Source organism: Ixodes scapularis, unplaced genomic scaffold (genome assembly GCF_016920785.2).
Source record: "Ixodes scapularis isolate PalLabHiFi unplaced genomic scaffold, ASM1692078v2 ptg000720l_1___fragment_3__unscaffolded, whole genome shotgun sequence".
NCBI lineage: Eukaryota > Metazoa > Arthropoda > Arachnida > Ixodida > Ixodidae > Ixodes > Ixodes scapularis.
The window spans coordinates 188,731-260,819 of NW_024610028.1; the positions used below are offsets into that span (position 1 = coordinate 188,731).

Consider the following 72,089-nt stretch of genomic DNA (forward strand, 5'->3'; position numbering starts at 1 on the left):
AAACACGTCGGCGACACAAAAACGACGAAAATACGCCAGAAGTGCGTCAAAAATCCGTCGTCAGAGGGCGCGCTGTCTTCGGGGGGTCGCTGTCACGTTTACGTGACCACTCAGGCGAATTAGAGTTAATGAAATCAAGAAGGATGACAAAGCGAATTGAAAGGAATCGAAATGAATTAAGTAAATCATGTATTTGTCTTTAATGCATCGGCGCTTGTTCTTTCCCCTTTAAGTCGTTTTAGGGATAATAAAAGAGACACTGTGGTGTTTTCTTTCTTTTTAATGTTGGCAGATACAATTTATAAAAATCGAAAAACTCACGGAGTATAGTGAATGGACACTTCGTCTTGAATTGGTGCTTTTTGCACTAATGCAGACATCAGGAATAAGAGAACTATGTTGAAATTCGGCCCATACATAATTCAAAATCGACATCCCTGACCTTCATCTCCACACTTTTGTAGCCGTTTTGGTAGGAATCAAAATCGCCTGTTTTGTACCAGGTAATACCAAAGCCCATGTTGTTTTTGGGAATATCACCTTTAAGTTTACGCCCATTAAGATTCGAAAAGCTGCAGCCAAAAGGTGGAAACCACCAGCCACCAGTTTTCAGTGATCCAGAGCAAGGGTCAACCCGATCGGTTTTTTTCGCGACGGAAAACGTGGTTTGGTCGTGGAACGCCAACCCGTCGTAATCGGAACCTGCGCAAGCAAAGTGTGGAGGAATCAATGACGTTGACCACTCCAACATTCTTATACAGGGTGTTTGAAATAAGTTTTACACATTTAACAGCAACAATAAAAAGCCGTGAACACTGCACTATTGCGGTCTGTGTAGGTGAGTTATGCTCCCAGGGGGACATAAAGTAGGGGACTAATCGTCAAGTAGTCGGGTAATTAACTACAATTTGTTGATTACATTTTTAAATGCTAAATATAAACGTATGGTTTCAGTCAGAAACTTGCTGAGTGTCATAAAAATGCAGTAAATCAGTCCATTTTAGAAATACTTTAAGCACGTGGGAATCGGGGGGATGCGCTACATTTACCCGCTCGTGCAACAGGTGCAAGGCTGCGCGGTGCGCGGGTGGAAATATTGACATCTGCCTGTTCTAAGTGTACAAATAAATCCGTGTTTATTTTCACAAAATAAAAAAAGAAAAAGGCAGTAACAAATATTAGTTTTCCGACTTTTCGTGACAATTAGTGACAGGCACTACTGTTATATATCATTATTCTAGAAACAAAAATTGAATAAAATTGCACAAACCCGCCATATTTAGGCCACGCCTTTCCTCAATGATCAAGGCTAAATAATTTTAGGAGAATTATGCCTTTTTTTTTCTTCATACTAATCAAATTCCTCAAGATTGATCCTGAATGGCCCAAGGAACGAATCATTTAGTAAAAAGAAACCATTCACGCTCGAATTATTTGAGAGAGGAGATGCGACTACTTGCTCGTCTAAGCTACATAGCCCATGTTTTCGCTTCTTCGGATAAGCGACTTCTGCGAAATCGGCGGCACCTAGCGGCTAGAATAGGAAGCTGTGGCGGCAGGTTTGCTCGCAAGACGTCTTGGGGGAATCAAATATTCACAGAGTCTATCGGTCTAACGACGAAGCGTGAAAGTAAGTAAAAAAATACGCGATGAAAATCGCCAATAATCGTAGACACTTTTTGTGGCACTTCAGAGGATGTGAAAAGTGCACGTGCAAAGCTTTGATTGGCGTTGTAGGTGCTCGGACGCCCATGCGCAAAAATGTTTGACTGCACTGCCGCAAACAAACTGAAAAAAAAAAAAAATATATATATATATATATATATATATAACGGGCATGGTGGCGGGAGGCCGAAGGCGTGGGTATAAAACTGAGAAGAAAAAAACCCTTAGTGAAAAACAGCAACAACGGACGATTTAATCTTCGACGTTTCGGCCGGAGTCCGGCCTTCGTCAGGAAGAACTTTTACAGATGAACGCGGGTGGTATTTATACAATGATACGGTCGGGTCCAAATTTCGGAGGGGTGACGGTTGAAGCTTTCGAGAGAGGGAAGCGTAGGGCAGTTCTTATCCGGGTGAAGAAGCTTGACGGTCGGTGCCAAGTTTCAAGGACGGCGGGATGACGGTTGTAGCTTCTTGAGAGAGGGCGCAGGGTGACTTTGTGTCCGGGCCGGCAGCGGTGACCTATATAGACGATAGCGTACAATAGACGAAAGTTACACGCGCAAACTAAAGTGCTGTCTCAAAAAAAAAAAAAAAAAAAAAAAAAAAAAGGGGCGGCACGGTCACTTGTGTGCATGCAGGCATGCATGAGTCAAACCTGGAAGGGAACAATGTTAAACCTAGAAGTAAAAAGAAATACAATGGATATCAGAACCTGGAAATAAAAGAAAAGTTGATGGTCCAGTTCCGGCCCCAAACACAGTACCACTGTTAACCACAAAATCTACAAAAAAAAAAAAAAAAAATGTTTTTTGGATTGCTGTTGCTATTCGTCTGTTAGCATTTTAATCGATGCCAGAGTACCGGGGCTTTCATTTATTCCTTGTTTAATAGTGTTAAATCGGTAAATTAGGTAGGATTCACGCTGTTCACGTTCGCGATTTGATTTAAATCCAGATTCTAGGAGCGTCACTGACAATTTATCAAAAGAATGTTTTGGGAGAGCGAGATGTTTGGATAAAGGCAGTGCCGGAAGATTTATGGCGTGAGATTTGTGATTATTAAAGCGCAGTCTAAATGCCGTTCTAGTCTGCCCTATGTATTGCATTTTGCATACCGTACACTCGAATAAGTAAATGACATTCGACGAGGCACATGTTAAGTTCCCTTTAATTTTGATCGAGAACTGCGAGTGCGTGCTGCTGGCCGTGCTTGTGTGCTGCATCTGTTTACAGATTAGACATCCTGGGTGCCTGCAAGGCCTACATTCGTTAGGTGGAGGCGATGAATTTATCCGAGAGTTTACTAGCGCGTCTTTGAGGTTACGCGATCGTCTGTGGACTACCCCCGGGGCGGATGGAAACGCGCGTTTAAGGCGCTCGCTTTGTTCGAGAATGTTATAATGTCGTCTCAAGACATTATTTACATTAGGATGGTTTATGCTATAAGTTAGACATAGATTTGTGCGTTGTGTGGCGCTTTGCGTGGGGCGCGGGCTGATGAGGTCTGCGCGGTTCAGTTGTTTGGCTTTTCTGATTGCATCGTCGATTATACGGGGTGGATACTTTTGCTTCTCTAGCACTGACTTTAAATTTTGACTGCTCGCATCAAAATCTGTCTCTTTTGAACAAATTCGTTTGAAGCGATGAGCTTGGCTATAGGGAATGCTGTTCTTGCAATGGTGTGGGTGGTCGCTTTGATAATGAAGGTATTGCTGCCGATCTGTTGGCTTACGGTACAGGCTCGTGGCGAGTTTACTTTCGTCTATCTTAACGTTGACGTCTAGGAAGTTTATTTCGGTTTGAGAGTACGAATGTGTAAAGCGGATGCTCGGATGAGCAGCATTGTATCGACCTATGAAGTCCACCAGCTCCTCCTCGGTGTGCGACCATACAATAAATATATCATCTATAAACCTTTTGTATATTAGCGGCCTTACGGGACATTCAGAAAGGAACTGAGATTCTAATTTTCCCATGAATATGTTGGCATAGTTCGGGGCCATTTTGGTGCCCATCGCGGTTCCGCTAACCTGCCTAAAGTATTTATTGTTAAATTCGAACGTGTTTAGTTCTAAGACAAGCCTCGCTAGAGTAGCGACGACGTGTCCATCTGGGGTATCCGGTTGTTTGTGGAGTTCGTACATGTTAATTAAAGAGAGTATTCCATCATCATGTGGAATATTCGTATACAGCGATGACACATCGAGTGTAACGAGATATGATTCTTTTGGTATGCATAAATTTGATATTTCTCTTAAGAAGTGAGTTGTGTCTTTAATGTACGAATCAAGAATTGTAGGTATATGTTTAATTAAACTGTCTACATATCCTGATATGGGTTCGGTTACTGTACCTATTCCGGATATGATTGGACGCCCTGGGTTACCAGGTTTGTGAATCTTAGGGAGCATGTAGAAGCGGCCCGGAGAAGGCTGTACCGGTTTCATTAATTTATGTTCGTTAGCAGTTATTCTGCCCTCATCTAGGAGATCCTTAAGAACCGAGGTCACAATCTGAGTGTGGTGCACCGTAGGGTCATCCGCGAGAGGTTCATAAAACTTTGAGTCATTTAGTTGGCGGTTTCCTTCTCGGATGTATTCAGAAGTGCTAAGAATCACAATTGCTCCTCCTTTATCGGCTGGTTTTATTGTTATGTCTGTCCTATTGCTCAGGGTTTTTAAGCTAGCCCGTTCGGATTTAGTGAGGTTATCCCGTCTTCCCGCTTGCCTGCGATATTCCCGCATTATGTCTTTTTGCACAGCGGCTATGTATAAGTCAAGACAATCATCACGGTTAGCTTTTGGCGTCCAGTCACTCGTTGCACGCTGCTGAGAGGTATTGGAGCTAGAAGTTTTGTCAAGGTTTAACATTGTTCCCTTCCAGGTTTGACTCATGCATGCCTGCATGCACACAAGTGACCGTGCCGCCCTTTTTTTTTTTTTTTTTTTTTTTTTGAGACAGCATTTTAGTTTGCGCGTGTAACTTTCGTCTATTGTACGCTATCGTCTATATAGGTCACCGCTGCCGGCCCGGACACAAAGTCACCCTGCGCCCTCTCTCAAGAAGCTACAACCGTCATCCCGCCGTCCTTGAAACTTGGCACCGACCGTCAAGCTTCTTCACCCGGATAAGAACTGCCCTACGCTTCCCTCTCTCGAAAGCTTCAACCGTCACCCCTCCGAAATTTGGACCCGACCGTATCATTGTATAAATAACACCCGCGTTCATCTGTAAAAGTTCTTCCTGACGAAGGCCGGACTCCGGCCGAAACGTCGAAGATTAAATCGTCCGTTGTTGCTGTTTTTCACTAAGGGTTTTTTTCTTCTCAGTTATATATATATATATATATATATATATATATATATATATATATATATATATATATATATATATGGGTGGTTTCATCTCAAATCGCGCAGGAAAAAAGGGTCGAATTTTTAATTTTGATGAAAAAAATATATGTTATGGCGCCGTTTCTAAAACCGCAGTCGCCACAAACCGCAAGTTCGTCGGAATTTTTGTTCTCGATTTATAAATTTTTAAAGAGGCCGCGGCGAAAAGCAGTGTTTTTCACAGCCGTCGTGGGTCGGATGTTTCGCTTGATCTACCGCCGTGGATTTTCAGTCCACATTAAATTAACTTTTTTCAAGCTCTCTGTGGACACATTTAAAAGGCTCCAATATCATAAAATAATTTTAGGCGTTTTTCTTTTTTTCTGTAAAAATGTCAAAAACGCCCCCTTGGTCAATTGTTGACGAACTTTGACAATTAATTACTGGTGATCTACTTGGGTTACATCGATATTTTTTATTTCCACAAAATGACTCGGCTGTATAAAATATCCTTTGCGGTACGTTTACGTTAACGTTATGTGACAACCAAAAAGTACCATTTTTTAAATTGATTTTCTCAAGAAAACCATCTTTTATTTTTTTTATTATTTTCCGTTAAAATGTACATGTGATAGTTTTCTACACAAAAATCAAGTCGAGAAAGTGTGTATTTTGATTGTATGTTCTATATTTAAGCATCAATATCGTACAAAAACGTGTTTTTACGGTTCGAAATGGACTTGCGAATTGCGCGTCTTCACAAACTTAAAAATATTTTTGCCTTTTCCAACCTTGCCACATAATAATCAAATATAGTAGTTCCACCCTGTTATATTTATTATTTTTATATTTTATTATAGGCGGCAAGCTACATCCGAGGAGTTCAAAAGAGAAAGCGACACTTCTTAACAGACCAGCAGGTGTCGTAAATATTTAACGTGTAGGAGTCGGCAGGGACGTCGTATTGATTCGGGGCCCCCATTGGCCCGCATGAACGTCCCGCCCTTTCGGAGCCAGCAGATGACCACGACCTTTCGCGCTCGTTGTGTTAGATAGGACGACCCGTGACAGTAAAGCGAGCAGCGCACCCTGTGTCACGAGGAGTGAAATGGTACGAATGTGTCGTTGACGCGGCGAACAGTGACAGCCACCCAGGAGGAGTCAGTCAGAGTATTGCACAAGGGAAAGCAAAGGAATCGTTGCCTGAAAGAATGAGGACACCACGGCCTTACAATATTGACGGTCAACAACTGTTCTGCCAGCCAAAACAACGCCGCGTGCGCGCTAAAACCGGCGGCGCGGGAAACAAATCCCGCAGACGCACACACGAAGATGGGCCGGTTTCGTTAGGGATGTGGGAAAATTTGAAACCAGCCATCCGTGCATGCGAGAAACGATGCCGCCTGCCTGCCCTAGCTTCGAGCGCCCTATCCTTACCTTGAAACGGCCGTGCTCTCTCTCCGGGGAGATCCGATAGCACCGAAGGGTTACCTATTAAACTTGAGGAAGAAAACGAGAAGGGACTGTTTAAGTTTAATTATCCCCACCAACCCGCTCGTTCTGTCCTGATAAAGGGTTATCTCTTTTGGAAACGGCAAAGCCCGGAGACTGACATTAAAACGAGCGTGTTGGTAAATATACTTCTGTTTGTATTCTGCCCGGAGATATAGTTGGGTCGAAGTCAACCTCCATGTCAACTATAACCTGCAATGGGAAGGAGCTGAGCTAGTTGGTTGTACATACTTAGATTGTGGAAACCAGCTGAACTTACAGAAAAGGGTGAGGAGAGAAAGGAGAAAAGGCATCCGATCGCTGGACTACCAACTATTTATTAACTCTCGGCTTCGTCTTCTACTGGTCTGGTGGCTGTCCTTTTCCCGTCTTCTTCTTTTTCTTTTTTCTTGATCTTCCTCTATCTTCATGGGCATTTGCGTCTCGCAGGAACTTCTTTTCACTTGTTTGTAGGGCAATGGATGGTGAACTGACGCAGTTGTCTTCTTGTTGTTCTATGGCTAAGGCCTCAAGTAGTTCTCGGACGAACCGGTCTTTGTGGTGAGCTAGGATGATTACCGTTTCGAGCTTGGCCTCGCACATGCATTCTCTACAATGAGCTGCTAGATGTCCAAGTGCAGCCAGGTTTCTTAAGTTTGCGGCATGTTCTCCCGCTCGGTCATTTATACAACGTCCCGTTTGTCCAATGTACTTACGTCCACATGACAGTGGTATGTTGTGTACGACTCCTTTGTCGCATGGAACGTATTTTGTCTTGTGTTTGGTGGTACACCTGCCTGTATTGTTAACCTGGGCTAGATTGACCTTCCTGCACATTGCGTGTGCCGTGTTGGGTGCCGAGCATACGATATTTACGCCGTGTCTGCTTGCGATCTTTTTTAACCTGTGAGTTACCCCATGTATGTATGGGACCACCGCAAAAGGTGAACGGGAGATATGCTTCGGTGGATCAAGGTCGGTGCGTTGACAAGTTCTTTTTATGTTGCGGAAAATCTTTTCGCAAATGGAGGCCAGGAAGGGTTTCGGATATCCGGCCTCATGAAGCCTGGACATTTGGGTTTCAAAGCTTTTTACCATCTGATGGGGGCAAGTCTTTCTGAGGCTGGCTGAAAGAGCTGCAGTAGCGACCCCTTGTTTTACAATTTTGGAATGTTCGGATTCAAAGGGAAGGAACCCTTTCCCCGATCGCACTTCATATCTCCAACACAAATGTTCTGTTTGGAAGTTCAAGGCCAAATCAAGAAACCGTATGGAATTATCAACTGGGAGCTCGTAGGTGAATTTGAGCCTCACGCAGCTTGTTTGGAAATGCCTGAGGGTGGTGTGAAGGCATCCGTCTGCTGTTTCATCAACTCCAGTTGTACATAAAATAAGAAAATCGTCAACATACCTGAAAATAGCGGCAACTCGCGGGTCTTTTAAAACTTGCTGTATGGCTACCCCACATCCGGCGAGAAAGATGTCGCACAAATATGGGGCAACTTTTGAACCAATGCACACTCGACTCTTCTGGACATAAGGCCGATTTTGATGGGTTACTACCGTTGCGGACAAATAATACCTTAAAACCTCCAAGAAGGTGTCTAGGCTAACACCTGCTGCATTTTGGAACTCCGCGAGCCCTTGGTTTTCGATGGAACTTCGGAGGACCTGTACAAGCCTTGCTTGAGGAATGGAGTAATACATGTCCTGTACGTCCAAGGAAAACTCCGAGACGATGTTGTTTCCTTGTTCCTCTAGATATGATATCACTCGCTCAGAGTTTGGTATGTGGAATGGGTCCGCATGGTGTATTGTGGAAATATGTTGGGCCAAATACCTTGAAACACATGCTTGCCACGTTGTTTTTTTTTGACACTAGGGCCCGGAAAGGTATCCCTTCTTTGTGAGTCTTGGCGGAGAAAAACACCATAAGCTTGTCATTTTTTGCGGCTTTGATCTTGGTGCAAAGGCTGGTTCGTTGATTTTTTTCAAAGAGGTCTAAGATGTGTCTTTTTGCTGCTTTGGTTCGTTGTTCGTCAACATTTATAAAATTCTTGATGATAGCTTGATGAGCCTTTTCTCCATATGCATCTGAACCAAGAACAACAAAACCTCCCTCTTTGTCTGAGACGCATAACTTCAGATCTTTGCTTCGCAATTCGTGAATGGTGGATTTGAAGCTGATCTTTCCGTTGGTCTGGTGTATGAGGTTTTCAAAGGCTTGAATGCCCTCATCAATGATTTGAGGGCCTTTTCCTTGGGGAGCCTTGGCGGCTATTTGCCTTAGGAGAGCTACGTTGTCTACTGCCTCGAGCTTGGGGGCGATGGCGAACTTGGGTCTTGGGGGCAAAGTCATCACTTTTGTGTATTACGGAAGTCAAATACATTCCCTGGTGACCTGTGCGATGTGGGGTGAACAAACCCCAGTGTTTGGTTTCGGAAAGAATTGTATATGATATATCGACGATGTGGTGACCTTCTTTGTCTTAGTAATATGACAGCTAATAGCTAGTCGTGCTAGTTTACTGTGAAAGGTTTATAAATCGAAACAATACAACGTCTGTGCCCTTTGGTTATTGAAAGTCTACTAGGCCTACTGATTTGGTTAGGTATGTATCTCGTGGTTCCCGCTCTTATCAAAATATAAATAAATATTCAATACCACAAAATCCGTTTATAATTGATTACAAGATGCAGAAGAAAATTCAAGAAAACTTTTTCACAATTCATAGAGACGCATGGGTCGCTATGTCTGACTTAGGTGTTGCAAAACAAGGACGTCTTTTTTCAGATATTGAGGCCTAAATATTAAACATACAAACAAAATACACACGTTCTCGGCTTGATTTTCGTGTAGACAACTATGATATCTACATTTGAACAAAAAAAATGTTTTTTTTAGAAAATCAATTTAAAAAAATTGTACTTTTTGGTTTTCGCATAACATTAACGTAAACGTACCGCAAAGGATATTTTATACAGACGAGTCATTTTATAATACAAATAGAGAGCGTGTTTTGGGCTTTCCGTGGACATACGAAATATCAATGTAACTCAAGTAGATCGCCAGTAATTAATTGTCAAAGTCCGTCAACAATTGACCGAGGGGGCGTTTTTGACATTTTTACAGAAAAAAAAAGCAAAACGCCTAAAGCTATTTATGGTATTGGAGCCTTTTAAATGTGTCCACAGAGTGCTTGAAAAAAGTTAGTATAATGTGGACTGAACATCCACGGCGCAAGATCGAGCGAAGCATCCGACCCACAACGGGTGTGAAAAACACCGCTTTCCGCCGCGGCCTCTTTAAAAATTTATAAGTCGAGAACGAAATATCCGACGAACTTGCGGTTTGTGGCGACTGCGGTTTTAGAAACGGCGCCATAAAATATTTTTTTTTCACCGAAATTAAAAATTCGACCCTTTTTGCCTGCACCCATATATATATCATTGTTTTTTTTAAAATCATAAGTAAATAATAAGATTTGTTTGATTTCAATCGAATCTATTTTAATCAAACTAAATGTATTTGATTTATTACAAATTAGTTAGATTTAGATCACTGTTTACCGATGAATGCGAATGGACGATAAAATAATGAACTTAAATGAACGTTTAACCGGGCGATATTACGCGCAAACTAAAACGAACAACCAAATCTGTAAACCAATATAACTGTATAGAGCGTCGCAAGCGTCCGAGCGGTCAGAAATGCAGAGTCGGGCGCCGGCGAAAGCTAGAGTGCGTCGCGTCGAAAGGGTGTGAGATAGTCGGCACGGCTGCGTTCGGATCCTTATCGAGTATACACTCGGTTTCTCAAAGATTCGGCCTAGAATGTTCGGAAGTGAGCTAAGGCGAGACTGACTAGGCAAGGTCGTTCTGGCCTCGTTATCTTTTACACTCGGGGTAAAAGTATACAGGAATATTCTGGATATACCAAGAAGCGTTCCATTTTGGTCATGCATGGGTCAACTCTACTTTAAACTTGGATTGAGCGCGTTGGTAATAAATTCAGAAATATACGAAAGAGTCAGGGTAAGAGGACGGACAGGATCTGAGGTCGCAAAGATGTTTGTCCTGTCCGTCCTCTTCGTCTGACTCTTTCGTATATTTTTGAATCTAAAAGTTTGATGAAAATAATCCCTGGAGAAGGGAAGCAAGAAGGACAAAGGACAAACACAAACCTCCAAACACAGCTAGGTGACTGGGGCGCGACCGAAAAAAATCCGCCTGGTCCGGGTATCGAACCCGGGACCTCTCCATTTCAGGTGGAGCACTCTACCAACTGAGCTAACCAGAGGTTAGACGTCAGTAGAGCAAACGGGTTTTTTCAGGTGCCACAGTCTAACACCAACGAGGGAGAAGCTTGCAATTTAAGGTTATAATTATAATGCAATTAATTGCAAGAGTGCAAGCGAGCTGGACAAGAATGTTGAAAATAATCCCTGGAGAAGGGGAACAAGAGGGACAAAGGACTAACATAAATCTCCAAACACAGCTAGGTGACTGGTGAGCAACCGAAAAAATCCGCCTGGTCCGGGTATCGAACCCGGGACCTCTCCATTTCAGGTGGAGCACTCTACCAACTGAGCTAACCAGGGTTTAGACGTCAGTAGAGCAAACGGTTTTATCAGCTGCCACCAGTTTGGATTTTTTTTTATCTACAGATATATTTTTAAACGTGAAAGATTGGTATTACCTAAATAATAAAAAAATATTTTGTTTAATTTTTTATCTTGCGTTCTCATTTGCTTGCAAAAAGACGTTACGTAACTCACGCACAAGCGTGAGGAAGAAAGAAAACTTAACGCTCCGATTTGTTTAAAATATCACTCATTTTTGCTCGTGTGCTCGTCTTCAGCCCCATATAACTCTTCTGAGGATTCTGGGATTTAAATACAGAAAAATGTACATGGAAGGAATCAAAGAAAAGACAAACGGTAATTAAAATATATGTCGGGATTAATTTGGTGCGTAAGGTTAGATTTAAATAGTCACTGCGGAACTGATCTGATTTAAATTACGATATGCATCGTGATTCAGATCATCTTTATTTTCCTTTTCCACACTGAGAAGTACAAATTACTATTCCGATGTCTTAGCTAATATTAGTAATTACCGCGTTTACTGCTGTGGTGCATTTGAGGTGAAACAGTTAGAAGAGAGGTAGTGACGGTCATAGAGGGCTATTAACGGCCGCAGTTACTATCTTTTTGCTAACTTGTTTTTCTAACAGCGTGCGAGTACGTATATTTTTATCATTGTAGAGATTTGAGGTCGCAACTGGCCCGACAATCCGCATCTGGTTGTGATTCTCGAAGAGCGTAATGAGCTTCCCTTTTAGTGGAGTCAGCGCCTGCTCAGAGAAGGTGATAACAAGCGTCTTTTCCCGTTACCATTTAGTTACAGTGATTAAGAGAAAACTCGAAAAGTCTCCGCGGCAACGCATCCACAAATGCTGCGAGGTGGCAAGTCAATGTATTCGAACCCCTCGCAATGTAACTTGAACTAAACGAAATTGCATTAGACGAAAGCTCTGCCTCCTTGTTTAATTAACTGGGGCTACATTTAAAAACATTGAAATAATAGTTCCCCCTCCTCTACTTCCAGGGATTGGGCCATCGGCTGCAGCCTGCTTACCCCCCCCCCTTTCCCTTAATCCAGCGCTGTGAAAGACACGGTTCACACTGAATTTTCTAGAGTTCACACAAACGATCATAAAAAACCCTGTATGATGCTGGCCGTCACATGCTGAGTAAAAGTTTAAATTTCTGAAGTTTGTTTCTAACCTCATGTGAAGAGCGTCTTCTAAAAGTTCCAGCACCCACCGACTAACGCAGCGCTGCAGGCGACGCGAGAGCAGAGTGCAAGAGGCAGGGTAAAAGCGCCGATATTTACCATTAGGGCTCCTGTAATCGCCGATGGTCAGTCGGTAGCCGTCTTTTTTGGGACCGACTTTAAATTTACCATACTGCACAATAATTGTTTCGTCCTTTAGTGATGTCAGTTCAATCCTGAGAACTTGATCGCTATTTGGATGGGTCGTGAGGGCATGAATATTGTTGAGCCCTTTAGTGGAATGTAAGAAATACATTCAGGATTAAAACACCAATACAACCTGCAAAGTAAGACTAACTCATAAATGTTTTTTTTTAAATTGATTATTTTATGATTGAGGTAAGGCGTAAGCTTACCCCTAACATAAGCTACAGGAATGAGCATCACATTTTAAACCTGAAAGCCAGCAAAGTGTTTGTAAAGACTCGCTGACTTTACTGACCTGGCGTCAGTAAAGTGAACAAAACTGCAGAAATTAGCACCCTGTTTTATATATGGATGCCCGCAATCGTAGGCAAAGCCTCACTGACTTTATTCACTTTACTGACCTGTTCTTTACTAGCAAGAAGCATAGGACAAACCAATCTAAATATAGTGCATTGAAAAGAAAAATATATTTGAGTAAAATAATAACGATTCACACATTTCTTTAATTCACGATGTTTTACATATAATTTTGCACCCATAGCAGTGGGAGCATATAACAGTACAATAAGTATAGTTCTATAATTGTTTCCCCTCGTGATAAAGATGAAATGTAGGCCAATAACAATTCCACCTTTTGTTGTTTTCTGTGTAATGCAAGAATCAGTTTTATGGATCTTTTTTCTTCACGCAATAATACATTTTTATGAAGACGTTTTTTGGTTTTTTCTCCATTTGATTGGGGGTAATTGTAGATAAATATGTAACCTCACTGACAGATATGACTTGATGAGCGTTTTATGTTCACCATTAAATTTAGTGGCAAGGTTTACCACGTCGCGTGACGTTACCATGTGATGTGACGTCACGATGGCACATGACACCTGTAAACGTAGTCTCCGTTCAGATGAGTTTGGCGGGATCCTAGGCATGCTTTTCTTATCATTTCTGGTTGAATTTTCTAAGTGAATACACAAGGATTGGTATAACTTGCCTATCCAGTATGAAGACGCGCCTCCGCGAAATCCTTCTTCATAGTCTTTTTCAGATTTCTCGAAGCCATTGCCCTCAAGTTCGTCCCAGGACCGACGTTGGATCACCTGGATGTCGATTGAGGAGTAGGCACAAAATCAAGCTTGTTTCTGACTTCTTTATGCTTATGCGAAGTAATGATATTTATACCCCAAAGTACCCGATCCTCTACCGCCTGGTTCGGGGAACCACACAGACACGTTGAAGACGTCTGGCAAGGGCGGTCTTGGGGCCCGGGGTGCCCACCTTGACATATTCATATTTTCCCGAGCGACATATTGCCGAAAGCGCAGCTAGCTGAGTAGGAAACGCGCCCGTGGCAGAATAAAGAAAAGAAAAACGCGCCCGTGGCAGAATGGTTATCGGGCTCGGCTCCCACGCAAAGAGCATAGGTTCGATGACTGGGAGCGGCCGTACCTTTTTGTTATTTCTGTAAATGTCGCGTTTTGGTGTATTCGAGAATTTTGTTACTTATTCGAGGTCGGAATATCCTACACAGTAAAAGTTTTTACACCCTTAAGGGTGTAGATCAGTTTCTCCCAGAGCTCACACCCTTGGGGTGTTCAGGGAAGCACCCTTTATAGTGGGTGCTTGCCCAGCACCCTTGGCGAAGGGTGCTTGGCATGGAATGGGCGCCCGCTGTGGTGGCCCAGTGGATGCTGGGCCACCCCAGCCAAACCAGCGCCGGGAGAGTATCACGCGACGTTTTGGTTGTTCAAGGTCACATGATGCTCTCTTGACGCTGGATTGGCCGGGATGGCTGGTAGATTCCGCCGCCCTCGGACGAAAGGTGAAATGAAGTACAAGCCCAAGCGAAAATTTTATAAGAATGTGTCCAATACACATATCAGAACTTGTAAATTGTACAAAAATTATAAAAGGTATTCATATTCTTATATTATTGTTATATTAATTACAGCTTATATTTACTTTTAGGCCCGCTTCAGACAGGGCAATTTCGCCCAGCAACTTGACGTCGCAACTCCAGCAACACGGGCCGCCCGCGTTCACACGCAGCAACCGAATTGCTCCGACTTGCCATCATCATCATGAAATTTGATTCTTCTTCTAATATTTAGACGTCCAGCTACGCGGTAAAAACGCGTTCTTATATCTTTGAACGGCGTTGAGAATACTAACTCATTTTTCTGAAACTGTTTATTTCCGAAAACGATCCATTCCAAACCAGAACTAAGTTTTTAGCTGTCATCATCACCACCACAGGGGTGTCACGTGAAAATATCGCGTCTCTGATTGGCTGCAGCCGCTTCAACCGTTTTCGAATTGCTCCGAGTTGCTCACTTGTTCGAGCCGGACCCGATCTCAGCAATTCGCGTCGATCTAGGGAAAGTTAGGGAACAACCCGCCAGCAACCTTAAAATTGCTGGAAAAGTTGCCCCGTCTGAAGCGGGCCTTACAGTTTCCACTTAGGGGGATTGCAACTTCACCACATACGAGGCACGTGATAAAGAAATAATGAGTCACACTGAGCAGAACTCACCTCATGAAGAAGTATTACAAAAGAGCTCCTTGCAAGCCACATGATAACCCCGAGGGCAACTGGGTAGTGCTACGGCGTCCCCCTTTCTCGAACTCTAAGTGAGCAATCAGTGGCCCCAAACATGGTACTGCACGGCTGAACCATTGCAAGCATCACGGGCTGCCACAAACGAAGCACGTGGAGCTTTCCTGGCTGGATAACACGTGACATGCTTTGTTTGTCTCAGAGGATTGCAGGAAACAAGCTTTGCTTATCACTTGTCCCCTTATGCGCATCTGTTCACTAATCGGAGGCATGGTAGAGGGGGTGTTCTAGCCTTGACTGAACCAGAGCAGTATTTCAGTAAGTGAAGCTCACTATATCAATGAGAATGTGTTAAATTTAACATTTATTGAACCGTAAGAGACAAATGAAAAATACAATGCATGCCATTCCATGACATAAAGAATGCTATCTGCAAACATTTAATGAAAAATATCACAGAATGAACTCGCACTTTACGTCAAAAAAGCGAATGTTTCAGAAGACGACGCTATCCTCTTGCTGATGTACAAGTAAAATTATAAAATTCTGGAAGACGACTATGGATGAGGAACTCGTACAGCTAAATATTAAAGCACCTCACCTACAGGAGGTCAGCATAAGCTATCACAGAAAGTGCCCGACGTTTAAAGTTAGGAAAAGAAACATACCTACATAAACCCTTCTATCATTCGTTCTGTAAGAAAAATAAAATTAACCTGATAATACTGACGAAAAAAGTGCATTATACACTTTTAAAACGGCTCACCAAAATATCTCTTCAACCACATACCTGTCTGCATACTTTGTTCAAAAATTTAATTACGACTGCCCTTCGAGTTGTGTCACTCAAGCCAAAAAAAAAAAATCCTCTCCAGAGCAACCGCGTGCTGAAGGCCTTGCGTTCGTACAGGATGCTGAACAGCCAATATACTGCCAACAACATGCACAGCCCCTCTCGGCATTAAAACGGAGAACAAGCGCTCACGACCCACAACAAGGTGAAGAAAGTCTGCACCGTCCAGCTCTTGCTTGTTGTAGAGGACACATGGTGCCGGTGGAATGTTCTCGTCCTGCGTTAGGTAAAAGAAAAAAAGAAAAATGCATTTTAATGTAGAAGGCCAAAACATGTTTGCTCTTATTAACTGCTATTATTTGCTGCAGTAAAGGCCATGAGCATCAGCCTCCACACAGGCATAGAGTGCTTATGTGTGAACAAGTAACCGGCGTCTGCAGCAATGTAAAACGAATGAAGAATTACAATCGGGGCAACATCTCGACATGAAAGTATTGCGATATAATCTTAGGGACACTTTTGAGTATCTATATCTGTACCAAGATGCATTTGGGAAATCTATTTGTATTTCAGTAGTGAAATACTTTTCCGATGTACATTATGATACGCTGCTAGACTGATGTATTTTGCTACATTTATTGCTGAGAATGAGCTGACAGGTTTGGAGATAAAAAAATAGAATCCACGCCACAAATCCGGCGCATCACTGGTTCATTTTCGCAATGAGTGATTCTTCTTGCTTTGCTATCAGATTTTGCTTCTACAGGGGCCTCTTTTCTTTTAGCAAACAGCGGCCTCCCTGTGAAAATTTGAGGTTATTGTTTGGATAAGAGGACACCAACCAATGCACAGATGAGAAACAATATGTCCAAAAGGGTGAGAAAACAAAAAGCAGGGACGTTTGGGCAGACACGCTTTGTCAGGCGGTCTCATCGGTCGCCAGCGTTCTTTGGGTGCGATAATGGGTTCTTATCGGTATCAGCGAACATGGCCAAGGGAAGGCAAGTTTCAAGAAGAAAACGGGACAAACACCAACAGAAGGCAGGGAGCTCAGGTGCTACAATATATGTCGGCCACGAACACACTTTTTTCACCTCGCCACCCTGCATTTAAGAACCGTATAGGGCTGCCGACTGACCATAATTGTACATGCTGATATTTGTCCCTTGGCTAATGTTAATTTTGCTTTCTCCTCTACACTCAGCAAATAAAGATGAGGGTTGCAGAAAACAGCAAACATAATAATGTCTCGTATGTAGCCGTAAAAAATAATTTTCATGAGCTACATTTTATGTACAGACACCGGAAATATGAGCTCCCCCGTCCGAACACCAACCGGTGCAGCGAAAATCCAGCATGCAGCGTGTCAAGCATGGCAAGGTTGACGGCTGTGATTTTCAACAGTGGAGGGGGTGATTGCACAGAAACAGGTGCTCGTGATAATATATTTCTACAGCTATCTATGAGACATTGTTGTGTTTGCACCTTGCTGTACCCCTCGAATTCGTGACAGACGAAGGTGTTCTGAAAAAATATACAATGAGCTGTAATACTGTTGAAATTTGGGCTAGTTGGTGAAACATGTTTACGGGTAAAACAGCACGAACAAGGACATTCTACAGAGAAGATGTACGTAGACGGAGCGCTGACTGTCAACTGTTCATTTTTAAAGAAACGCCCAACGGCGTGGTCACACCAAACACAAATTACACCACGACACATGATCGTCACAAGTTAAAACCCCTCAAAAATGCCAACTCACAATCACAAAGATCTATCGAAGGCACGCTGACACAGTTGTCTTTGAACTTGGAATAGTAAAAGGCCTCAGTTATCTCTCTAGTTCGTTGGTGACTGTGTCTTCCCAGGACCGTGGTATCTTCCAAAACCGCAGAACAACCACATCTGTCGCAGTGAACCGCCAAATTCCCTGACGGAGATGCCCTAATCGAACACGCGTGTTCACATAATCTATCATTAATGCAGCGACCGGTCTGGCCGATGTAACGTTTTTATAAGTCAGGGGATTACTTGTTTTATGCTTCTTATCATATGCGGCCCTGACAACCGATCCCCTCTCCACCCTCACACATAAACGTCCCAGCTTGGCCGGTGGTGAGAAAACGACAGGACCATCGTCGCGTTGCGCTACTTTCTTTAACCTATGCGCCACCTCATGGATTTCTGCGTAGAATTCCTACCTATAACTACCTCCGGATTTCTCACCCTCCTCAAGTGGCACCCAGCCGCACCTACCAGGAAATTGCCAGGATAGCCGCCCTCCAAACGTTGGTTATGGGTAGGAAGTCTACGCAGAAACCGGTGGTGGTGCCTATATCCATAAGGTGGCACAGAGGTTAAAGAAAGCGCAACGCCACAATCTTCCGGTTGTTTTCTCAGCACCGCCTAAGCTGAGATGTTTATGTGTGAGGGTGGAGAGGGGATCGGTTGTCAGGGCCGCACGTGATAAGAAGCATGAAAACAAGTTTGTCCCTTGCCTGGGTCTGTGTGTGTGTGGGGGGGGGGGGGGGGCTCTACAGTAATTCCCTGACTTGCAAAAAAGTTTACATCGGCCAGACCGGTCGCTGCATTAATGATAGATTATGTGAACACGCGTGTTCGATTAGGGTATCTCCGTCAGGGAATATGGCGGTTCACTGCGACAGATGTGGTTGTTCTCCGGTTTTGGAAGATACCACGGTCCTGGGAAGACACAGTCACCAACGATAACGGAGGCCTTTTACATTTCCAAGTTCAAAGACAACTGTGTCAGCGTGCCTTCGATAGATCTTTATGATTGTGAGTTGGCATTTTTGAGGGACTTTAACTTGTGACGATCATGTGACGGTCATGTGTCGTGATGTAATTGTTGTTTGGTGTGACCACGCCGTTGGGCATTTCTTTAAAATAAACAGTTAAAAGTCAGCGCTCCGTCTGTGTACATCTTCTCTGTCCTGTGTCCTTGTTCACACTGCTTTACCCGTAAACATATAATGAGCTGTCTGCGCCAAGAGAAGAGCAATTTCGGTGGCCCAAAAAGTAACCTGCGGCTGCTGGATGACTCGATGTAAACGGACCCAGAATTCGCAAGCTTGTAGAGAGGTGCAGAAACAATGTGATATCAAACTGAAAAGTTAATCATCTCAAATCATTATCCAATTTAAGCCCAAATTCTATGATTCGCACATGCCTATTATTTTCAGTACGAAGCCAAAGACAAACCAAGTAGAAGTCCGTTAAATTTATTGCCGAATAGAATATATTTTGAGTACCAAACTGGATGCTTTGCTTATGTTTGAAAGGTTGCGATAGAAAATGCAATACTTTAATTGGGTGAAAAGCAAAGCTTTGTAACAATTATGTGCATGATTACATTCTACAAGTCGTTTTACATGTAGACAGCATTCAATTTGAAAGCTAACAGAATTTTAAAAAAAGGCCGTGAAAGTTATGTCAATGTCTTCTTCACTGTGTGTTCGTGGGACTCGGCGGACGGTAAAGGGGATAACCGTCACAGTATGCTGACTAATTGACCGAAATCTGTTAGCTTTGTAATTGATGGCTTTATGGGCCACGTTGCAACTGCAGTGTTAAAAGTCAGTCAATATTAAAGGCTATCCCGATTTAAACAATTCACAAAAAGTCAAGCGGCTTCGAGATATTCATTGTCCAACTTTTGCGTTTTTAATGTCAGATGCAGGAACCGAGCTCAGTTTGATCTCAAGAATTGGTGCCATTAATGGTGGGTAGAAGAATGACCGTCCTACCAGGCACGTCGTCACTATCTCGACAGTGTGTCCTTGGTGGATGCATCAGCGTCATACTTCCAAGATAGTGAAGGTGCGTTCGAAGCCACGCCATCCTCCGGAGGTCTTCTGAGCGCAAGATTTTGGAATTGGGTGACGAAAAGGCAGATTTTTAGCATTGAATATCTCGAAACTTGTTGCCATTCGCAAATTGTTTCAATCGAGTGAGTCTTTAATATTCACTGCCTTTGAAACTAGAATTGAAACATGCCCTATAAAATCATTAATTAAAAATATGAAGACATTTTGGTATATTAGTTATGATTAACATATTGTGACGGTTATCCGCTTGTCTGATGTCCTCCGAGCCCCATAAACACACAGTGAAGGTGGCATCCAAGTACCAATCACGCTTTTTTAAAATTTTGTTCCAATCAAAATATAAAGTTTTGTATATATGTATATATAAATACCGGGTGCATGTGCATGCAGCCGGGCATCACCCCACTATAGAGATCCGCTTTTTCCTTGCGTAAAACTGGATCAAGCTGGACAAGGCCAGTTTTACATTAACCTGCAGCACGCCATGTACCAAGGACCGCCAGAAATGATTGCTCACCTCATAAAACACTCTGCACGGCTTGAAGAGAGTGGCTTGCAGTCTGTGACGCTTAGGTATACCCACTTGGTTCAGCTGGGACCTGGAATTAATTTTTATACAGCTTGCCAAACACCACAAAGTAACAAAGAGAAAGCCAGTAATACATAAGCCTACAGCACGACAGGTCCCAAGGACTGCTAGAAATTCTCGCTCACCTCATAGAACACTTCATGCGACAAAACCGACATTAACGACCGATTGAACTTAGTATAAATGTTGCAGAAAAATAAGGATTCTTATTCAGCTGCATCAAAACGCGTGATCTAATGTAATAATTGTGTGTTCTTATAGAACACTACTGAAATAATTTTGACTAAAGAGGATGACCACAACTTAAGTATATACTCAAAGAATCAATAACAATGATGAAACCTAGGAATCTGCTGAATGCCTTCCCTGTGTTTCGCCATCGAGTGGAAAACGTTTCTTGGCCTATATTTATTTTAGAAACAGGCATGATATCCGTATGTATTTTTTTTAATCTTAATGTTCCGCATGATATTTTCTATATTCTAGGTTGAACGCTCAAGGGCATTCTCTTTTGTTTGTTTAATCAAATTTACCCAGATGTTAGTAAGTTGCTTCTATGCGTTTACTGTCCTTGGGTATACTAGTGGTTGTCAACAGTATAACACTGTGAGGTCCAGGAAGAAATTCTCTTTGTAGAGGGGTGGTAAACAGAAGAGTAATTGTAAAGAGCGATTTCATGTCTTCCCCTCCGTTTCCTCTTTTGGGTCGCCTATTCCTTTTTTGTATATTAAAACTCAGCTCTGTTTAGCACTTCTCTGCGTTTGTGTCATCCTTCAGAGAACCAGTCTTAAATACATTTTTCGTGTTTAGCCTGTATAGCTAGCTTGGACCCTCGTTTTTGTTTCTGCTCATTAATCAATGACTGTAGGATTCAACTGTAAGCACAGTGTTCATGCATACAAATAAATAGCAGCATACTTTTGTTGACTAGGGGTGCTAATAATTGGACCAGTTGGTAGCCAATAATTAAAAAGAAATCATGAAGAATATGGAAACAGAGGATACGAACGGAACACAGCACTGTGTTGATCTCCTCCTTGTCCGTGCGATTCACACTCCGTGTTCCTAATTATACATTTTTTTAAATATTTTCTGCTTGGTATCATCTGTATAGGGGTTCACTGAACGACTGACCTGCCATTGCATTCACTTTAGGGCAGCTCCCCCTTCCTCATGGTGCCATCGTTGAGGAAGTGCTTGACGGGCGTCACTGCCACTCTTGTGGTGCATTTCCCTAGGCTCCCGTAGGTTCCAAGCTGCTAGCCAAACTGAGTCAGCCCTGCCAGCCCTGTAGGAAATGTCAATTCCACTCAATTAGACGTAGACACCCACATTTTGCGTGTACCTGAAAGAAGCTCTAACAGAAAGGAAACAATATGACTGGCCCTTTTTGAATGCATTCTTTTCTTTCGCTGAGAATATACATACAAGTCATACGCTATTTTACATTCAGTGGTGCGGCTTAATTTATGAAGAGCACGTTTTTTTTATTTATTACTATTGGCTATTAGACTTTGACAGAAAAAATATCCGGGCGAGTTGGCACGGTGGTAGTCTTTCAACTCGATCGAATATTCAGGTTTGACATTAGCGTTTCAGTTAATTTTTTTCCACCTTTTTCATGCTTTTTCTAGCAGCTCTGCTTATTGTGAGGGCTTTCGCCACCACTCTACTCTGTTTCATACATAGCGTGCAACGGTGTCAAAGGTACAGATATGGTGCGCATAAAAAAAAAAACAAAAAAAAATGTTACTCCGCGCGTTTCGTGGACGAGTGGTACAAGGCGCTGCTCTGGCGATACCGACGTCTCGGTAGCGGTGGTTCAAACCCACTTAATGCGCAAAATATTTTTTTTTTCGTTTTTAGACATACATTTTATGCAAGATTGTGCGCATTGCCAAACTGCATATTTCAATTCCTCCTTTCTTCTTGCTTTTTATTTATAGATCGCCAAGAGGCCCCATTTCTACCATCTGCTCTGCCGCTTTGCAAGTGTTATTTGCCTCCAGCTCCAAGTAATATTCTTCTTTCGTGCAGCGTGGAATGAGGAATCGAACTGATAGCACCCTTGTCCCAAAATTTATCTTAAGACGTTACTCGACAATAGTTGTGGCCTCTACAATCAGAATGTAATTAAATGCAAAGGTGCCAGCGCGCTTGTCCTTCGTCCCTCTTGTTCCCCTTCTCCGTGGATTACTTTCGTTGACTTGTACAGTTTATTTTGAAATAGCTGTCAAGGGTAGGAATCTCCCTCTCGGGGTACTTGCGATGCACCTTCAGGCGAATGGTGTTGTGTGTAAACTCGTCATGCTTGACGGTCCCCGTGATCGAAACTTTTACGTTGCGAGGTCTTCGCTTCGGGGACGCCACCTTGCCAGATAGACGCTGCGCCTTGCACTTCGCGACAGTACGGGCGCACACTCCGGTGTTGTTACTGACCGTCGCCAGGACTTCACGACCGATCCAGGAAAGGCGTTCTTGTACTCGCGTACACGTTGGCGATCACCTGCTTGCACTCTTTCGAGATCTCCGCACAAAGAATCTTCGAAAATATCCGAGCAGGAGAGGTACTTGAGCTTGCTGCATAAGACGCCATCTTCTCAAAACCAGCCAGTGCCACACAACCCGAAAACCCGCAGTGGCTGCGGCACGGATGAAAACAATTTAAAATAGTTTACATTATTTTTTTATTGAAAAATATTTGCGCTCTGTCGAAATTATAACGCCACCTATCAGTTACTAGCTCCGAAAAAACACATTTTTCAACTTTTATTTATATATATATATATATATTTTTTTTTTGTTTTTGCAGGGGACGCACTATTTTATGGGGCGAACGTAGACACGGTCGGCGATGCAAAGCGCTGCGCTAGCTTTGAGTGCGTTGCAGGCTATGTATGAAACGGAGTATAAAAAACGTAACATACAAACTTTTTTTTTTTTTTACATTACACAATTGTGAACTTTGAAAGTGTGCCGGTTCGGCGAACGCGAAGAGACCGCACGTCTCCATGGCACAGGCATTAGCTTAGGCAAAAAAAATCATGCTGCTCGCTCTTGTAAAGTTTTTCTCGCTCCCGCGCTATGGAACAAATCGGTGGCGAGCGGCTCTTGGTGCAAGACGTCAGAACTAGCATGACCTGTGATTAACACTTTGGGACGGTGATTGAATGCTTGAACGTCCGTCAGACGGCACTTGAACGCTCCGCAAAAGCGTCGTCGGAGGAGCGTCGTTGGACGGCGTCCAGAACGTGCCCACGGTTCCGCCGCATGGGAATCCCTCTCGCACTGCGGAGCGAGACACAGGCTTGTAAGAAGATACGCTCTACAGCGGGGCTTGGGTTGCCGGCTGGACGCCGCCAAGCGGCGTGTACTGGTTAACTTTTCTAATTAGCAGCCGCATATTGTCGCCGCGAAGCGGCGTGAACGCAGTCGGGGGGCTGTGTTAACGAGCTCCCCGGTGATACACGCGCAGTTCGAAAAAGGGTGGCCCGAGCGGAATGAGCTCTTCGCGTAGTGCGTATAGCAATTTCCGTCCAAAGTGCACTACGTAGCGCATATAGCATCGCTCTAGTTAAAATGAAGCATAGCTTAGCAAGCACACGGTACACGACAAGGTTTGAAACAGCAGCCCACTTCGCAGAAACAAAGAAAGTTGCTTACCGGCGTTTGCACGAGTCGTCCATGCTGTCCTGAACTTACAAGACGCAGCGTCTCCCAGCTCTCAGTCATTGCTAGCTATTCTTGGACACCGTATTCACAAGGAAGATATCTAAAATATCCGCTAAAACGTCTATAACGTAAAAAGGAAAGAGATTCCCGAAGCCTCTAAAACTCCAACGGCCATCAAGTTCGGCAACTCAACGAAAGCTGATTGCAGTAGCAATGGTTTTGCGCAGTCTTGAATAGTCTCTTTTCCTTTTTATTTATTTATTTATTTTTTGAACGATACTAAGCTAATTAATAATGTAAAACATTACAAAAAGTGAGTAAATCTTGGGTTTTATTTAAACGTTAGGTTGTTTCTTTTGTGAAAACTGAAACCGAAACTAGCTCAAGCAACGTTTCCTTCGCCGTATTGGTTGGCGTGTGTGTGCGTGTTTGTACGCGCGAGTGTGGATGCGTCCGCGTGAATGTGTGTGTGCGTCTCTGTTTGTGCGTGCGTGCGCGCCTGCGCGCGGGCGTGCGTTTGCGCGTGTGCATCCGTGTGTACGTGCTTGCGCGCGTGTATGTGTGTGACTGCGAGCGCGCAAGCGTCTGTCTGTGCGTTCTATTGCGCTGCGCCAGCAAGAAGATCAATTGGATGTCCCTGGACACTGTTAAAACACTAACTTATTGATTATTATTATTCTTGTTGTTGTTATTGAAACATAGCCCTAACTTTTTAGGCTCTGGCCATAGGATTTCCTATAGGTGGGTAGAGAAAATGTATTGGTTCCCAGTCTTTAGACTCGGGATCATAGAATTTTCTATAGACGGGAAAAGAAAATTGATTGGTTCCCAGTCTTCAGACACAGGGCCCTAAACTTTTCTATAGCTGGCTGTAACTGTATTTATAAATTTCTAAGGCCGACCTTGCAAAACTACAGGGGGTGATGGCCTGCCATTGAATTTTCCATAGACGACCATAGACCATTTTTGTGTGGGATGTCTCGGACTGGTTTATAATGGGTTTTGTCTCTTTATGCGTGTGAGTTTTTGTGCATGTCATCATATTCTCAAATGAAAAGCTTACCTAGGTTGACATGGTCATGTGACAGGTTTTAGCGGCATGTCATGAATAGTTGTCAAACATTTTCACTATATTTTGATTAGATGTTGTCAGATATAAACTCGAGACTAACTGATTTTCTTACTGTACACTTCCATCTATAAATATTTGTAAAAAATGCTAGTATTGAGCATTTCACCCTAGTTTCCAATTTCTGAGCATGGAGTGATTCGTAAGGAAATTAAATATGAACTCATTAATAAAATTTTCTTTGCAAACATAAAAATTGTATACAAAATAGACACTTTATTATCAGCTATTTGCATGAATTACAGCTGACATTATAAAAAATTAGACTGCTAACAACTGTTGCCTTTCAAGAAGAAATCTTACCTGTACATTATGGACAGAGCCATATATAAGCTTTCCAAAACCATTTCATATTATTTATTTAGCACCCTCTTCTACACCCTTCTCGCAACCTCCACTAAATGTAGGGTGTAACACAAAACAGCACCCCTTTCGGTAAAATTATGAGGGTGTATACCTAGATTTTAGGGTGTGAAAAGGGTGTAGCCCAGGGTGTAAGTTGATAAAACATCCCTTTTACACCCTTAAAGGTGTAAAATCTTTTACTGTGTACGCACCGAAACTTCTACACCGATAGTTCTAGGAGACAACGCGTGTATACGCAAGGGGATCCGCGCGGTGACCAGGGTCAGTGTCTCTCCGGCGTTCGATACAGCTGCTACGCCGCCTTCGATGCCCGCGACGCCTATACCTCTATTTTTTCTTTGTTGTTTGGGGGAGGGGGATGGGGGCACAAGTTGGCCCTTTAATAAAGGTTTAGTTTTTCCAGTTACTCGCCGCTTCATCGTTTGTCATTCGTGACATTTTAACGGAGGTGCGGGTAACGCGCCCATAAATTGTTCCCCTCCGAGGCCGCGCAGTGCAAGCCCAGTCCCCGGCTCAAGAAGACCGACAGTGGAAATGACCGTGGCCAGGGGAGCCGCCGTGTTCAAAGTTTTTCCCCGGAATTCGGTCAACTGTTGAAGAAGACCGACCAGTCGACGAATCCGACGATGAGCAACCAATCGTCCCAAACCCCTGCCGCCGCCCCCGTCGTCTACCTGCCCATTGCCCCTCGGACAGCTGTTTCATTCCGCGGTGATATTCGTGAAGACGTTGACGACTGGATCCAGCTGTACGAACGAGTGGCTCGTCATAATGGATGGAAGCCGGACCAGTGCCAGCAGAACAGATATTTTTCTCTTGAGGGAACGGCGCGACACTGATACGAAAACCACAAAACGACGATCACTTTTTGAGAGCTGCTCAAAGGGAGTCTCCGACGGACATTTTCAAATCAACATCCATGGGAGAGTGCCGAATAACTGCTGCGCTGAAAACCTCGAGGCTCGAATGAGACAGTCACTAGCTTCGCAGAAGAGGCCCTGCGCCTGAGTTTCCGCGTCGACCCTCAGGCCACAGAAGCAAAGAAGCTACAAGTCCTAAAGTATAATCCACATGTAAGCGATTTGGCAAGCGACGAAACAAGCGACGGCAACCCGCTCCGCTGTCGCTCGGTAAGTCGCGCGACGAGGCGAACCGCATGAAAGCGACGGGAACAAGCGACGAAGGCGACGAGCGAAGTTTTCTAGAAATTCAAAAACCGAGCGACGCGACGAACGACAGTGAGAAATCTTCGTCGCTCGTCGCTGACTCTCGTCGCTGTCGCCGTCGCTCCTATCGTCGATCGGTAAATCGCTTACATGCAGTTCAGCCCTAATGCGCGGCGTAAGGGTCGACATCTTCAGGGGCCTCGTCCGTAACCCCCCCGACGACGGCTGATAGGGTTCTCACCGAGGCAACCAACATTCAGCGAGCACTGGCGGCCCGAGCCCGCCATTCCCACTGACACGGCGACGCCTCAACCCTCGTGCTGCCGCACGCTGAGCTCAGCACGCAAGAGCTAACACCGACAACTTCGTCTGCAGCTGAACCACGCGTGACGCTGCGACAGCAAGAACACCGGACCTTCATTCCTGTTCGCACCTCAGCGCGGTTGAGGCAACCGTCCTGTCATCTGGGATTAGTCACGAACATTAAGCAGATCCCGCGATCCCTCAAGTCCGGCATTCCTTCTCGCTCAGTAAAGAAAGGGGGTGTATCGGGATATGCCAGCACGAGATGTACATTGACTAGTAGGAGAAGACGATAAAGTTATATTCCACTGCTCGCCAAGATGGTCTTGATTAGTTGTTTCTGACACGTGTATGATCACCGCCGGAAGGCGTCTGCTGACTAATTAAGCTAGAGTGAGTATGACTCACCACTAGTGGTCGTCTGCGGACTAAGTTTCATGCGGAACTATATAGGGCTCGCCCCCAGTGGCCCCCTGCGTACAAAGTATGTCGGCCTAGGTATCACTCGCCGCGGACAGTCACTTGCTAATGCAGGCAATCTTCGGCGACGAGCCAGACTTAAGCCTAGTTCACATGCAGCGGTTTTGGCCCTAGAGCGGCGCGATTTCTGCCGTCGCGGCGCTCTGGCCAGCACCAGCAATTCAGTGGCACGAGCGCCGCGACGGCAGAAATCGCGCCGCTTTAGGGCCAAAATCGCTGCGTGTGAAACACGCTTTAGTCCAGCTACTTGCGCTCTAATTCCCCTCATCGTTTCTGACGCCGTACAAAGACGTCAAACTGCGGATCACATTGTCCGAAGTTCGTTTCCTACTAAGTCCTTTTGTGCATTTCATTGTTGGCGATTAATTGTTCCTAGTTTTGCATATGTATAACTTATGATTACTACTAAGTGAGCCCTCTGTATTCGTTGGATGCGTAGGTCTTGCTGATATGATTTATGAATAATTTATATTGCCTTGACCTGCGTTTAACGTTCTTTCTTCAAACTCGAAAGTTACTTTTCGCGTGAAATGCAGCCCATAAACGCATCTTCTGTTAAAAATTACAGTCTAATGTGGCGATCATACACAACTCTTGCAAAGCCTGATTGCCTGGACTCTAGCCTAAGCGTTTGATCAACTTCTAGGGAATTCCTCACGGTAGAAGAAAAATATAACCTTGTTAAAACTAGCGAGCTAAATAGGCGCAGTATTCTAAGGTAACTGTATAATACACGACTGGCACGTGGAATTTTAGCTAGTAAACGTAGAGTCATTAATAATTTTCAACACGCGTATCAACAAAACTGGTACGAATTCATCATGAGACAAAGAGTCAGTAAACTGTGAGGAAGACAACGAGGGAGCAAGGGAGATTGAAATCACGAGACGGGCCTTGTACAGTATGGCGGACGGAGTTATGCCCCCTCACCCTTATTTCTAATGTCTTGTAAATAAACACTTTATTCGTGTAAACAACATGGTGTAAGAAGCGAAGAAACCTAAGGCCAGCCAGTTCCAAGTGTGAGTAGCTCTAAGCAGTGAAAGCGAGTGACAACTCTCAAACGGTGCGGACTCCCTAGATCACACAGTCATTGAACGGGAATCCAACTTTGACGCTTCCAACGTCGGGAGGAGTCCTCGCCAGTCTGCTACCACCCCCTAGGCCACTCGACATGTCTCCCGACTTTGAAGAGTCGTAAAAACCTGGTGGGGATGAGTTAAACTTGTTTTCAACCGCCACTGGACTCAAGTCACAAGACGCCGAGGTGCAGGCCGCAACATCTCTCGTGACTGTCGGAGAAGACGCAGGACGGGTTTACAAAACTTTCAGGTTTGAGAACCCAGAGGACGAGATGCGTGTCGAAAAGCTCGTGGAGCCGTTCGAGAGGCATTGCAAGACAGCAACCAACGTCAGCTACAGGAATTTCGTGTTTGGAACACGGAACCAGCGAGACAGTAAACGGTTCAACGACAGGCTTACCGACCTACGTACACTCGCAACCCAATGTGAGTTTGGCGAGATACACTTTCGCATGTTACGGAGTCGGATCATCCTCGGAATGACCAACAAGCGACTACAACAGCGCATAATTACCGAAGACCCAACGCTGAATCAAGTGATTAAATATATAGAACCCAAGAACGCGAAGCCCAGAAGTTCAAATATATTCAAGCTCGTGCGACACCCACAGTAGTACATGGGCTACATTTGGAAGCATGCTCTCAGTATGGATACCTTAAACACACAAGCGAAGTTTGACCAGCAAAGGGTGCGAAATGCTAGCTGTGGTCGGAAACTATACATTGCACGTGCGTGTCGCACACCACTCAAGTCAACCAATCCTGAAGGTACGCCACGAAGAAATGTACGCATAGTAGAGCGGTGCAAGACACCCGATCTCGACTCGGACGATGAAACTTCGTCTGCAGGGTACACAATAGTGACGGTGACGAAAAGTTCTTGAGTACAGATGTTAATATCGCAAGGAAGCAGTTCGACTGCAGGATCAACACTGGAGCGAACTGTTCTGTCATGTCTGCGATGCAACTTACACGTGTCACGACTCAGAAGCCGCAAGTTCTCACTACTAGAACTGCGTATTTTTTTGGACACATCAGCAAAGCAGAAGGCCGCATCATCCTGTCAGTCCCAAACGGTAACAGAAGTACCGAAGTGAAATTCTACATCGTCCAACGGGGAGTACCCGCCAGGATTAGTGATACCATTACGGAAAAATTTATCATGATCAAGTGTGTGGCATCTGGTGGAAAAGTGCTGCAGCCAGGTGGTGAAACATGTGGGCGGTTCTTTAACGCCCCTTCCTCGGGTGGACACGTCACACGCTCTGGGTTAACTGTTTATTAACCCAACGTAATGCTTACGAGGCAAGCCTCACGTCAATGTCCGGGCAGTCGGCGGGCAGCGCGCAAACGTCGTCATGGGTCGGCTTCCCGACGGTCTAGAGGCGCGCACACGTCGTCCATGGGAAGCTGTGGTTCCGGGCAAGTGCCCGCGTCGGTTTCGACGCGGCACAGCAGCATCAAGGGGCTCCGGGAAGGTCCCCGGCTTGCGGCGGCAATCCAGGCCCCGCAGTCTAGAAGCCAGGGAGTCGTCTTCCACGGGGGGGCCGCAGCTCCGGGCAGGTCGCCGGCTAGCGGCGGCAATCAAAGCCCCGCGCTCAAGAAGCCAGGCAGCCTTCCTCGTTCGTCCCGCACATCCCCGAGCCGTAACAGTCGTCTCTTCGTCCCTTTTCTAGCCTCGTCATCCTCAGGCAGCGCCGCTGTGGGCACGAGATTGTCCACCTCGGCGACGCCCCTTCGATGCTATCTCCACATGGCGTCAGCAGCGCACGATGTGGTGGGAAGGAACACGATGGGTTCCCACAAACAGCGTGAAGATATGTTTCATGGACAGGGAGAAAAAAGCTCGAGGTACACCTAAGCACTTCTTATGAGTTGTGAATGCGAAATCATGCGTGCCGTTCTTCTGTTCCCGTGTTTCATTTGCGGCATATTTGCGTCGGCCCTGCGCGTGCTCTTCCAGCTCTCCTCGCCCTCGTGTTACAGGCACGCTCGCGGCGCAGACACGCAGCGCCATGGGGCGGCGATCGTGGAAACTGACGTATGCAGCGGCCAATAGAAGCGTCGTCGACGCGTGCCAGCGAATGGGATCGAAGGCGAGGCGACATCCATCAGCTTTACTTCATTCGTTTGTGATCGGTGAAACTAGGTGCCGTTGTCTAGGTGTTTCGCGTGGTTTCATAGCTGTGTGATGGCTTCACTTGAAGAAAGGATTTAAGGTGCCGTTTTCGCGCTTCAAACTGATGACGTCAGCTGGCTCCACGGGACAGTTAATGTTTTTGCATTAATAAAAGCCGTCAAATACTACATGCAACTCAACCAGATGCACAAGGCGTGATCCAGCAACCACGTGTAGTCCCGGTCGCCGTCAGGAACAAGCTCAAGAGACACTTGGAAGATCTTGCGCAACAAAAAGTGGTTGAGCCAGTAACGAACCAACGGTGTGGGTTCACCCTGTTTTGGTTCTGCAAAAGAAAGACAAACTCCGACTCTGCCTTGATTCTCAAGAGCGCAACAAGGTGCTCATTCGGGAGACCTACTGTATGCCTGGTTTAGAGGACATTGCCACATGATTGGAAGAAGCCGAGTACTTCTCGACGCTAGACGCAGCTACAGGGTGTTGGCAACTCACGTTCCAGACTCCCAGCTCGCACTTGTGTACGTTTGCGACACCATTAGGGAGGTACAGATCCCTGCGAACGCCTTTTGGCATATCGTCTGCTCTCGAGGTGTTCCAGAAGACAATGCATTTGGTATTTGAAGGCTTAGACGGAGTGGATATCATGATAAACAACATTCTAATCTGGGAAAAGACAACTGAGAAATATGACCGTAGGCTTCAGGCGGTACTAGAAAGGTGACGAGAGATCATCCTACGACTGAATAAGAAGTGCAAGTTTAGCATGATACAAATCAGGTACCTGGGTCACAAGTTCTCAGCATAGGGACTCTTGATTGATCCGAATAAAGTGAAAGGCATCCCTGCTCTACTAAGACCGAACAATGTGGGCGAACTGAAGAGCTCCCTAGGAGTGGTAAACAACTTGGGAAGGTTCATCCCTATCATGTCGGACGTGAGTGTGTCGCTGTGGCAACTCCTAGAGAAGGAGACAGCCTGATCATGGACAAAAGAACAAAAGAAAGGTTTCACAGCCCTTCGGGCGGCTTTGACGGTTGCACCCACGCTACGGTTCTACGACAAAAAAAGGCAAGTAACGCTGTCAGTGGAAACAAGCTCCAGAAGAACAGGCGCAGTATTGCTCAAGGAGGGACAACCAGTGACCCATTCTTCAAGGTGCTTGAATGAAGCTCAGAAGAACTATGCACAAATCGAGAAGGAACTGTAATCGATCGTACACGGATGCAGTTGACTCCACCAATACATCTTCGGACATAGGGTTGTCATAGAGCCAGGTCTCAATCCGTTGGAGGCTATCTTCCGAAAGCCTCTCAACCAATGCCCTCAGGCTAAAAAGGACGAGATTGACCATTCAAAAATATGAACTTCAAGTAAAGTGCACTTCAGGAGGATAGTTATACATTGCCGACAGTCTTTGTAGAAATTCATCGATGAAAGAAGTGTCAGAAGCTTTCGAGATGAACATCTTGGAGTGTCTCTCAAGCAAAGACGAAACCCTTCAAGAATGTCGGAAAGCGACAAAAAAGACAAATATATGACCACCATGCAACAGTGTGCAACAGGTGAGTGGACAGTCAACAAAAGACGTAGCAAATACTCTTAAGCAGTATTTGTCATACAGAGATGAGATACATGAAGAGAATGACTTGCTGTCCAGGTCAAATAGACTCATCATTCCGGAACAACTTAACAGTAAAATACTAGCAGAGTTGCACAGTGCACACAGCAGTGTAGAGAAGACACTGCATTGTGTCAATAAAATTCTCTACTGGTTTATTATGGAGAAGGACATCGAGTATAAAGTAGACAGTTCCATAGTGTGCAAAGACAAGCCATGACAACAGAAAGAGCCTCTCATTAACCTCCCTGTGCCAACCGCACTATGGCAAGTTGTTGGAATAGACCTCTTCCAATACAACGGTCACTACTACATTGTGATAGTGGACTACTACTCGTTCTACTATGAAACTCGTCAGCTTGAGAGGACACTTGTCAATCACGTGACAAGTGCTGCCTAACAACGTTTGCTGTGCATGGGCTGCCAGTCAAAATCGTTTCAGACAAAGGCCCACCCTTCGACAGCGCAGACTTTAAGGACTTTCTGCAGCGCCGAAGAATCTCCCACGTGACATCCAGCCCCTACTGCCCCAAATCCAATGAAATGGCTGAGACAGCGGTACAAGAAACCAAAAAGCTAGCTCATGAACAAATTGAGCTATATAACTACAGACTATTACGACGCTCTACTGGAGTGGCGCAACACACCCCGAGATGGATTCCTGGGATTTCCAGTCAAATGCTTATGAATAGGCACACAAGGACATAATTTCCTCCGCATACTTCGCTGCTTCAAAGCACGGAAACAAATCACACAGAGATCCAACAGTGGTTGAGAGACAAACAAATGAAACAACGACAACAATACGACAAAAATGTCAAACCACTGCCTGAACTTCACACTGGAGAAGATATATTCTTCAGGTATCAACACAGCGGAAAGTGTAGTCCTGTTATCGTTGTAGCAAGAGCACCACAGCAGACATCATATATCGTCCATGACGACGACGGTGGCCAGTGCAGGGGAAACAGCATAGCGCTCCGCAGAAGCTAAAGAACGAAAAGAAAACCGGCTCGCTTCAGGGACACAAACTTCGTCGACAAGTAGGCGAAGGAAGAGAGATGTCGACTGGTACCAACTCCATTACGAGACAGAGATCCAGTAATCTGCGAGAAAGACGACAAAGGGATATGGGGGGGTGGGGGGGGGGGGGGTGGAGCTAGAACACTCGAGACGGGCCTTAGACAGCATGGCGGAGGGACCTATGCCGCCTCACCCTTATTTTATACAACGCGTTGTTAATAAACACTTCATTTCTGTAAGCTACAAGAGTCATATAATCTGTAAGAATGAACAATGGTATTAATCTTTTGCATGAAAAAAAACAAAAAAAAACAAAACAAGCCCAGTTTTTGCAGGATTAAAAGGTCGCCAGTTTATGCGACACTGAAGAGGAATTATATTAACGCCTTTTTGCAATATTTCAGTAAACAGACGTGCGGATAGTACGATAAACGTTTACGTCATCAGGCAACTGAAGCATCTTAGTAGAGACAAAGTCGTCTACAAACATATCGGAAAGCAAAGGCACGAATACGACCCTTGTGAAACGCCGGCATTTAACACATAGTGATATGACCTGCATCATTACCAGGGAACACTATTCGAGCGATCAATCAGGTAGCTAGAAAAATAATCACAAATGCAATCAAGATAAACGACACCAAGGTGCCCACGTTAAACAATTTTAAGCAATGCGAACTTAAAAAAAAAGAAGAAAGTTACAAGATTAGTTTGAGCGGATCGTCCGCGAAAAATCTGTGATGATTTAAATTTATTGTAGGCTTAACACGGAAACTGAGGTTAACAAAAACACCTTTAAAAAAAAAGAACCTTTTTATAAAGAACAGAGAGAAACGCAATTGGTTCGTAATTGTTGACGGACATAGTGCTCCCAGATTTGTGAACTGGTACAACCACCTTCTTCCACACCCAAAGAAATGTACTCGTTATTAAAGGGAAATAAAAATATGCTGCAACAGAGACGCCAATATATTATAGTACTTTTTAACAGTACATTATCATATGTCATTTTAAGAACCGACATAACACTGAAGTATCAAAGCGTGGGGCTGTAATAGTTGACAAATGTACTCGGAGATTTACTATAGAAAAGTATTTAGCAAACATAATGCACATACCCAGACTGTGAGAGACTTAACATATCCGGCCTACAGAATGGCCTAATATATCTAATATGGGTCATGGCATAGTTCAGAAGGCAAATTAACGGACGACAAGGTTGATTATATTGAGCAAATATTAGAACAAACAGGTCATTCCCTGTAACTGCAGGAATCCTCTAAAGCGAGGTTGCTTTCGTAATCACCATCGTGGGTGCGGGTTCCGAAGTACTCAAAATGTTTAGTTTGCGACTGCACGGTAGAAGTGGTGTACTATTCTAGATTGAGATAGGAGGCTTTGACTTACTTTCTTTTACTAAGATAACTGAAATAAACCTAGTGCGCTACAGCTTCTTGTGATGTCGAAATTTTTGTACCGGCCCATTAATAACCTTTTTTTCTCAAAAGAAAGAACACAATAGCACTTCGTCTTCGCTGTGAATCGGGATACCTTAAATAAGTGGTGAAACTTACTGTCCATCCGCCACCATTGGTGTCCATGTCACACCTCACAGAGAAATTTGTGTAAGGAGTTATAAAATAATCACCGGTCTCGTTATTTCCTTCCATTTTTAACTGGGCACAGCTCACTGTGCGGTTGCCAGCTGCAAAAAGAGAAGCGTGAAGCAAACGTCGCTTATCAATATTGCAAAAAAAAAATCGACTGTGCCAGAACCGGCAGGTGGAGCAGCCAGCGATGCGCCACAGTGATCGCTTACGCCACAAATGGTAAGAGGTGCCAGTGGAATACTCGCCGGTAAGAGGCGAGTATTCGAAAGGTCTATAGACCTTTCCAGCGCTTATCATCCGGGCCTTAAATGCGGAGTCACGTGGCTGATAAAGCATGCGCAGCGTCTGATGTACCGCACAAAAGAGCTACAACGCGTGCTCGAAAGGGTTTCAACAGCCCAGCAGACAAAAATGTCAGCGCCCAGGCAGCGAGTATTGGAAAGGTCTATAGACCTTTCCAGCGCTTATCATCTGGGCCTTAAATGCGGAGTCACGGGGCTGTGGACGCATGCACAGCGTCTGATGTACCACACAAGAGAGCTACAGTTCGTGCTCGGAAGGGGTTCCACTGCCCAGCAGACAAAAATGTCAGCGCCCAGACGGCGAGTGTTGGAAAGGTCTATAGACCTTTCCAGCGCTTATCATCCGGGACTTAATTGCGGAGTCACGGGGCTGTGGACTTATGGGCAGCGTCTGATGTACCGCACAAGAGAGCTACCGCGCGTACTCGGAAAGGGTTAAACAGCCCAGCAGACAAAAATGTCAGCGCCCAGACGGCGAGCATTGGAAAGGTCTATAGACCTTTCCAGCGGTTATCATCCGGGCCTTACATGCGGAGTCACGGGGCTGTGGACGCATGCGCAGCGTCTGATGTACTGCACAGGAGAGCTACAGTTCGTGCTCGTCAGGGGTTCCACAGCCCAGCAGACAAAAATGTCAGCGCCCAGACGCCGAGTATTGGAAAGCTCTATAGACCTTTCCAGCGGTTATTATCCGGGCCTTACATGCGGAGTCACGAGGCTGTGGACGTATGTGCACCGTCTGATGTACCGCACATGAGAGCTACAGCGCGTACTTGGAAGGGGTTCCACAGCCCAGCAGACAAAAATGTCAGCGCCCAGACGGCGAGTATTGGAATGGTCTATAGACCTTTCTAGCGGTTATCATCCGGGCCTGACATACGGAATCACGGGGCTGTGGACGTATGTGCAGCGTCTGATGTACCGCACAAGAGAGCTGCAGTTCGTGCTCGGAACGGGTTCCACAGCCCAGCAGACAAAAATGTCAGCGCCCAGACGGCGAGCATTGGAAAGGTCTATGGACCTTTCTAGCGGTTATCATCCGGGCCTTACATGCGGAGTCACGGGGCTGTGGACGGATGTGCAGCGTCTCATGTACCGCACAGGAGAGCTACAGGTCGTCCTCGGAAGGGGTTCCACATCCCAGCAGACAAAAATGTCAGCGCCCAAACTGCAAGTATTGGAAAGGACTATAGACCTTTCCAGCGCTTATCATCCGGTCCTTACATGCGGAGTCACAGGGCTGTGGACGTATGTGCAGCGTCTGCTGTACCACACAAGAGAGCTACAACGCGTGCTCGGAAGGGGTTCCACAGCCCAGCAGACAAAAATGTCAGCGCCCAGGCAGCGAGTATTGAAAAGGTCTATTGACCTTTCCAGCGCTTATCATCTGGGCCTTAAATGCGGGCTCACGGGGCTGTGGACGCATTCACAGCGTCTGATTTACCACACGAGAGAGCTACAGCGCGTGCTCGGAAGGGGTTCCACAGCCGAGGACACAAAAATGTCAGCGCCCAGATGGCGAGTATTGGAAAGGTCTATAGACCTTTCCAGCGCTTATCATCCGGGCCTTAAATGCGTAGTCAAGGGGCTGTGGACGCATGCGCAGCGTCTGATGTACCACACAGGAGAGCTACAGTGCGTGCTCGGAAAGGGTTCCACAGCCCAGCAGACAAAAATGTCCGCACCCAGAAGGCGAGTATCTGAAAGGTCTATAGACCTTTCCAGCGCTTATCATCCCGGCCTTAAATGCGCAGTCTCAGGGCTGTGGACGCATGCGCAGCGTCTGATGTACCGCACAAGAGAGCTACAGCGTGTGCTCGGAAGACGTTCCACAGCCCAGGAGACAAAAATCTTAGCGCCCAGACGGCGAGTATTGGAAAGGTCTATAGACCTTTCCAGCGCTTATCATCCGGGCCTAAATGCGGAGTCACGGGGCTGTGGACGCATGCGCAGCGTCTGATGTACCGCACAAGAGAGCTACAGCGCGTACTCGGAAGGGGTTCCACTGCCCTGCAGACAAAAATGTCAACGCCCAGACGGCGAGTATTGGAAAGGTTTATAATGCGGAGTCACGGGGCTGTGGACGCATGCGGAGCGTCTGATGTACCGCACAAGAGAGCTACAGCGCGTACTTGGAAGATGTTCAGCAGCCCAGCAGACAAAAACGTCAGCTCCCAGACGGTGAATATTGGAGAGGTCTATAGACCTTTCCAGCGCTTATCATCCGGACCTTAAATGCGGAGTCACGGGGCTGTGGACGCATGCGCAGCGTCTGATGTACCGCACAAGAGAGCTACAGCGCGTACTTGGAAGATGTTCCGCTGCCCAGCAGACAAAATCGTCAGCTCCCAGACGGTGAATATTGGAGAGGTTTATAGACCTTTCCAGCGCTTATCATCCGGGCCTTAAATGGGGAGTCACATGGCTGTGGACGCATGCGCAGCGTCTGATGTACCGCACAAGAGAGCTGCAGTTCGTGCTCGGAAGGGGTTCCACTGCCCAGCAGACAAAAATGTCAGCGCCCAGACGGTGAGTATCGGAAAGGTCCATAGACCTTTCCAGCTCTTATCATCCGGGCCTTACATACGTAATCACGGGGCTGTGGACGTATGTGCAGCGTCTGATGTACCGCACAAGAGAGCTACAGCTCGTGCTCGGAAGGGGTTCCACAGCCCAGTAGACAAAAATATCAGCGCCCAGTCGGCGAGTGTTGGAAAGGTCTATAGACCTTTCCAGCGCTTATCATCCGGGCCTTAATTGCGGAGTCACGGGGCTGTGGACGTATGTGCAGCGTCTGATGTAGCGCACAAGAGAGCTACAGCGCGTACTCGGAAAGGGTTCCACAGCCCAGCAGACAAAAATGTCAGTGCCCAGACGGCGAGCATTGGAAAGGTCTATAGGCCTTTCCAGCGGTTATCATCCGGGCCTTACATGCGGAGTCACGGGGCTGTGGACGCATGCGCAGCGTTTGATGTACCGCACAGGAGAGCTACAGTTTGTGCTCGTTAGGGGTTCCACAGCCCAGCAGACAAAAATGTCAGCGCCCAGACGCCGAGTATTGGAAAGGTCTATAGACCTTTCCAGCGGTTATCATCCGGGCCTTACATGCGGAGTCACGGGGCTGTGGACGAATGGGTAGCGTCTCATGTACCGCACAGGAGAGCTACAGGTCGTGCTCGGAAGAGGTTCCACATCCCTGCAGACAAAAATGTCAGCGCCCAGACGGCGAGTATTGGAAAGGTCTATAGACCTTTCCAGCGCTTATCATCCGGGCCTTACATGCGGAGTCACGGGGCTGTGGACGTATGTGCAGCGTCTGCTGTACCGCACAAGAGAGCTACAGCGCGTACTCGGAAGGGGTTCCACAGCCCAGCAGACAAAAATGTCAGCGCCGAGACGGCGAGTATTGGAATGGTCTATAGACCTTTCTAGCGGTTATCATCCGGGTCTTACATGCGGAGTCACGGGGCTGTGGACGCATGGGTAGCGTCTCATGTACCGCACAGGAGAGCTACAGGTCGTGCTCGGAAGGGGTTCCACATCCCTGCAGACAAAAATGTCAGCGCCCAGACGGCGAGTGTTGGAAAGGTCTGTAGACCTTTCCAGCGCTTATCATCCGGGCCTTACATGCGGAGTCACGGGGCTGTGGATGTATGTGCAGCGTCTGCTGTACCGCACCAGAGAGCTACAGCGCGTACTCGGGAGGGGTTCCCCAGCCCAGTAGACAAAATTGTCAGCCCCCAGACGGCGAGTATTGGAAAGGTTTATAGACCTTTCCAGCGGTTATCATCCGGGGCTTACACGCGGAGTCACGGGGCTGTGGACGTATGTGCAGCGTGTGATGTACCGCACAAGAGAGCTACAGTACATGCTCAGAAGGCGTTCCACAGCGCAATAAATAAAGATGGCAGCACACAGAAGGCGAGTATTGGACCGGTCTGTACGAGTTCACCCTGAAATAGGCTTTCCAACGACTTTTTACTGGTTTTTAATTTGCATAAAGTTTAGCCCATGGAACGTAGTAACTCAGTAAACCTTTTATTTTCTAGAAATTCGCTGTTTTTGAAAAGTTATACGCACCTCAAAATGACAGAAACAAGCAAAAAGATAACCTCCTTAAGACGTCCTTGGTCCTCTGTCTCCCCTTTTTCCGCGCGGGACGATTTTCCTTGCCCGCGGTAAAGTGTTTACCGGCGGACCACGGTGACTGAGGAATGTAGGAATGGGGTGGAAGACAGAGGAAGGATGTGAGGCCGAGGATAGAAAGGTGCCCCGGAACGGGGCAGAACTAGGAAATAAAAACGAGTTGAGTTTGAGACTCTCATGTGACTTCTTCCCATACGCTGCGTCCCAACAGACACTCATCGTGCTTTTGCGAGGAGACAAATTCGTAGTTTCGGTTTTTACAAAATGTGCCGCCGGCGTTCTGCGTCGTCTGCTAGGATCCGCCAAGCATGTCCTCCGATATCCCGAAGCGAGCGTGCTTCGGAATCATACGACGGGCGCTTGCGCCGCCTCTTTCACCGCTTGGTGGCGAGTATGTCGGCATGTCATTCCTTGTTTCCGTACTTTCTAAACTACATTTGTTTCTTTTCTTATCTAAAATACTGAACAAAAACTAGTTTTATAAATACTTGAAACGGTTCCGGCCACTTACATTTTATATTTCTACTAAAAAAAAGTTTTTAGCGGTCCTGACCAGTCGTAAGGCATGAGCCCACCAATACCAACAACGTCACGATGTCGTCACATGCCGCGCGCGTTCAGTACCACGGGGTGCCCTGATATAGGGAGGGGTGGATTCAGAGGGGGGGTCCCGATGTCCTGACCCCCCTCTTGAATTCTGCATCTGTAAAAATTTTGGGCGTGGAAACTGGAAAGGGGTTGGCAGGTCCTAAACATATGATACGTTGACCAGCACCTCACCCTCCCCCCCCCCCCCCTCAAGACATACCTGCGTCCGTCACTGCATATAGGTGGAGGAGGCTTTCACGTCGTCCGGTTAAAATATGACGCACTGATATTTAGTTTATCTCTCCGTGCCCGCTAGGTTGCACGAACCAGAAGAGACGTGGAAACCGCAAAAAATGTAGACGCTCGAATAGGATTGCAGGGCCCCTCAAGCGTGGGCTAGAAGCTCGGTATTCAGTGCGAGCTTTCTCCCCTTACTAACACAAATGTGAACAGGCAGACTTGCGCAACCAAAGCACTGTGGAAGCCAGCGAGATAGCGCTGAAGGCAAAGCTTCTAGTCTCAGCTTAAGGGTGAATGGTGTATATATTCTGTTCACACTTTAGTGGAGACTGCAGCCAGTGCCGGAAGTATGAGAGCAGGAGACCATAGATTTGAAAGGCTCTGCCCGAGTTCTCGCGCTAGAAACCTATGTATCAAAGCCAGGAGCGCGTTCTTGCTTGCGATTGTAACTCTGGTTGTAGTCTCAGCTTGAAGGTGAACGGAGTATGATCACAGCGCAATCCTCGACTGCAAAAACGAAAGTCATCATAAAAGAAAAACGTTCAGTCCGCTAGATACTGGCCCAATCTTTCAAATCCGACGCCGATATCGGCGCTATAATGTGTGCTACCGGAGACATAATGCCCGACGTGACGCTAGAACCAACCGCAGAGCTGCCGATTAAACACTGTTCGTTCTACGTGGTTAAATTAAAAAAAAATTGTTTTACGTTTGTTCATATTGCAGGTTTTTACATATCCGCTTCTTTCAGTTATTTTCGGAAAGCTATGAAGGCTGCTTTCCATAAAGAGGTTCCCGGCTACAACCGGCAGAAAGAGTACTGCTACGAACATGTTGAGATCTTTAGTCAGTGGATCGGAGGTTCTCATAAGTCGTAACCAACGCTCTTTGGCCCGGTTTCTCGCGTCTTATATAGCTTGCGGAGTTAAATAGTAATAAATAAAATGCACACAAGTCAGATCTAAAAAAAAAATCTACTTGAAGAATACCGTTTGCTCATGTACGTATTGTTGCGACACAATGGAAAGTTTCAGCGGATTACTAACGTTTTCAACTGTAGACAAGGCAGCGGCTCCGAGTGCGCACCGGCTGTGATCTTAAAACACATCGTGGAAGATACTGCGCACTCTCAGAAGGCGTTCCACAGGCCAGTACACAAAGATGTCAGCGCCCAGAGCGCGAGTGTTGGAAAGGTCTATACACCTGTCAAGGGCTTATCACCCGGATGATAAGTGCGGACTCACGGAACTGTGGACGCATGCGCTGCGTCTCATGTACCGCACAAGAGAGCTACAGCGCATGCTCAGAAGGCCTACCACAGCCCAGCTGACTCAGATGGAAGCGCGCAGAAGGTGATTTTTGCAAAAATATAGACCACTTTTTTTTTCGTGACGTAAGCCATGTTGACTTCGAAGCAGCTGATTTTGAGCAAAATAGCAGATCACTTTATTTGCCTATTGGAAGTCGCTAGAATGCAAGGTGTCCGTGCCGATAGTTGTTTTTTTTTTTTTTTTATGGCTTTACTTGTTAATTATATTTCTGCTGAAAAAAAGAAATTGTCGCCTAACCGAAGTACGTCATATGGGAACCGTAACACAAAAAAACGGTCTATAATCCGTTTCCCTTGAAGTCCGAACGCAGCCGAAGCTAGGATCCAAAGAAACTAATCAAGCCGCGCCAAAGGACATCGTCGCGGTGATCGTTGTTTCTGTGTGTTCTTTGCCAACGCCTAGACCAGTCCCGCCCAAAAGAAAAGCGCAGGATCGAAGCGCTATTTCTGTGCGTAACAGACTTTTTCCGATATTCAGTCTAGCCATTTTGATCAATATCTTCATCTGAGGAATGGCCTTTGCGCCGTTTTAATGGTGGCCTTGTGTTTGCTGGTGTTCGAAGTTTAAGGTGCACCGAGTGGTTGAAGCGGGGCCTTAACATTCGAGACGTTACTACGATGCGACGCGGGAATCCAAAGTAAAATCCGCGTAAGCGTTTTATTTCCAACTCGGGCCCAGTCAATCGGTAAGCGGCAAATAATTGCGCCTAAAGTCCTTCGTGGTATGCAATTTTATCACAGCGTCAATGTGGTTTGGGGCTACTTTCCTCTCTTGTTACAGTTGTTACAGTCAAAACTTTTGTTACAGTCAAAACTGAGAGGTCCATCGTATGGTTCTAGCCATCCGGCTAGAACCGTACGAACCGTCCGAAAGACCGACCGTGCGCCCGCAAAATCTGAACGCCAAGAAATGCCTCGCATTTAATAATGATTGCCCAACTTGGAGGTATGCGCCAGTTTTATTAACAGTGTGCTCTCTTACCAGTTTGGTTCGATTTTGCGTTGCTCGCTTAGCTCTTCTAGTTTTCTTGGAATAAACAATAGTCGGCACGACCCCTGGTAGCAACCAAATATTCTTTGTAGGAAGACCTAGGCTCCTGAAAACAAGTGGTCGCCCTTCGTAGTCCTCATCGAGAAAATGGTCACCGTACAGGCGATCGATTTTGTACGGCGCCCCAGAAAACAACGGATGCGCAAGACGAATCCACACGCTTCGGAATTTCTTATCGTTCGGAAACCCGCGTGTCGGCGTCTCGCAGTTCAACACGCTGCTGCCGCAGCCCTCTGCCACGCAATAGCGCGGCATCCTGCACGCAAACGTGATGAATAAACCCGGAAACAACTAGGCGGTACCAAAACAATCATCGCGGGCCGCGCGAGGCAACGTGATTGCGTTGACGGCTAGGGAGTGCAGTGTCCTGCCGAGGGTGGCGCCACTGCGGGAGGAGCAACAGGTCACGATCCCCGAACAAAGCTTCGGCACCCCAATCACCAGATGCAAGGGGAAAATCATTTTATTCATTTTAGAAATGCATTTCTTGCGTTTAAAGACGAAAGACAAGGCAGCGGCGTGTCGTTTGGTGCTGATGCTACGGGGTATATTTATACCTAAGCAATAAAATGAGCATAAAATTTCGTTTCCGTACACTTTTAATACGCTAGTGCGCCGCGCTCCAGTTCGCTGGGTTGACTGATTCCGCCACAGCGAAGCGGGCGTGTAATGTTTTTTTTTTTTTTTTGCTTGTCTTTGCACATTTAAAACAACTTTTCCCCCTAATCTATCTTTCTCACTTCAAAAAAAAAAAAACAAAAAAAAAAACGGAATGACGATGGTTTACTTGCATAATAAAAATCGCACGGCTTAAGCCAATATTGCCAATCGTGAAATGGTATACCAATAACGCCATCAGCCGCGCGTTTTCCACACACTGTGGCGCCACAAGACGCTCAGCGGTTTTTTGTTACCTAATTAAAATATGACGCGCTAATAGCTTGTGGCACTTGTTTTCTGAGTAGCTCAAAGCCATTATGAGGTAATAATATAAAAAAGGCAAAAAGCCCAAATATCGCTGGAGGGTCCCTTTCATAGAGATCCAGCAAACTCCTGTACAAAACCGGTGCGATACCGGTGAGTACAAGAGACGATGTCGTCGCTAGTATTCATGCGCGCCCCTACCGTTGGCGAAACGAGCGATCAGTATTTTGTTACCTGCGTCTCTGGTAACAACAAAGCTTTGATGGGAGCACCAGAAGTCTGGGACTTTTTGAAAAGCCCCTGCTGAAAGTAAAAACGCCGACAACGTCATTATAGAGGCTGGCAACAAGCAGGACAATCGCGATAAGTAATGGTTTGAACGAAATATATGACAGATGTTCACTTGGGCGCAATCGCAAACCAGTGTGCCGACAACAAACATTCGATATAAATGCACGGCAGTCGTTCTTACTCTATCTCTAAAATTTCACCGCTACTGAGTAAAGAAAAAAGGGACATAACTTTTCGCCAAAGTGCATTCGTCTGCTCTATTTCAAGTATGTACGTTTGGAATTAACCTTTTGCAAGTCGTACCGAACTATGCTAAACAGTGGATCGTATGGCCGCGACACTAACGCAAATATTTAGTGCTTGCGTTTAGATGTGAGTTTTAGCATTTTGTATACGACCCAACGCAAGCAGTCTGCGTTATCGTTGCTAGTTCCGTACTGCGCGTGTGCGGAGCCCAGATTGCTGCCTTGGATTGCCGCAGCATTTCGATGTGCGTGCACAGAAATCAGATTCGCGCGAATGAAGCATGTGCGCTCGCCCTGCCGACAGCTGCATTATATCAGCGGCGCGACGTGTGACACTCGAGTTGGTGTATACAGTTTATTTTACGTTATCTGCGAGCGAAACCGAGGCGATACAGCTATGAGCATGTTGCCCTGGTACAACTTGGAAGCGATGTGGAAAACATGCACAAAGCTCTCCGAACTTATACGAAGCACGCGAAATGTATGTTTTTCTCATGGCAGCGTTATCTATTAGAGGACGCGGAACAGCGGCTCTTTGACGTAGCACTTCAGGATGGTTTGTTGAGTGCTACTTCAGCTACGTCACAAAGCCTTTGCTTAGCTACAACCGGGACACCGCTATCATAGTATAAACCGCAGTTCGCGTGTTTTGTAAACGTCTGGTGTGTTGTGTACACCTTTGATGCCTTAAAATGTCATGACAATCCCGAGCCTACTAGAGTCTGTAGCAGTTCGTGAATCGCATAAGAAATTCCTCTCACAAAGCCCTCTACCCTTTCTACTTTAGCAGAGGCAACGATGTAGAAAGAAAAAAAAAAACGCAAAACTTAGTGATCAGAGGGTCTCGTTATTGGGGGGATTGTACTGTTATGCTAAATCTGCAACAGTCCATACCCCAGTGTCACCTAATGATAATGTCATTGACATTTATTTGTGTTTTTTTTTTATTTTGTGGCATTTTTGAAATGTTTGTTTCCTGGTTAGCGGACCATGTCACCTGGCAAAATCTGGTGATATCTGGGGGAAAATGCCCAATGACATCAAGCAACTGAAAACATCACCGGCACAGAATTTAAACAGGCATCGCTTAATGGCGCAAGCCGCCTATCGATTGAAGTAGAACCGAAGAACCAGACATCGAAGAGGCTAGATCTGGAAATACAGTTGTCATAACATCAATCCGCCAGGGAGTATACACAATGACCCATTGTTACTTTATCCAAAATTACATGTTTCAAGGGTTTCGAGGATTTTTTTGACAACCAAATCTTTCAACAATGATATTTTGCGGAGTTTATAAAGATTTCGCAAAACCACTTTCTTTTTTTCAGACGACAGTGCAACATGCATAGTACATTATTAACTCAAAATAAGGTCGCAAACGAGCTGGTGAATATTAAGCATTACAAACACCTCGAGAGTGCTGGTAAAATAACACATAGACTAAAGGGTGTATGTGTCGCTAAATGATGAGGCATTTAAAATGTGAGACTAAAGGGTGAAACCTCTCAGTGTCCGTCGTTTTTGCCCGTTGCCCTGGGTTTTTTTTTTTTCATTAGTACGGTTATAGTATACTGGTCCGACTCATTTTAAATTGCTTGATCTCGTTGAGTACGCAGTGTAGTATGGTTTGCATAGTCCCGTCAAAATTGTTGAATTATGACATTTATTTTATTATTATTACCTATTACGCAAGTATTGGTTGGCATTCACGACGTTAAACATCTCCTTCTAATGTGGAAGCTCAGATCAGAATCAGTGCGCACCAGCAGTACGCCATATTTGCACCTGACCCCTATCCACACTTTTTTTGTGGATAGTGGTGGAATACCTGAATATTTAGCATCACACAGCCACGTCCTTCTTTGCTCTTTCAATTTATTTCTTAATCATGAGACGATATTCTCCATTAACCGTGTCTATTCAGAGCTCTACTCAGAAGTTGTAATGCTCTATCTTTAAAAAAAGAGGTGATAGCACTAAAAATTAAGAGGCAGCCATGTGAATTAAATCACTTCGCAACCTTAGCACTGTTAACATTGATCCCAAGCATCAGAGATAAATAAACAATACTTTTTTTTTTTCCATTCTGGGTGAGGTTTAGATATACATTGCAGCAGTATTCTTTAGTGTTGAGCACACTTCAAGAATGTCTCAAGAGCCCTCGTCATTCACCTCCCAACCTTGTGCATGGACCAAGAGTGCCACGAAATAGGTATGCTCCATCGCTGGTATGTTTTGTATCTATTTACTATCACACCCAACATAGCCACTTTTAGATGTGCAATGGCCAAAGTGTGCCCTTCGTAACGGGTTGTCGAAGCGCATCCAAGTGTTATGAAGCAGGCCAGTTGCCCTTTTCGACGGTCTCACATTTGCACGATAGAAGCGCGCGGTGTGTCCGTCAGGCTGGCTGCGTCGGACGTCCTCCGCGTGGTCTTGAAAGCAGTGCAAAGCCAATACATGTGTTTTTGACGAAATCTTTACAAATAGTATAATATTTCTAGATTACCAGTTATTTTGCAATGTCCATACTGGCTATGGCAGCCTATGTTTGAGGAAAATATCGAGACCAGCCGTGCACTGGCAAGTGTTTGGCAAGCGTGTTGTGCCTGCGTAGTATGCACATGTGCAGGGTTTTTGTGTTGCATGACGCACCGCACATATAACGTTGGTTCTTTATTTTTAACTACGTGCTCAGAACGCCACCTCAGTGGGTCCTTCACACAAGCACACTTTTCGGCAGCTTGAAAAATATTGATCACAGCCTTTCAGCTGTAGGAGAAATGTAAGGTGACCCAAGTCACCAGGCTGGACCTAAAATGGACCGTAAAAATCGACGCCTGCACGTAGCAATCTAAACGTTTCGTCAAAGGTGTTCTGTTCGTCCCTATGTTCATGCTTTCTGTTTATATTTAACTTCACCAACGCGCTCACGTCGAACTTTGTATTTCATAGGTCGGATTTTTCTTGTAAAATTACAAAGCGTAGCTGTCTTTCTCTGAAAAATAAAGCCAAGAAACTTGCCAGGGTCTAAAGCGGGTGGTTACGCAAGAGACCAGGTTGAATGGCGGGATGTGTTTGGCGTTTGCATTGATAGATGGCGTCGGGAGCAGCATTCGAAGGTGTAGCCGGCTAGCGAATGAAAGCAGGCGACACGCAGACGGAATCCGGTGGCAGCAAACGTGCCGTTGTTATGCAGACGCGTTTTTTTTTTTAGTTTTGCTCTTATTTTTCGCGTTTATATTTTAGCCAAAGGTGTATTTGAAAAAGAGTGTGTTCACTTTAATAAACCACGGTAATCGAGAGCTGTCGCGATAAGGAGGTAGCACCATCTATCACTGCGAACGCCAAACACACCCCGCTACTGGACCCCTGTCGTCTGCGTGGTCGCTCACCGTAGATCCAGACAAGTTTCCTGGCCCTAGTTTTTACAGCAAGAGAGCTACGCTTTGTAATTTTACAAGAAAAACCGACGTGTGAAATACACCTTTCACGAAAAGTTTAGATTGATACGTGCAGGCGTCGATTTTTACGGTTCATTTCAGATCAAGCCTGGTGACTTTGGTCACCCTAAACTTGGCAGACTGAGAATCACGGTCTGTACAGTGCACCAGGAGCACAATGCGCGATCAAGTAAGCAATATCTCTGAGAATGAGAAGCTGCATGAACTACCAAATTGTTTTGAATCGCTGGGGGCACTTTAATCCTACAGATGGGCGCTAAATGCAGAACGTTCCCGACTCAAATGGCTCCGAGAAACGTAAATACAAAAAGAAGGAATGCAAGTCAAGATCAAGGACCGCGCTTGTGCGTGTAAAACTCGCAGCGGTACAGCAAGTGCTGTTTTGAACCTGGAAGAAATTAAGGGGAAAAAACAAACAAAACGAAGACCAAAGACGTAATTCCCAGCGGTAGGTGTTACAGTGACCTCGAAACGCGGGCCGGGTAACAGAAAAATTATAGCCCCAGATGTACGAAATGCCGCGCACACTTGGCTAGATTTGCTATTTTTGGACGTAAATATTACAAATCCCACTTCGTAGCACGGAATAAAATAACGCATTCCTCGTCCCCAGTCTGAGCCCCTGACTCGAAGTTGCGCTCGACTAGCACCAGCTGGATTTGGCAAGCACTCTACGCTGCCGCTATGCTTACCTGAAACAAATTGTAAGCCTCCAAGGACGTGGAGATCTTCAGGGTTTCCGGGATAACTTGACTCGGCGTAAGCAAAAGATACAATGTGATGTCCATGATAGTGACGCCTGGCTACCTTCGACTCGATAGGGTCCATTCTGTGGCGTGCACGCAGCACGGGTCGCCAGGCGTAGCACTATTTAGGCAGAACTTCGCTTTGTATCGCACTTTTTCTGCCCCACTTGGGCCACTCAGATAGTCAGACATCTCTTTGGTAACGCACATTCATTGATAACCAGGCAAGAAACGTGAAGACCGCGAAACCACACTGTGTCAACAACGCCTGTAATTTTTTTTTATTTTTTTTTTGCATAGGACACCGTGGTTTTCTGCCTACACGTTACCGCGCATGCGCGGGCGCCGTTTGTGCCGCGAGGCGCGCGCGACTTTGTTTTAAACATGAATTGGTGTAGTGCTCGTAGGAGTCACTGAGTTCAAAATAAATTTATATAGGTCTTCATGCATTTGATAGAATTATATTCTCGGCCTATACATATTAAACTATGTCTTTGTTGGTTCCACTGGTGTTTCCGCGCGAAGTGCGATTACCATCGACATCGATCGAAGCTCTCTTCGACGCCTCAAGATAGCACCTAAGGCACGCGGCCACGCGCTTATTAGCTCATGCTCGCATTCCAGATTAGTAAAAATACATTGGTGTTCTAGAGTAAAAAGCAGTTATGTTTGCCGTGTGGTGCAGCCCGCCGGGGATGGTTTTGTGAGTGTGTTCCTGCCTGTTTTTATTTGCTCTGTATGCTTATCATTTTACTCAGCGGTGATGCAGAGAAAAATCCCGGTTCTCCTACAAAAACCAGATGAAGGCCATCCTCGATTGCCAAGAGGCCCTGAAGTGAGCCTAAACACAATCAAAAAGATATTAGAGCTGTAAATTACGCAAACTAATGTGAGGCTCTCATCTATTGAAACTAAAGTAGAAACAATTTTGGATTTTGTTCCCAAGCAGCATGGATTTTGGCCAAGCAATGGCCAATGGCTGGGGATGGTCTTGTGGCCAATGGCCAAAGAGTGGTCATTCATCGGCCAAAGAGTGGTCATTCATCGGCCAATGTTTGGCCGATGGCTGATGGCCAGTGGCCATTAGCCAATGGCCAGAGAAAGGCCGGTCATCGGCCAACGGCTGGCCGCTGTCTGGCCACTGGCCAAAGGACCATTGCCAGCCATCGGCCAATGCTTGGCCAACACTGTGCTGTTTGGGTCAGTAACCAAAGCTTGAATTTGAGCGCCAGAATTGATAGCTTAGATAATAACAACAAACAAACTAATCTAATAGTGTACGTACCGGATTAGGGCGTGTTTGATACCCACGCCCAGCCAAAACAAAAACGTGATCATAGGCTTTTTTTTTTTGTTTGAAAAATGACTAAGTGTAAAGGTATCTTCCATTCAAAAAAAAAAATATCGCCTTGGGAAGCGAGAAGGAAAAACTCGGCATGTACTTATAGGATTTCCTTTTCGTAACGCAAAAACTGAAGTCATGCGGAGCGCGTACAAGCTAAAAGGCACTGTTTTTTTTCTTCTGATGACTACTTTATGGAAGTACGGAAAATCGCCGTCATCTTTGGGCATAGGGGAAAACTAAAAGTAGGATCGAAACAATATGGAATATTTAACTTATCAGAAACTTTTAATCAATAGTAGCCTGTTCACTTTGGATACTGAAAACGAGGAAGTTGTCGCTTTGAAGCGTAATAGTGATGGTATATTGTATTGAAATGTAATAGTGATGGTATTGAACTGCACAAGTGCAAAGAATAAATTAGAAGATTTGTCAGGATTGATTACCTCTGTGCAAGCTGATATAGTCCTTGGAACAGTCATTGTTAGATGGTTCTATATCAGATTACGAGTTATTTTATTCCCTAGCTCATTTAACGCCTATAAAAAAGAGGGAGAGGGGCTTTCACAAAAAAGGGGGGGGGGCTCTCATATTGGAGCGTATCTCCTTGGAAGCTATCAACTACATGTCCTAGGTAATACTGTTTAATTCCTGTGGTATAGTGTTGCTTTGCATGATAATAATCATTTCATTGAGGGATTGTTCTACACACCCTCTAACTCTGATCTTTATACTAATGATGTGCTTCACAACCTAGTATAGCAGTTTTTAATGATCGTGTCATGATTAGTGGAGATTTTTATCTACCAGGTAAGACACGGAGCCATGAACACTGTATAAGAAGAACAATGAGTCGGTTGAAACTTGACCTTAAGTGCATGGTGGACAGCTTTGCTTTTACGCAACACGTTTTTTGACCTGCACTCAACTCAAACACACTTGACTTGTTCTTTTGTAATTACCTAACTGTTTAAAAAAAAAACCTATGTCATTCCTGGTATTAATGACCACAGTGCTGTTGTTTCGACCCTTGGCTTCCAGGTTTCCGGCAAAAAAAGTTAGTACAAATAGAAAGGTGCTGTTTTACGAAAGGGGAGATTATGAAGGGATGTGTTGCGAGCTACATTATCATTGCATCTCGTTTGAGTGTCTAGCGGAAACAGTGAGTATGTATGGTGCAGTGATTTTATTTAAACAGATACCTCTCACTTTAACTAAAATATGCATTCCTTGCACAAACTCATCGGATCTAAAAAAAAAAGAAAAAGAAACCGTGAATCACCCGTAGCCTGCTCTGTTTGAAAAATAAGCGAAAGCCTGTGTGCGCGCGGTATAAAAAAAAAACAGCTCGGCGTAAAACATACATAAGCTAAAAGAAGTCACGTTTCAGTATATGATTACAGCAAGGCAAGCAAAAGAAGATTAATTACAACGGCTGAAGGACGGGATAAAAATTACAAACAAACGGTTTTGGAAATATGAGGCGCTGCGGCTATGATCAGCCGGGTATAGCAGTTGTCGTGGTTAGTAACGGAACAATTCCCGATGATCAGAAAAAAACAGAAGCCTTCAATACATATTTTGAGTCAGTTTTTATGCTTAGTGATAATGTAACCTATGATAGATGCTCGAACTCGTTCAGCGTAATTTCACCAATTTAACTTGGCGTAGGAGGGTTGTTGCGGCTTCTAAAAATTATTGATGAAGCTGAAGCATTAGGCCCAGATGGGATCTCTACGAGAATAATAAAACGTTGTGCAGACGCAACTGCACCATGCTCTTTTACAATATCTAATAAATCGTCAAATTATGCTTTTTTCCCAGACGACCAAAAATTGGCGCACATGGTGCCTGTGCACAAGAATAAAATAGGGTTCAGTATTTCACAATATATTAGACGTTAGTGAAAACGGCCTGTAATTTATAATTTATCTATTAGGCCCTCTAAGCGACAACTTGTAAATTACAGACCGTTTTCACTAATGTCTAATATATTGTGAAATACTGAGCCATATTTTATACTCAAACATCATAAATCACTTTATCTTTCACCATTTTTTTTAGTAATTAGAGGGGTTTCGAAAGTGGTATTCCTCCACTACATAACTGACCGAGCTAACTCACGATTTGGTTACGGATATTGAAGGAGGCAGACAGATTGACTGTGTGTTTTAGATTTAAAAAAAAAGCATTTGACACACTATCACTCTCAGTGTTATTAGACAGATTAAAGCTCCTAAACCTTAACGCCATCATACTTAAGTAGATAAAAGCATATCTATCACCATCTCGTTTATGTGTAACTTTGAATGTTGACAACCTAATTTTATTGTGGTTACATCTGGCGTTCCTCAAGGCTCTATTTTTGGAACCGTTGTTAATTTTATATTTGCTAATGACATTTATTATGGTCTGATTTCGAAAGTATGATTGTTTGAAGATGATTGTGTCGTTTACACATGTATAGCAGACGATACAAGTCCCACAGGCTTACGGGCTGACCAGAATCGAATAGAGCAATGGAGCAACAACTGGAAGACGGAGCACAAAGTAAAATAAACGTCGGGCCTCCATTCCACGCTGCGAACGTGATGGGCCAGCGAAGCTGTGGTATCACCTTCAACATTGGCCAGCTGGACTATACCAAAAGATTGAATAAAAAAAAAAGGAAATGCACTGCACCAAAGTTTTTTCACGTATGAAAGGCTAGTGACTTACACCCAACGTCGCAATCAGCCGTCACCGAGCCAGCTTGCGCAACAGTAATCTTTACCGAGAAGCGGATGCGGTGATGAATTGTGCTTCGCATTGTAATCAGGAGCGCCTTATCACTATCGCTTCAATCGCTGAAGGATTTTTTCTTTTCCTTGAGAAAGCCGGCACGACATATCTGACCAAAGAGTTATATACAGTTTCGCTGTAAGATGTGTCCTTGTTAGTTCTTCCCGTAAAAGAAAATTGAAACTTCTTATAAGCTGAAAACTGAGGTTGTACCAAAGACCCAAGCAGTTAAATATCTAACTGTCACGTCATCAGCTGACTGCACCTAGAAATTTCATATTGACGACTTTGCAATGAAGGCAGGAAGAGCAATTGAACTTTGTAACAAAGTCCGCCAGAACTCTTAAGGAGCTCACCCTACCTTACTATGTACGACCATTGGCACAACGACGAAAACATTTGCCATTGAAGCTTTTATACAGTAACTATCATACTACAACACGCATTAATGATTTATCCTATTTTCACCACGGAATTACATATAAAAAAAATATCACATGCATAAAAAGGGATCCTCGCACCAGAACGATATTGGGCGAAAATTCGTTTTTGTAAAATCCTTTAGGGACTCGAATGACTTGTCTTAACAAATTGCTTGTGCCGCAGATGCTGAAATGTATCGCCTGTTTATTGTCCCTTGTAATAATGCCTGAATGCGCTGCAGGACCACCATGAATAAAGAACAAAAAATAAGGATGCCGGCTTGAATATTGCAAACTATAACGTAGTATGGCTCGTTTCAAAGGCGATTAAAATTGCATTTTTAGGGTCAAACTCGGGCCATTAAAATGAAGTATATGATAATTTTCTCAGCATGAAAGAAGTGCTTTCTTCTAAAACAATCTTAAAAAACAAAAACAAAATGTCAGCCGCTTTGCTATTTACATAGATGTCCGCGCTTTCCCACATCATGCGTGGGCATTGTGCGTGCGCAGAAATAAGAAAGGCGCAAAATGAAGCGTTTCCGCTTGCCGCGCCGACAGCAGCGCTATGTCAGCGGCGAGACGTCTGAGCCTCGAGTTGGTGTGTACAGTTTGCTTCACGTTATGTGCGAGTGAAGCCGAGGTTCTACAGTCATGAGCATGTTGCCCTGGTGCAGGGTGTAAGATAGACAGGTGGGGAAACGAAAGCCAAATGAGCGCCCGGATCGTGTACCCTTCGGTTTTCACTTTTTCTGTGGCGCCATCTATGTGGAGCACCACGAACTCTCATTCCGGGTGAGCGAACGGTGGCGACCGGCTAAACTGAAGTAGATGATTTCTCGTGAATTTTCAATGGAGGACTGTCGTGCTCTCGGTTTATTTTGCGCACTCTCCCATAGAGTTCCTTGCAAATTCGATTCCAATTTTTTTCTTCTCGCCGCAGCCCCATCTGTCGCAAATCGGGGGTACTCGCAAGCAGACGAGTACACAATCCGGTCACGGCGCTGCGGTAGGTTTCTATGGGCCGTTTCCCCACCTGTCTATCTTACACCCTGCCCTGGTACGACTTGGAAGCGATGTGGAAATTATGTACAGAGCTCAGCAAACACACGAAGCACGTGAACTGTATGTCTTTCTCATGGCAGCGTTACTCAATAGACAAAGCAGAACAAAATGGCCTCTTGATGTAGCCCTTCGGGATGGTTTGTTCAGTGCTACGCCAGCTACGTCACAAAGCCGTTGCTCACCTACAAACAGCAGGCTGCTACGAGAGGATAACCCGAAGTTCGCGGGTTCCGTAAACGTTTGATAAGAGGTGTGCACTGGTTCCGAGAGAGACGATGCAGGCCGAAAGGCTGTTTCCTCCAACTCGACAAACATGGATTCATACTTTGGAAAAGCGACAATCCCGAGACTACTACAGTCTGTAGCAGCTTGGGAATCACAGGAGAAGTACCTCTCACAAAGCCCTCTACTTTTCTGTGTGAGCTCAAGAAACATTTAGAGAAAAATAATCAACCAATCATAGCGAGCCGAGGGTCTCGTTGGAGGGGAGCTTGTACTTTTGTGCTAAACATTCAATGCGGCACAGCCCAGTGTTGCCAGATAATAAAATTCTTCACCAATTGTTATTTTAGTTTTGCGGCATTCTGGAGATTTTTGTGTTCTGGTTGGTGGAACATGTTACCTGGCGAAATTTGGTGAAATCTAAGGGAAAATGACTGATGACATCAAGAAACTGAAATCACTAACGCCACCGCATTAAAGTAGACATCGTTTAATGGCCCAAGCCTGCATCACGTCATAGCCAGCGTTGCCACATATTAACATCCTTGACAAATATATATATCATATAAAATAGCGCGACAGAACAAGGACAAGAAGTAAACAGGACAGGCGCTGTATACTTCTTGTCCTTGTTTCTGTTGCGCTATTTTATATGTTTTACTAAGATGAACCAACTAGCCCAACAACGTACCTTACTAAAATATATATAAATTTTTTTTATTTGGTGGCATTCTGGAGACGTTTGTGTTTTGGTTAGTGGGCCATGTCACCTGGCAAAACTAGGTGAGGTCTGGGGGAAAATGCCTGATGACATAAAGCAGCTGAAAAGACTACTGCCACCGCACTGAAGTAGACATCACTTAATGGCGCAAGCAGCCGATCGATTGAAGTAGAACCATAGAGCCACACATAAAAGAGGCCAGATCAAAAATCTAGTTTTCATAACAGCCATCTGCCAGGGAGTATACATAATGAACCATTGTCATTTCAGTGAGACTTACATGTTTCAAGCGCATGAAGGATTTTTCGTCCGACAACCAAAGATTTCGACAACGCTATTTTGCGCAGTCCATACACGTTACGAAAAATCTTTTTCTTTCAGATGACATTTCATCATGCATTGTGGCATTAATAGACTGAAAGTAAGGGCGCAAACGAGTTGGTGAATATTAAGCAATCCGAAAACCCCGAGAGTGCGGATAAAGACGACACATACACTAAAAGGTGTATGTCTGGTTTCAGAAGTGATACATTTAAATTGTGAGACTAAAAGATCAAACTCTTCAGTGTATTTGTCGTTTTTGTCCCCGGAAGTCTTGGGGTGTTCGTCATTGTGACGTCCACAGTCCACGGGCCCGATTTGTTTAACCGTAGCTTGCTGTCGTTGAGCACGTTTAGAACTGTGTATGTATACCTAAAACTGACTGAACTTATATACGTTTCTTTAGTAAAATAACTGTTCTGAATAATAGTTTTGAATCAGAGTTTTGAAGAAGAGTTCGTAGAAATTTTGAGAAATTTAGATTCTAATTTTTGTGTCACGATCACGTTCCCATCTGGCAATGCTGCTATAGCCCTAAAACGGTCAAGCTTTAGTCGTTCTACGAGAAACCGAAGAAACCGTAAAAAACCTATTACGCAGCATACCTAATCATAATCTATAGAGGTTTAAAAGAAGCCATACAAGAACCCAGTCGCGACATGAGCCAGAACGGCGTCAATGTCAAATTTCGGGGTATTCTGTGCGAAACAAAGAAACGGCATCTGGCGCTCTCCAGCGGCCACCTGGGAGGGTTTTGTCGTGCAACCGAAATTTCGGTAACACACTGGCTTCCCCGCAATGGCCCTCCGTCAGATTGAGGCCGCTTCGACCGGGACTCAATCCAGCGATGCGAAAACCCTTAGGCCGGAACACTTCGGAGTTACCTACTTTTTTTAACATTGGTGCATTGGGAGCAGTACACACAGGTCGCTCGTCCGAAACCTGTGGTGTTAAAACAATACCTCCAGTCCTTTGTTGGCGAAAGTTAAAACCTTCGAATTTGGGTTAGTGCGTGAAGCGTTGTTACACACTCCTGCACATGCTCGTGTGCTTTTAGGACGTCTTTTTCGGGGACACCTAGGTGACCCCAGTAATTATATAAAAATCATGTTGATTAAAGGTACCATTCGCGTTTGCCCACCCCCAGCCTTGTGCTTGTTGTACGAGTGGTAAATTTAGTGCATCTCCGCGAGTTCTACGTGCAATATGTATTTTTACAATTAATTGATTTAATGGTTCCGATGATGCTGAGCTAGTTTCAGATTGGATCCAGATATTCAATTTCGCTAATTAAAACGTTAATTAGCTATTTCCTTTTATTGTTCGACCTATAGTGACGATTAGTCCTCTGTAATATTGGCTTCTGGTGAAATATACCTCACCTCCATAGAACGGATTTGTGTTGCTGTTCGACTTTTATTAATTGTAAACATTTATAACAACCTGTATATAAAGAAGGAGAATCAACGCAACCCGATACAAATTGCGTGTCAGAGATATGCAAGCACCTGATTTTGCATCAGTAAACAAGGTTTGTGAAATATCTAAGAGGAGTGGGAGTCACATTTTATTGAAAACTTTAAACGCAGGTACGAATAACTAAAAGATACGTATTAGACGACATAATAAAATTCAAGTTGGGGCTATTTGGTATACATGAAAAAACAGTGAGTGCGCAGGCGAGCTGGTGGAAGTTGATTTTTTCGTCCTGTTTTAGTTCGCGCCCTTTAACCTCTTAGGCGACGTGTCTGTTTAATCTCAACTCCACTTAAAGAACAGGATTGTTATGTCGGTTTCATCCAACCCCACGTTCGCTCACATCTCTTGCTTAGGTACCATCTCTGTAATGGCTTAAAATCTTCATCCCTTCAGCGGCAAACAAGCGGCGCTACACTGCGGCTGCAGAGTAAAGGAACATCGGCGACCCACACTCCATTTCGCTTGCGCCTTTTTTTCCGTACTCGAGATACAAAATTTTAATTATTGCGAAGCAACACAGAAGGTAGTTTGTAAAACGTCGCCGACATCTTTAGAAACCGACATCGGAAAGCAGTATTTCTGCTAGCATAGGGCAAATCGCCGCTGGCCGGCGGGAATTCCAGCACATCTGTTCTGCAGACGTGGAAGCCAGCTGTAACCGATTGAAACCCTTGGCAACGTGTGAAAAAAAAAAAAAGGAAAACAACATTGGGAATGCTGTTTTTATTACAAGAACTCTGATCTTTCTACCGATTGATGCTTTCGCCAGTAAAAGCCTCAAGGCAGCTTCGCACATAGAACTCAGTCCTAAAATAGCTCCCATTCAGCGCCACAGACTGTTACGAAAATTCCCAGCATTTTGCGCGTCCTTTATCATCTGGGATCATGACTTCCCTGCTTCCTGTCCGCAATCATTCGAAAGAATTATAAGTGCACCGGGAGTCGTGGATTTTTTGAAACCCCGCCTCCTGAAATTAGAAACGCCGACAACGTCATAATAGAGGCTGGCAACAAGCAAGATCATCGCGATAAGTAATGATTTGAACGAAATATATGACACATGACCATTTGTGTGCAAGCTCGCAAACCAGTGTGTCGACGACGAACACTCGACATAAGACGCTCTATTTCAAAAATTTCTCCACACGGAAGTAGAGAGAAAAAAGACAGAATTTTAACGGAAGTGCATTCGCGTGCTAGATTTCAAGTATTTACGTTTGTAACTAAAATATTGCAAGGCGTACCAAACATCCTGGCCAGTGGTTCTAACACTCTAAATATTGTTCCACATAAGATCCAATTAGTAAGGGAAACGTTTTTGCAGAAAAAGTTCCACTTGTTCGTGGTGAAACGGTGTTCAGATGCGCAGAAAATATGCGAAACATTGTTCCGCATATTTTATGTCACTCTGAATGGAACGATGTTTCACTTATCGACGATTGTTTTTATGAGGACCAATTTTCCACGTATAAAAGTTTAGACTTTATATGGAACCATGGTGCACTTATAAACGGGTAGCTTTTATGTGACAAGACGTGTCCTGGACACGTCGTGTCACATTTGGCAAAAATGTCGGCAAAGAAATCTACCGCTGTGACTGGTCAGCGCCAAGGTCAATCACGGCACCGGCAAATCACTGTCGCCAAACTCTTCGCGGGCGTTTTTGCCAAGCGTTCAGATTAAACCCTTGGGTCGTACATTCTTCAGTTTAGTGTGGCTAGATGCAATACAACTCCAGTGTGTTCTCTTCCTTTCTCGGCCTACTCATGCAAGCATTAAGTAAATTAGAATATCAACTAAACGTTTTGAATACAGCAGCTAGCAGATTTTGCAGGAACAACAGATTGTTTTTTAAAAGCTTAGGTTTTTATTGAGCCAGTCGTCATGTCCTGTGCCTCATGCGCCGTAGTTCAATTTGTCTCTGAATGACGCGATCCTCTTTGACGACTTGGCTTATTCAATTTCCGTAAGCCCTAAGCCTCAACAATAGCACGCGGTTGTCAGAAAAATTCACTCATGAGACCAAGGGAAATAAAACAGGTTGAATTTGAGTTAATATCACCTCCTGATGTCCCCAGATTACAACAAATGTTTCTATCAAACTACAAAACCAGGAGAAAAAATAATGTCGCACTTTAAACACTTTGATATTACTGCATGAAAACATATAAGGTGCTCCTAACAGTGGAATGTGCCTGCAATAGGTGAGTTTACAAGAAATTAAAGTCTTGTTTTAGAAACCTAAGGAGCCTTTTAAGAGCATATCACATTTGAAAACGTTGGCACCTGAACAAAAACATTAAAGCACACAATCACTACAATGTGCGATAACTATTGCCTTAAAAAATGCTTTTTTTTTCAAATAGAAAGTTATAACGCAATCCTTCTGCTCCTCTTAACACCGAGGGACTATAACATTACTGCAGGAAAACAGTTTTTCTTGGATGATACAAAAACAGCATGCCAGCCCAGAAGTGATGCGAACTGTAGCCTTACAAAATAGAAGACCGCCAGCCCGTTCATGCCATAGGGGGTTACTACAGAAAAAACATGATGCCAGCGAAAGCCAGACACTGCTTCTTGGGCTTGGAACATGACTGATTCTCACTATTCAACATTGTTCATAGAGTTAAATCTCCGACACCAGATGTCGCTACTTCACTTTAGGATTGGAAGTTGTTGGCTGCACTGTCATTGCACAGTTAATAATAATGGAAGCCTGGGGCAATGTAAGTTCCTCTAGAACGGTGCAGTTATAGCGATTAAAGAAAAGCGAAAGCGGTTCTCCATTTAGGGAAAAACACTAAAATCGCCTTTATTCCACATTCCGAATCAAGAATGTCGAGTTTATTTTTCATTATGGCGCACAGAGGCTGCCGTCATACTAAGAGTTTTTGGAGTCTCCACTCTCGCATATCTCAAAACTATGCACGCGCACTTTTGCTAATTTTAAATAGGTCAGAACACGACGTCACGACTTGGGTCAGTGCGAGGGAATATACCTGGCAAGCTTGGAATTGCACGCGGTGCCCAAACGAGCGACAAACGCACGGCGGCCGAAAGATCCTACTATGACGTAACGACTGGACGGAGTTCAGTGTTTTTTCGCCCTTACTTAAATCTTCAAGCAAACCGAATGTGGTATTCAAGTTCACGAGATAATAATACTATAAAATTCGCCTCTAACTCGTCCTTTTTAAGAACACTCCCTCTTCTGTTTAAGTAATGTTCTGGTCCAAGAATATATTCATGATGAAGAAAACAATTGAAAAAATGCCTAAATGTGTAAACTTATAAAAGAACCCAAACCGCATGAATTTCAGCAGAAGTGGTTGATATCTTCTGTCGTACCAGTGCCCTCAAACAAAATGTTAATAAACATCGGGTGTTTTTTACCCCACAGAAAGTTGCCTCATTTTGTGAATTTTGATTGCTTGAACTTGTAGCAATTTTGACATTGCCTTGAAGATTGACTTTAGAAGAAACTCATTACTGTAAATTTATATGATAATGCGGCACAGTTGAATCTTAATGGAGAAAAGGGTCTCCTAACTTGGCGACAAACAATAGAAGAGGCAGAAAAACTCGAAGAATCTCCTTCCACAAGTACTCTTCTGATCACAGCGATTTCACAAATTAAATTTGATCCTGTCCCTACAGCCTTTTACTATACTGTCGCAGTCCAGCGAGGCTGAAATGACCAATCGACAACCAAAAAAATTTAATGGCACTGCGCGACACAAACAATTTAACTAGCAACGAGAGTGGCGGGATATCTGACTCCAGCTTTTCATGACGGAGAACTGCACACCGTTGCTGTACATGTGCTGCCTGTGGGCTTGTTTATTGTTACCATCATGTAAGCCTGTTGAGGCATTTGACAATATTATTTGACAGGGACAAAAAACACAGGCTGATATAGTGGAAGCAACGACAAGCATGGGCAGTAGGTAGAAACACGCAACCGTGAACGACATTTCAGCACAGCTAAACACGGACAAACAACAAGCTGGGTCGCATGGCAGCGGCCATGGCACGCTAGTCCTCATACCATCTGTTGCTGCTAGTTCACCTTCTTTCGTCGAGGCACAACCACCAGAATCTTTTGGTCATCGCGCGGTTATTTCAGCTTGCACTGTCCACAACTCGAGACAACCCCTAACATGCCCTGGGGCAGAGGATAAAAAGAAGGAACCTACCAACCTTTCTGTAAGTGTGATAAAAAATACTGATTTAAAATACAAAAAAAAGGCCTTGAGCCTATAACCTACGGAATAAAAATCATCATACACAACCTCAAGCTCCCAAGAACAGAACGACATAAAGCCTAAACATAGCCGAAGTTTTATTCAACACATTTCTATGCTTTATTATTGTTATTGATTCTTTCAGTTTAAACGTGTAATCATTTCTTTCTTCAAAGCTATTTCAGTAAAGAACTATAAAATGCACACAATTATTTCATAAATTTACACATTTCCAAATGCCGATTCTTATTTTATTAAATGTTTATGACAAAACCCTGCATTAAAGACCGATTTAACTGAGTAAAAACGTTGCAGAAAATAAAGATCTGTATTCAGCTGTGCCAAAACACATGATATTATTTAATAACTGTGTGCCGTTAAGAAACGCTTCTGAAATAGTTTTGACTAAAGATAATGACCACAAGTGTATACTAAAAAAACAATAACAATGATGAAACCTAGAGAACTGTTGAATGCCTTCCTCGTGTTTTGCAATCGAATGGAAGAAGTTTTTTTGCATACAGTCATTTTAGAAACAGGGGTGATGTCCGTCTGTTTTTGAAATCATCATGTTGAGCATGACATTTTTTTATTTCCTCGGTGAAAAGCCGAAGGGAATCCTTTGTTGCTTGATTAATCACAGTTACCCAGCCATGAGTTGATTGCCTTTTTGCGTTCATTGTCTTTGGGTTTGTTAGGGGTTGTGAACAGTATAACGCTATAAGATCGACGAAGCAAACTCCCTTTTTAAAGTGGTGGTATCCAAAAGAGAAATTGTAAAGGGTGTCTTTAAGTCTTCGACCACGTTTTTGTTTTTTCTCTTGGGACGCCCATTCAATTTTTGTCCACTAAACCCGAGGTATTTTCAACACTTCTCAGCATTTGTGCCATCACTCGAAAACCCGTCTTGAATAAGTTAATTTTGTTGAGCCTGTACTAGCTAGCTTGAGCCCTCGTTCTTTCACTAATAAATGACTGTAGAATTTAACTATAAGCACAATGTTAATGCATAGTAATAAATAGCAGCACACTTTGTTGACAAGTGCTGATTATTGGACCAGTTTGTAGGCAGGTATTAAAAAGAGATCATGAAGAATATGGGAACAGAGAATATGAACACAACACCGCGCTGTGTTCATCTCTTCCTTCTTGTCCGTGCCATTCACAATCTTTGTGAATTCGGGATGGTTTCTTTAGGGCCACGTCAGCTACGTCACGCAACCGTGGCTCAGCTGCAACCGGAATACCGCTACCATGGTATAAACCGCAGTTCGCGTGTTCCGTAAAAGTCTGGTGAGTGGTGTGCATTGATGCCACAAGGAGGCGACGGAGGCGGAAAGGCTGTTTAAACCAAGTTGACAATATGGATTTACAGCTTAGAGAGGCGACGCTTCCGAGACTACTAGCGTCTGTAGCAGTTTGTGACTCGCTGGTGAAGTTTTTCCCACAAAGCTTTCTACTCTTTCCACATTAGCCGCGGGCACGTTGGAGAAAATGAAACCAGCAATCATAGCAAGCAGATTGTATTATTGTTGGCGGGAGGCTTGTACTCTTATTCTGAACCTGCAACATTGTCGAGAGAAAATAAAGGTATGGCAGTCAACTTTCCGAGGGAGAGGGGGGCCGATCAAGATGGTGACGACCGATGATGATGTTCGCCCGATGCAAGTCCCCCGAGAAGTCGAATAAGAAACAAAACACTAAAAGTTGTTCGATCCCGCTGGACACATTACGACGTTGGTTGATTTACGATGGACAGTGTGGCCAAGTTTATTTCAAAACAAAACGACAACAAGTCAACAGTAATTTACATTACAAAACTCCCAAAATTAAAACCTATACTTTAGTCCCCCAGTCTCAAGAGCCGAATCTGCCTGATCTCAAATGCCGAATCCCCCGAGAATCCTCTCGGCAGCCCTCTTCTATACTCGTAGGGGCCTCCTTTCCCTCCAGAGACGGACCAGTCACTTCAAGTTTGCCCATTGTCACGTGGTACACTCTTACCCACTGATCAGCGAGCTGTCAACGTGATCCCCCTCCGACGCCTTAACTGTCAAACCCCACTTCTTTGTAGAGTCACTACAAGCTTTCTTCGCCGTCTGGCTGGCGCCATTAAGTTAAGTTATTGCGTCGATTAAAAGCGAAGTTTCTACACTAAGCGGCGAAATACACCGGACGCAAGCACGCTCGCTTAAAAGCCACAAGGGCGGACAGAAGAACAAGACAGGGGTGTTCCAGCGCCCCAAACTGAAACCCAATCCGTTTGTTAACGACCGGGGTCCGACTCTTCCCCACCCAGCCGCGCGGCTGCACAAAGACCCCCGTGCGTGGGGGCGGAAGACGCCCAAAAATGCATACACAAACGTAGGCAGATAAAAAACAAAATGCCGACGTAACTGTAGAAAGATAGACTTTTTTAAAACAAATCTTACTTATTTCTAATAAAATCCTTCGTTACTTAACAATGGCTAACACTTTTTTTTATTTGGTGGCATTCAGGAAACGTTCGCATGCGAGTTAGTAGAACATGTCATCTGGCGAAATCTAGTGAGATGTGGGAAAAATGCCTGATGAAATCAAGCAAGTGAAAACATTACCGGCGCCAGACTAAAATAGGCATTGTTTAATCGCTGAAACAGCCGATTGATTAAAGTAGAACCGTAGAGCCAGACATCGAAAGGGCCAGATCAGAATATACAGTTTTCATAACAGCAATCCGCGAGGGAGTGTACATAATGGACCATTGTTATTTCATAGAAACTGACATGTTTCAAGCGCATGAAGGATTTTTTGTCTGACAACGAAATATTTCAAAAGTTATATTTTGCGCAGTTCATAAACGTTGCGCAAAATATTTTTCTTCTTTTCCGAAGACATTGCAACGTGCATTGTGCCATTTATGAACTGAAAGTAAGGTAGCAAACGAGATTGTGAATATTCAGCATTACAAAATATCCGAGAGTGCGGGTGAAAGCGACATATACACTAAAAGGTGTACGTTTCGTTTAATAGGTGAGGCATTTGAAATGTGAGATTAAAGGTCAAACCTTTAATCTCACATGTGACGTCCACTGTCCACTGACCATTGCGCCATCCGCTTTCTCCCTTTTGAGAAGGGTGTAGATGTTACACACGATTTGTTTATGCCCTTAGACTTGTATAGATTGTTGATATCACGTATGGCTGTATGGCATGTTGAAGTCTGCCCTAACCGCTCATTCACACTGGAAGCGGATCAGCGTTCGCAAAGCGGTTGCGAACGCGGTTGTATAAAGATCCAGTACACTGCACGCGCACCTGATCTCACCGAGTGCGCGTTACTTTACACTTGAGCTAACTTTAATTATGTTATTTTTAATATGCGCAGGCAGAATTAACCGCATTTTTTTTCTGCGTAAATTCGACGTGTACGTATTTTTTTACATCTAATTTCATCTTCCAGGTAACACATACGTTTTTCTATATATGACGTTCTAAATGTAAAACATAGCTAAATTGGTCATTAATTTATGAATAGTGCAACCGTCTACAAATAACCTTATATTTTAATCTATTTCAATGATGATATTCTTTATATTGTGCAGAAAAAGCGGAGGCCCCAGCACAGAGCCCTGGGGGACACCAGACTCAACTTCTACATATTCCGATGTTTTTGTCCAGCAAATACAACACTCTGCTTTCTTAGGCCGTGTCACGGAAAGAATCTTAGTTCCGTGTCACAGAAAGAATTGTATCGCGCTATTGGGTGATGTTCTGCTGCCTGTACCGCTTTATCGTTTCCTATAAGGCGAACGGCCCGGCCTTGATGTCTTAAAAAGAGTGAAGAACATGCCGGTAAAGCAAAATACTACATCCTTTTTTTAAACTTCCTTGTGGCGTCCTACCCGTAAAGCCATAGTTAGAGAAAAAAGGAATATTCGTCCCATGGCGAACACATTGTTTTTTAAACAAGCCAAAAACTGTAGAACAGGTATTTATTTACTGCTGGAACGCTGTGTATTTGTGGGATATACTCCAGCGCACACTCAAGAAAGATTTCCTGATAACTGCCAAGGGCATACGATTTTCATCAATAGAGAAAGTAAATGGTGTACCTTATGACTTGGTACTACTGCTCGGTCTTCACAGTCTATGAAAAACAAGAGTATCACGCTGGTGGAACAGTCCGCTCGGTGCGCGAAAATTATTTTGAAAGTGTTTCCTGCATATGAGAAAGTGTTCCGCGCACAGCCCGAACAAACAGATTAGTTGCTCATTCTTGATGGTTTGGTGTGTCTGAAAGAATTCTATTGAAGCCACGGTAGCCAAGTTACGGCTGACGCGTTTTAGAGCGCAGCTCTTAGGGGCCCGTTTCCGGCTTGAGAGGCGTCGGCGTAACCGCGAGGTCACGTTAACCCCCCCAAGGTCACGTGACCCCCCGAAAGTCACGTGACCCCTGAGGTCACCTGACCGCCCGAGGTCACGTGACCCCCTGACGTCACTAGACCCTCCCTCCTGAGGTCACGTGACCACAAGGAGCTACCTATTCCTCAGTACCCTTCCATCCTCTTCCTCAAGAGCTGCGTTCTAACCGGCATTACAGGGAATTATAACGGCTTTCATTTTTTAACCCCTCCTTTGTGTATCTCCATTGTACAAATGTCATAACACGCAATAGAGACAAACAAAAAAAGAGCCTCCGTGGAGTGCTCGCCCCGCACCCCAGAGGCCCGGGTTCGATTCCCACCCAAAGTCATTAAAATTCATTCATTCACTTTCTTCAACCTCCCTGAGAAAGTTTTCCCAGCCAATGGGAATTTAGGTGGCCTTTCGCCTCTGCAAAAAACGCCCAGCCAAAGCAATTCAGTTGTCGTTTTCGCCTGCTTGACCAGCTTCGCTCAATGAGTCAATGCTTTAGCATTAAACGATGCTTACTTACAACGGCTATAGGAGGGGATAAAAACTATTAAAAATAATTTTGGGAATATATCGGGCGCTGCGGTGATGATCCGCTAGGTAAAGCAGATGTCGTTGTTAGCAACAAAACAATTACCGGTGATGAGCAAAAAGCAGAAGCGTCCCATAAATGTTTTCGGTCAGTTTTTAAGCTACAGATAATGAAACCTATCATGGATGCTCAAACTCCTTAGCGTAATACACCAACTGAACTTGGTGTAGGAGGTGTGTTCTGACCTCTAAAAAATCTTGATGAAACTAAATCATTATGTCCATATGGTATATCAACGAGAATACAGAAACGCTATGCAGACGCATTTGCTCCATACCTTTTTGTAATATATAACCAGTCGCTGAATGATGCTTCTTTGCGAGACGACTGGAACGTGGCACACGTGATGCCTGTGCATGAGAAAAGGGCCGAATGTGTAATTACAAATTACACGCCGATTTCCCTAACGTCTCATATGTTGTAAATTATTGGAGCATGTTTTATACTACAAGAACCTGAATCACCTTAACAGCGATAAAACAATTTTTGAGTCCCAACACGGGTTTCGAAATGGATATTTCTGCACTACACAACTCACAGAGCTAAATCACAATTTGGTTGCGAATGTTGACGTACGTAGACAGATTGATTATGTGCTCGTAGGTTAAAAAAAAAAACAAAAAAAAACATTTGGCACAGTATCATAGAGCTAATATACCCAAACACCTTCATGCTTAAATCTATAACAGCATAACAATCATCACTTGGTCAATGTGTTACTTTGAAGGGTGAAAGTTGTCATTTCATTGAATTTACATATGGCCAACCGCAAGGCTCTGTTCAGGGCCGTCCCTTTTTATATTGGAAAATATAATAATGAAGGTTTGAATTCGAATGTACGATTGCTTTCAGATGATCGTGACATCTACACGTATATAACGGACGATGGGAGTCACGCACAAAAGTTCAACTTTTTATAAGTTGAATCAGAAAGTTGTACCCATGACTCAAGCAGGTAAATATCTTAGCTCCACGCAAAATCCTGACTGCACCTGGAACGTTCATATTGACGATGTTGTAATGAAGGCGGACCGAGCACTTGGATCTTGAACCGAAATTTAAAAAAAAAAAAGTTCCCTAAAACCACAAAGGAGCTTGCCTACCTTAACTATGTACGACCCGTATTGGAGTGCGCCTGAACCATCTGGGACCCTTCACAGAAACTCCCTATTGTTGCACTAAAGAGAATTATGCATCGTGCAGCTCGTTTCGTCCTAACGCGGTGCCTCTGTTTTGAGAGTGTCACTAATATGATTACAGAGTTAGGATGCTATTCATTGGCACAACGACGAAAAAATATGAGCTCGGAGGTTTTTACAGTATCTTTCGTAAGAAAACGTGCATTAATAGCATATCCTGTTTATTGCCTCCGAACTAGATATCCATTAGAAAAGGTTATATTACATAAAATGCGAAAACTTCAAACCAGGACGAAATTGGGCAAAAACTAGCTTTTTGGAAAGTCCAATAATGACGGGAATGCCTTGTCTTTTACAACTGTTTGTACCACAAATGCTGAAATGTTTTCTCGTGTATGTCTCGTGTGATGGCGCTGCAGGACCACCATCGATAAAGGCAAGAGAATAAGGATTCCGTCTTGAATATTGCGAACTTGGGGGAAATGTGGCTTGTTTCGAAGGAGATTAAAATTGCATTTGTAGGGTCAAACTCGGACCATAAAAATGGATTATATGATCATTTTCTTAGCTTGAAAGAAGTGCTTTCTTTCGAAACAACCTTAAAAAACAAAACAAAAATGACAGCCACTTTGCTGTTTACATAAATGTCCGCGTTTTCCCCCATCATGTGTGGGCATCGTGCGTGCGCAGAAATAAGAAAGGCGCCAAGTGAAGCGTTTTCGCTTGCCGTGCCGACAGCAGCGCTATCTCAGCGGCGCGACGTCTGAGCCTCGAGTTGGTGTATACAGTTTGCTTCACGTTCTGTGCGAATGAAGCTGAGGTCCTAGAGTCATGAGCATGTTGCCCTGGTACGACTTGGAAGCGATGTGGAAATTAAGCACAGGGCTCAAGAAACACACGAAACAGGCGAACTGTATCTTTTCTCATAGCACCGTTATCCAAAAGAGGAAGCGGAATAACGGCTCTTTGACCTGGCTCTTCGGGATGATTTGTTAAGTGCTACGTCAGCCACGTCACGAAACCGTTTGTAGAAGTGGTCGCATTTTTGCGCGCCACCGAGACGGCGCTTTTTTGAAAGAATGTGTTTATCATCCCATTGCGTTGTACTTCTCCGCCACGGGCGGAGCTGTGCCTCTCTCGCGGCGGGTCATTGCCGGAGGGCCTCTCACCCGGAGCGGGGGGCCTCCGGGCACACAAATCTACGCGGGCGCTGGGGGCACCGGAGCGCCGCTGTCAGCGGCTGCCGCGCCATTTCGTAAATTCGGCCGAGCCTCGAGCTCGAGCGACTTAGTCGACAACTTTGGGTCATGTTCCAATGTTTTCTGGCTTCGACTTGAAAGTCACCGGGCGCAGCTGGAGTATACGCGCCGGCGCGGACCCAGCATCGTGGGGTTCTCCACGCCTTTCAGGTCGCCCAAATGTGACGGGCGCGCCTTTCGTTTGCGTTGAGGTTCCTGCCCGCGCTCCGTGGTGAGGAATGCTTTCTAGTGAGGCATGTTTCGACGATCGTCGCCGAAATGGAGAACCGCTTGATCTTTCTTGGAACATAGACATATCAGGGCTTAGACATTCATCCCCAGGGCCCAATCTTAGTTGTCCCCTCGGCAACAGCAATGACCTCCGGTGCGATTGGTCGAGACTGCGTGTGGGCCTGTACCCAATGGGTTTCGAATCAAAGCCTCATTGGACAGGGCTGGTTCCGGCGCAGTGTCTTAAACCCTGACCAAGCGTGTGAGCACGGAGTTTGAACGTGCTTGCGAGCCCCTGACTGTTCTTTTCCCGCGGTTTGCCTTGTTACCTGCCGTACGCGGCAGCCCTTGTTCGCCGGCTACTTAGCCGTTGCCCTGACCGTGCGCGCTAGGACACTTGACTTCGTGTCTGGCCATCGTAAGCCCGTGAGGCCAGTTATTCCCAGTTGTGTGACTGTATCGTGTACTCAAGGAAAGTTGAAGTGAAGCTTTTTTGTTTTTAATCAAACATTCAGCAGTCTGGTCGTCCCCCTCCTGAGTCCTCGCCACCTACAGCCAGCCCTTCAGCAACCAGCATCGTTCCACTGTCCCCCGGTCCCCTTCGGTAGACACACCCAGGGTTCCCATCGAGGTCCGGGCCAACAACCTTATAACTGCTCCGTTGCTCTGTTGCAACCAGGATACGGCTATCATGATATAAACCGCAGCTTGCGTGCTCCGTAAACGTCTGGTGAGTGGTGTACACTGATGCTGCAAGAGACGACGTAGGCCGAAAGGCTGTTTCTTTCAGCTCGACAAACGTGAATTTCGACCTTCGAAAGGCGACAGTGCCGAGTCTACTACAGTCTGTAGCAGTTTGTGAGTCTCAGGCGAGATTCCTATCACAAAGCCCGCCACTCTTTCTACTTAACAAAAGGGAACGTTGTAGAAAAGGAATCACGAATCATATGAAGCAGCGGGTCTTGTTGGAGGGGGCTTGTACTCTTACTCTGAACCTGCATCACGTCATAGCCAGCGTTGCCAAATGTTAAAATTTTTGACAAATATTTTTTTTATTAGGTAGCATTCTGGAGACATTTATGTCCTGTTTATTGGACCATGTCACCTGGCAAAACTAGGTGAGGTCTAGGGGAAAATGCCTGATGACATAAAACAACTGAAAACACTATCGCCACCGCATTAAAGTAGACATCACTTAATGGTGCAAGCAGCCGATCAATTAAAGTAGAACCATAGAGCCACACATCAAAGAGGCCAAAGCAGGAAATATAGTTTTCATAACAGCCATCTGCCAGGGAGTATACATAATGAACCATTGTCCTTTCAGTGAGACTTACATGTTTCAAGCGCATGAAGGATTTTTCGTCTGACAACCAAAGATTTAGACAACGCTATTTTGCGCAGTTCATACACGTTACGAAAAATCTTTTTCTTTCAGATGACATTTCATCATGCATTGTGGCGTTAAGAGGCTGAAAGTGAGGGCGCAAACGAGCTGGTGAATATTAGGCAATCCGAAAACGCCGAGAGTGCGGATAAAAACGACACATACACTAAAAGGTGTATGTCTGGTTTCAAAAGTGATACATATAAAACGTGAGACTAAAAAATTAATCATTTCAGTGTATTTGTCGTTTTATTTTTTTCCGGAAGTCTTGGGGCGTTTGTTATTGTGGCGTCCACAGTCCACGGGCCCGATTTGTTTAACCGTAGCTTGCTGTCGTTGAGCACGTTTAGAAGTGTGTATATATACCTAAAACTGACTGAACTTATATACGTTTCTTTACTAAAATAACTGTTCTGAATAATAATTCTGAATAAGAGTTTTGAAGAAGAGTTCGTAGAAATTTTGAGAAATTTGGATTCCAATTTTGTGTCACGATCACGTTCCCCTCTGGCAACGCTGCTATAGCCCTAAAACCCAAGCTTTACTCGTTCTTCGAGAAACCAAAGAAACCGTAAAAAACCTATTACGCAGCATACCTAATAATAATCTATAGAGGTTTAAAAGAAGCCATACAAGAACCCAGTCGCGACATGAGCCAGAACTTCGTCAATGTCAAATTTCGGGGTATTCTGTGCGAAACAAAGAAATGGCATCTGGCGCCCCCCGGCGGCCACCTGGGAAAGTTTTGTCGTGCAACCGAAATCTCGGTAACTTAGTGGCTTCCCCGCAATAATGCTCCGTCAGATTGAGGCCGCTTCGACCGGGATTCAATCCAGCGATGCGAAAACCCTTAGGCCGGAACACTTCGGAGTTACCTACTTTTTTTAACATTGGTGCATTGGGAGCAGTACACACAGGTGCCTCTTCCAACCTCAGTTATTTGTTCAATTAATACCTACATTTCTTTGATGGCGAAAATTGAAACCTTCGCATTTTGGTTAGCACATCAAGTATTGGTTATCCACTCTGGCACAGGCTCGTGGGCTTTTAGGGCGCCTTTATCGGAGACACCTAGCCGACCTCAGTCATAATATAATTATCGTATTTATCCAAAATATAATCCGTGCTTTCGCATCGACAGCCTTGCGCCGGTTGCACGAGTGGTAAATTTAGTGCATCTCCGCGCTTTCCACGTGCTGTATGTATTTATACAATTGACTCATTTCGTGGTTTAGACGATGCTAAGCAAGTTTCCAATTGGAACTAGGTGTTTATTTTCACTCATTAAAACGTTTATTAGCCATTCTCTTTGATGATTCAACCTACAGTGACGATTAGTCCTCAATAATATTGGCTTCTGGTGATATACATCGCCTCCATAGAACGCATTTGTGTTGCTATTCGGATCTTATTATCTGTAAAACTTTAGAACAACCTTTATATAAAAAAGGAGATCAAACGCAACCCGGCACAAATTGTGTGTCAGCAACATGCAAGCACGTGATTTTGCATCAGTAAATAAGTTTTAAGAACCTCACCTCTTAAAGAAGTACGAGCCACATTCTAATGAAGGTTTAAACGCAGGTATGGAGAACTCAAAATATTAGCCTTAGACGACGTAATAAAACATTGGTTGGAGCTTGTTTGTATACATATTGATTAAAAGTTTATAAGACGGGAATTTAAACGACGTGTCCTCGCCGTACGTGTGTACACTTTCGTCGAGTTTTAGTTCGCCCCCAATAACCTCTTATATAACGTGTCTGTTTACTCTCAACTCCACATAAAGGGGCCCTGCAAGGAGTTTTTTACTGGTTCTTAATTTGCACCAAACCTGAGCGCACTGAACGTAGTAACGTAATGAAACTCTTCTTTTCTCGAATTTCGTTTTTTTTTTAAGTTATAAGCAAATTAAAATTACATAAACAAGCAAAAAATAACCTCCTTCATGACGTCCTTGGTCGCCAGAGTGGCTGTAACCTATAGTGAGCTCAGCGAGCGCTTACGGCTGTCGCACTCCGTGCCGACGGCTCGAGAGGGCGCCACTAAGCATGTGCTGGGTAGGCTGTATGAAGAGGGCAGCCAGGGCGCCTGGCATTGCATTTTCTTCGCGATTAAACACCAATTCGGCATGACACTTCATTGACCACAAACGACAGCAAACACGGGGTAACGATCAGTTCAGAACGGGAGCCACTTCGCGCGGCCATACAGCCAAGGGGCCAAACCGCGAGGCAAAGCTGCTCGCCGAAGGCCCTCGGAGCGCTCGGAACCTGGCGTATCTTCCAGTCCATACGACCGCAGCGCCGCCGCGTACATCCGGGACCTTT

General features: G+C 44.7%; 1 protein-coding gene and 2 non-coding genes across 3 annotated transcripts; all 3 read right to left on the minus strand.

The window, feature by feature from the left end:
- Positions 1 to 261: 261 nt before the first annotated feature.
- Positions 262 to 41,004, minus strand: LOC120841877 (fibrinogen-like protein 1). The gene is made up of 5 exons (XM_040212874.3): positions 40,833 to 41,004; positions 34,812 to 34,942; positions 13,466 to 13,571; positions 12,388 to 12,558; positions 262 to 702 (listed from the first exon to the last, which is right to left on the minus strand). The coding sequence occupies exons 1-5, from the start codon at positions 40,990 to 40,992 to the stop codon at positions 395 to 397; spliced, it is 876 nt and encodes a 291-aa protein (XP_040068808.2). The 5' UTR covers positions 40,993 to 41,004; the 3' UTR covers positions 262 to 394.
- Positions 10,717 to 10,791, minus strand: Trnas-uga. Its single transcript has one exon. It is a non-coding gene; the product is annotated as a tRNA-Ser (tRNA).
- On the minus strand, positions 11,018 to 11,090 carry Trnas-uga. The gene has a single exon. It is a non-coding gene; the product is annotated as a tRNA-Ser (tRNA).
- Positions 41,005 to 72,089: the final 31,085 nt, after the last annotated feature.

Bases quoted from the DNA above. Each gene is read 5' to 3' on its own strand.
- LOC120841877 (XM_040212874.3), bottom strand. From the start codon at position 40,992: ATGAGAACCTCCGATCCACTGACTAAAGATCTCAACATGTTCGTAGCA. The intron at 12,559-13,465 runs GCAAGTTATACC...ATTCCACTAAAG, and splicing joins CGCGTCTTCATACTGGATAG to GGCTCAACAATATTCATGCC. The intron at 703-12,387 runs GTAAATATCGGC...TTGCTTGCGCAG, and splicing joins CGATTACAGGAGCCCTAATG to GTTCCGATTACGACGGGTTG.